Here is a 54,811-nt window from a genome sequence, read left to right as displayed (position 1 = left end):
CACGGGATTGTTGTGGCATATAAGATTTTCTCATAAGTGAATTCCTCTTGAATATCTAAAGTGTCATGGCATTCAAAATTGTTTTCTAGCCAAGATAAATGATTAGCAACTTGGTTCTTAGTACCTTTTCTATCTACAACCTTTAAATTGAATTATTGAAAAAGTAAGATCCACCTAATAAGTTTAGGCTTGACATCCTTTTTGTTCACTAAGTATTTGATAGTGGAATGATCAGTGTGAATAATAACTTTAGTGCGTATTAGGTATGGTCTAAATTTATCAAATGCAAATACTACGATAAGTAATTCCTTATCAATGGTTGTATAATTCTTTGTGCCTTAGTAAAGGTACGACTAGCATATTATATAACATGAAACATTTTACCTTGGTGTTGCCCCAAAACAGCTCCTACGGCATAGTCGCTTGCATCACACATAAACTCAAATGGTGATGTACAGTAAGGAGGAACTATAATAGGCGCTGAGATTAAACGTTGCTTCAGCTCAGTGAATGCGGCTAGGCATAACTTGTTGATAACTCTGTAAAAAGACTCAATTTCTAGTCTTTTCACTTAAGTTCTTGCTCGTCTAAACAAAGTATGCACACAACATTTTAGTTGCATTTCAGTTGCATGTATGTTGTATTAGTTTATGGTGGATAAGTTTTGCTTCGATAAGATTTATTTGGTTTAACTGATACTGTTGAGAAGAAAGGGTTGTGTGGATTGGGTTTGTGCAGGAAACTTACAGAGGAAGAACTTACAAAGGTTTATGCTTTGGATGGGCCAAATTTGAAGGGAATGCCCCAACGAGGAAGAGATTCGATCGTCGAGCCCTTAAACTGATTGTAAAATTATGGAACCATTTTCTCAAGGGAAAAACGATGCCAACATCTCACAACACAATTGTGCTCGTGAAGAGATTAATGCTCTTCCACTCGATAATACACGGAAGGAAGATCGATGTTAGAGAACTCATCTTCGAGAAAATCCACGAGTGTGCCAAAAAAACCGGGGAAATTTATTGTTCCCTAACTTGATAACAACCCTATGCAGGAAAATGAAAGTCCCTGAGAATCCCTTTGAGGATTTCATTAAATCCAAAGAGGGTATCACCAAGAAGAAAGTACTCGAGCTGATGAGTTTCGATGATAACGCCGCAGTGGTTACGTACACGCGAGAAACGTACGAGAAGATAGGGCGCCTAGAGGATCACATGGAGATCTTCTTCGAGTATGTCAAGCCTAAGGACGTACAACTCAATGCCTTTTTCAAGGAGTTGCTCCCGATCACAAACGCCAACCTGCCGCCCTTCCCAGTGTTATCCTCAAATATAATGCGGGCGACATCACATTCCACGCCTCAACATCAAATGTCCCCCCAGAGGTCCCTCTAGAAGTACCCAAAAATGTACCACCACTGCCAACCCATATCTCGCCTGTCCCAGAAGAAGGCCAGGGCTACACCAAAGAGTTCCTTAGCTCCTCATCTTTCTCAACCTCCGAGATCAATCAAGAGAGCCCACCCAACTTCTTCTCCGATGAATCTTTCACCCCAGCCCCGAAACAACCCTAGTGTGGTCCTATTCAGTCCCCTATCAGTCAAGCACCACTAGTCTCATAAGCAGCTCAAAGTCTAGCACCAGTTCCTGCACAACTGACTCCTACTACAGAGCAACTAACTCTAGCATGAGCCTCGACCAGCAAGAAGCGCATCAAGCGAACGATAGGTCGCGTACTCCAGCTGTCCCACTCGATGATAGCAGTAGTAGACTCGATTTCAGATAGTCTCTCTCCTCCCAAACGATGCCAAACGAGGGCATCCAGTCAAGTCACCCCACCACAGTAAGTTGCATTTTAATTTTTTTTACTTTACACATTTGCATATAACATCATGTAGTTTTAGTTCTCATGTATTGAGGATAATGCATCCCTAAAGTTTAGGGGAGGTATTGTGTTATATTTTGCCATACTTTGTTAAAAGCAATGGATGATAATAGATTGAAAATTTTAGTTGTCATGACATAAGCATATTAATATTATTGTTTGGAATGAATTAAGAATGCCCGATGATTAATGCATAATTTAATTGCCTAGGCCAGAATTATTGTTAAGACTGTCTAAGGAAAAGAACAAACCCTAGGCCTGATTCTTTGAAACTTACAAACATGATTGTAGGTTGTCCTTGCTTAAGGTAATCTATAAAATTTTTAGGAAAGAACTTTTTGATTGCCTAGACTTCAAAAATATTGTAAGGTTAAGGTGAAACTCCCTAGTGTTTAAAACTTGAAAAATAAAAGGGACACTTCTCTATGCAAAGGCATAAACAGAAAACTCCATAAGAAATTAAGAATAGTCGAGGCATATTAATGAATGAAAGTAGTCACAGGATGACTCTGCCCGACTAGCTTGGGGGTATAAGGTATGCTCCTTTTCACCTAGAGTGTAGGACGGTAGGTGTGATGAGCTGACCACCCTAAAAAAAGTTGATAAATAACTATGAGTATAAACTAAGCCTGACAAATAATTTAATGCCTTGAAAAACCAGAAGCGTTTACTTTAAGTTTTCTACTTACCTTTATGCATAGATTGGTTACAATCACGCACACACAATAGCAAGTAATCTTGACTATGGAAGGGACTTGACTGATATGACGGTCGAACATGTTGAGGCCAACTATTTTTGTTGAGGGTTAAAATCTCAAACCATATGATTTTCTTAACACTGCTTTGCCATGACCATTTTAATTTTCCTCTAGCAATTATACATTGCTTGAGGACAAGTAATAGATTAAGTTTGGGGGTGTGATAACTCTGTAAAAAGACTCAATTTATAGTCTTTTCACTTAAGTTATTGCTCGTCTAAACAAAGTATGCACAACATTTTAGTTGCATTTCAATTGCATGTAGGTTTTATTAGTTTCGCAAGATTTATTTGGTTTAACTAATGCTGCTGAGGAGAAAGGGTTGTGTGGATTGTGTTTGTGCAGGAAACTTATAGAGGAAGAATATTTCAGTCATGACAACGTAAATTGCAAATCCAATGGAATAGAGAAAAACGTAAGTAGCAGATTTATCCTACCAAGGCAAGGTTTATCTGAAAAGTTTGAAGCGGGTATGACGAAACCGCCTATGTCACACGTCAGCTGGATGACCTCCTTCATGTGCAAGCAAGCCTAAATATTCTGATAGCCGCCTTTCCTTTTTAAGTCTGGACAAAAAGCAACGATCATTTAAGGAATCTCCAATCATGCAAAACCCTAGGAGATTCTTCCCTATAAATTACCGGTCGTAGCCGCCAAAAAAGAGAGGCAAGGAAGAAGAGAGAAGATATTTACCTAAGGCGTGAGAGAGCAACTACAGTGCTTTTTCACCTTTCACCAACCAATATTCCTTGGTGTCCTCCATAGCCAGACTATAGCAGAACAGTGGTCCGGTCTCGAGAGAGGCTGATCACCAAGGTAGGCGTGGCGCTGATCAAAATTGTCACGACAGAGCCCCTGGTTTTGGGAGTCGTTCTTCCTTTGTTCTTAATCTCTTTATATGTTTGGGGTTGTATTAAATGTTGAATCTTGAACAAATTTTGATAGCACCATGTCTATCTTACTTGGTGTTAATCTTTGTGTTACTTAGATAATTATTTTATGTTTATGAATGATGAATTATATTTTTGCTCATGACTGTTTTGTTCATTGTTTAAATATTTTACCTTGACACTGTAAGAGCATCGAGAGATCGCCAGGGGTTTTGGTAAAATATGTCTTGGCAATATAAGAGCATCGAGAGATAACCTTTTGACTAGATAGTGATTCTTAGATTTGAGAGAATTAAGATAGATATACGTGAACAATGGAATGAATCTGGGGTGGTGATGTTCTAATCGACTAAAAGGGATAGACGCTAGAGTAGGATAGACAACGCCTATAGTTCACGCTGAGAGGTATTGCTACAACAATAGTCTGACAAACCAAGGGTTGTAGTTAACGCTGAGTAGTATTGCCATAACAACCGTCTAAAATACCTAGTAATTCAGTTGGGCATGTTAAGCAAGTCATAATAATTCATTCGAGACTTAGAGTAATTGTTGTCAGTACGAAAGATTAGTATAAGTGCTCTGTGATAAGTCTGAATATGTGAGGTTGTTTGAATTATATTCGAATCCACACTTTTCTTTACTTTATTTGTCTTAGTAGTCTGCATATTTATTTTGCCTTGACCAAACTTTTTTTCCATCATACATTATACTATTTTCTTGCTTATTTAATATTAGTTTTTTTTAGTTTGACAAGATAATAGGAATTACTGTGTGACAGCTAGTCTAGTTGTGGTGAAGATAAATTTCTAAACCACTCCCTGAGGAGACGATAACTCACTCACTACTATATTACTTGCATCGATTGTGTATACTTGCACAGAATTGCTTGCCTTAGCATATACATTTACAAGCGATTAAGTTTTTGGCACCGTTGTTGGGGATTGGCAACTGTCGAAATTTTTATTTTCCATAACAAGTTTTTCTTGTCACCTTATATTTATCTATTCTAATGTAGTTTACTATTTTATTTTGTAGGTTTTTATTATTGCATGACCCTGAGATCGGCTGGTAAACCCTTGGAACCATTCAACCCTGAAGTTGAACAATCATTCAGACAAAGGTTACGTGCCCAAAGATCCAGAGAACAATTAAACCAACTTCAAATGCAAGACAAATGAACATATAATATGCCCTAGCAAAGGCTTAAGCTCTAGGGTAAGTGCATGCTAATGATGGTATAGGAGGAATAAATTCATCAAAATCAAGTGGTTAATAGTAAGGTTAGAGGAAATAATCACAGGTAAAGTATTATCACTACCCAAATGAACATATTTAATATGCACTAGCAAAGGCTTAAGCTCTAGGGTAAGTGCATGATAATGATGGCTTAGGAGGAATAAATTCATCAAAATCAAGGGGTTCAAAGTTCATACCTGATATAGCTAGTAGTAAGCTAGTTTACTCTACCCCAGCTGACAAGTTTTCATGCTCCTCTAAGCTTTCATCATCAATTAAACATTCCTTGTCTGCTAGCTGAATGAAATTGTTCTGGTAAAGTTGTTCAATTTCTTCTTCAATCAATGAGTTCGATTAAGAAATGCCTTGGCATTCTTCAGGGTCATCAGCATATTTGAGAGTACAAAAAACATTGACAGTCACGCATTGGTCGGTAACTCTAATGTTAAGTTCTTCTTTTTCAAAATCAATCAAAATACGATCAGTGGCTAGGAAATGCCTCCCCAAAATGATTGACGCCTTGGCATCAACTTTATAGTCAAGGATAAGAAAATCAACTGGAAACACGAATTTATCCACCTTTACAATAACATCCTTGACTTTCCTTCAGGTTTAACAGAGGATCGGTCGACATGTTGTAAAATCACTGAGGTGGGTCTCGCATCTCCTATATCAAGCTTTAAGAATATAGATTTTGGCATTAAGTTCACATTTGAACAAAGATCTCATAATGCCTTTCCAACGAAATTGGCTTCTATAGAATAGGAAATAATGATGTTGCCTGGATCTTTTTACTTTGGTGGCAACTTACTCAATGCAGAGTAATATTCTTTTATCGTGGCATCTGTCTCAAACTTCTCAACTCTCCTTTTCTTGGTACAACTTTCCTTAAGAAATTTGGCATAAGTCAGCATTTGTTCAATAGCTTCCAAGAAATGTAATGTGAAGCTGATCAAGAATGTTCATGAACTTTTTGAAATGAACTTCATAATTGTGATTTTTCAGTTTTTACGGGAAGGTGGCGGGGGTCTAACTTCCTTAACTACGGGAGCCGGAATTGCTTTTTCTTTGGCATTGGAATTTAGCGCTTTAGCAAGCTCACTAGTATAACCCTCCTCTTTTTCCTTCTCGCAATGATATCATCATGTAATTTAGATTCAGCTTGTTCAACAGTGGGGGTAGAATCATCATGTTGTGTCCCCCAACCTTGACTTGTTGGTTGATCTTTGTTCCACTCCTAATAGTCAATACATTGCATTGTTCTTTTCCAAGATATTTAGTGACTTCAGTATCACTCAGTAATTGTCCTTGCTGACGCTCTCTTAATACCATAACAGTCTGACTAACTTGACCTTCCAAATCTCTTAGAGAAGAGCTATGGCTTTGAAGTAAGGCGCCTTGACTATGAAGCAAAGCTCATTTGTTCTTAATAGAAGTAGAATGGTCTTGCAACATTGTGTTCATGGTAGATATGAAATCTTGAATCGTGGCTTCCAAAGAACTAATGTTTGTTGAAGATAAGGTTCCTTTGTTAGTATTATGCCATGGTATAGCATTTTGGTAGCCTTGAGATTCAGTGTAATTTTGCTGACGAGTAGGTTGACTAGCATTATGGGCTCCTTGATTACCCTATGAGAAATTAGGGTGTTGATGCCATCTTGCATTATAAGTGTTAGAATAGGGATTGTTATTATTGCCTTGATTAAAATTACCTACAAAGTTGATGTACTCTGATTGGTCGGGCACTCGTTCTCGTGATGATTGCCTTGTCATAACAGACATGCCGAGCTAGCTGCTTTCACTTTCTTTACCTCAGTGGAGCGTTGTAAATTTTTTAGCATATTAGAGATAGCTGAGAGTTGAACAGACATCGAGTCGTTGGTATCTAACTCAAATGCCCCAGGTGCTTTTCTCCCAGTCCCAAGCCTTGAGGAAGGAAATTGATAGTCATTGTTGGTAGTTCTATCCAAGATAACAAACACCTCGGTAAGTGATTTATCAAGCAATTTCCCATTTGACGAGGCATCTAGTATCATCCTTGAGGGTGTATTGACTCCATTATAAAACATAACTACTTCAGTCTAATCTTGAAAACCATGATTAGAACTTTTTCGAAGCAAACTCTTGTAACGATCCTAACATTCATACATAGATTTGTCGTCGCCTTGGAGAAAGGATGCTATATCATTCCTTAGGTTAGTGTTCATGTTCGGTGGGTTATAGCACAAAAAAAATTTGGCAAAGATCGGCGCATGATTTTATTGAACCGAATGGAACACCACTCAACCAAGCCCTCGCTCGGTCACGCAAAGAGTATGGAAATAACTTTAGTTTTAGCACATCCTCATGCACTCCTTCTTGGAAGAAAGAATCACACACCTCCAAAACTTTATGAATATGTTGCATGGCATCTTCAGTTGGCATGCCCCCAAACTGCCCTATGGAATTTATCATATTAAACATGACTGGTTTGAGGTCAAAATGGGTTGCTTTAATTTCAGGTGCCATAATTCTAGGATTCAAATCATCCAGCATAGGATTCAGATGATCACGAATAGAACGAGTTCTATCAGTAGGCCCAACATTTTAAAATTCCTTTGTCTTGACCAATGTCTTGGTTCCCAATTTGATACACGTTTTCTCGAGCACGTCTCATTTGCCTAAAAAACCTCTTAATCTCATGTTCAATCGGTTCTAGTGGTTTGTCAGAATGTCTTCTAGGCATAAACCAAATAACACTGAAAATGAATAAAGTAAAATATCAAGTAAACTATACAAAAATAAATATGCAAAAATAAAATACTCTCGCAAAACTAATTAACTTAATGTTGCCAATCCTCAGCAACGACGTCAAAACTTGTTCGTGTTTTGTGAGTACAAAATATGGACACAAAATATGTTCAAGTATATACAATTGAACATGTAATATAAAGACGAGTAAGTATCGTATCCACAGGGATTGGAGGAAATTTACTAGTTTAATTAAAGCAAAGAACTACTTTATCTAAGTATAGTAAGTGTGATGATAGGTACCAATGAAAAATGCTGAGGCAATATGTGTTGGTGGGGATGGAATAATAGTGTGATGTGGCAATAAAGGGAGATGTAGTGGCAAAATAGATGGAAATGTCATGGTAAAATAAAGTGTGCGCAGTGAAATAAAGTAAAATTGTAAAGGCAAAACAAAATATAGATATTGATATTGAATAAGAGGACTTAATAATACTCGCACAACAAGCTACTATGGCAATAAATGATAGGAGTCACTTAGAAAACTTAAGTCTAACTTCTCAGGCTGATCTCACTTCTATGTTTTACTTGCCCGACAGATTTTACTAAAGGTTCCCTATGCTATCTCTAGTCAAGGGACTTGATAGGTTGAGAATACCATGGTAATACGTATTGACGTTAGCAGGTGCAGAGATCCCATCAGTGCAACGAAATATGTCACAACAATACCATTCACTATTCACACTAACATCTACCCTCTCGATCGAGCATTACTCCTTTTATTCGATTGAAATCCTAACCTTATGTTTAAGGGTGGATTAGGCTTGGTTACTATCTAAAACCCTTTACTTATGATGATCCTCCTTAGTTTCTATCGAACACTAAAGGTGATCTACTTAGTCTCTCTCAAACACTAAGTATTTTCCTAAGGAATGGTTACTCTGTTACTTCTACAACATTAAGACATTAAGCACCATAAATAAAACAAATAAAATCATAGAAAAATATCAATCATCCAATAAAGAATGAACTTAAACATCCATTGTGAACTCCCACCAAATAAAGCTAGTTCATGGTGGGCTTCGAATACCATGAAATAAATCATAAAATCCATTCGTTCCTTGCAACCTAAATCTAATGAGAAATAACAGCAAAAGGGAAGGAGGAAAAAGCCTTCAATGTGCACTGTCGGAGCTCTCCTCGACTACCACAAACCGTTTTAGCTCGCTAGCTGCTCTCGGACGCCTAACTTGCACTCCTTAGAGATCGTTAATGGAGGAATACCACTAAAAAATAGAAGAAAGAGAATGATGGAGAAGATGAAGAAAAATAGAGATTTCTAGCTGGTGTGTAACCTTCTTTTCTCTCCTATGTGCTATATTTAGATAATAAAAAATATCTAAGGGTATTCTTGGGTTTTTGCATTCAAAATAGCCATCATACCCCTAGAATCACTCCTTATGTGTGAGGTCTATCTCCACAGGTGGCAGTGGTCCCTAGCAGGCGGTTACAACCATCAGACACGTGCCTTGCCAGTTGTCTTTTTATAAAAATATTTTTTGTCCTTTTCTACACCAAAAATGCTAAGGCATTTCATTCTGCTTCAACAACGTGTGATGCCACAACATTCTTTCCCAACTCTCCCTTTTCTTGTTATTTCATGTACATCACTAAAAACCACACATTCCTCCTAATACAAGACCTTAACAAAAAAAATAACACGACCACCACAAATGTAATTATATGCAACTACATGCATATAAAATGATCTAAATGAACCCTTAGACAAACAATAACTTAAGTGGAAAAGGCCATAAAAGTAACCATTTTACACAGTTATCACACCCCCAAACTTAAGTTATTACTTGTCCTCAAGCAATGGATATAAATTAACACAAATAAAATGTCATGGCAATTTTCAGCAACAAGACAATCAAGACAAAAATAGAAATTGAACCCTAAAAAAAGTTGGCTTCAACATGCTAGACATATCAAGAAATCACATACTTTTTCCTAGGTCAAGATTTTTTTGGTTGTGTGTGTGCATGATTGTATCCAATCTATAGTTAACAAATCTTAGCAATTTCTAATTGAGTCCCCTAGTTTTGCCCCGAAACTTACTCATTCATTATGCACATTTATACTCCCTTAATACATTTTTAAAATCATAGACATTGTTACAAGAAGACTCAACCCATCACACTTACCATCCCACACTCTAGGTGAAAGGGAGAATACTTTCCATCCCCAAGCTAGTTAGGTAGAGTAATCTCATGACTGATTTCATTAACTCTTATGCGCATAGCTGCAATTTATTCAAGAAAGTTCCAGGCAATACCACGGCAAAGAGGAGTGTCACTCTACAGCTATGCCGAAGCATTTATTCATAATTTTAGACATAAGGGAGTTCTCATTGATTTATTATTTCAGCATAATTCCAAATTTTATTGCCAAGACTAACCATAGTTCTTTTTATAAAAAATTCCTAAATTTCTTAAGTATAGAGAACATACATGTCGTGTAAAAGTAATTCACAAAGCATCAAATCCTAGAGTCAGTTCTATCATTCTCAATAGTCACAATTTTAGCCTAAAAAGTTCATCATCATCAGGTATCCCCAAAATATTTTTTCTAACTATCCTATCATTTACAAATGCCATGGCATAATGTTATGCAAATACTATCATGCATATGTTCTACATCCTCCAAACTTGATAGAAACATTTTCCTCAATGCTTAAGAGAACTAATTATTAAATTAAACTAAATTCAATGTTATGAAATATATGCAAAATGAGTGCAAAGTGAGGTACCTCAATTCTTTGATGGTGGTGGCAGTATTGCAGTGGAGGTGTTGGCAGCTCCACGCCTTTTTCTCTTTCGGACTGGTGTGGGACAGGAATCGGAAGATGTTGAATAGTAGTGGGAAATATTAACACGTCCTATCGATGTCTTAGTGTAACAGTTGGTCCAACAGGAAAAAGGAGGTGCAGGTGCAGTAACTAGACTGGGGTTAGTTCTGGATGGTGCCACAGGAGAATCAGGAATAGGGGACTAGGTACAGGGTCTGGTATTATCTCAAAAATGGTAAGGTTCACATCATCGGCCTAAGGGGATACCTCGACTTCTTCAAATACTGGCAAAATTTCATCTGGGAAACCAGGAAGTTCAATTCGATATAGTAAAGCATCTCCTAAACAAGTATGTTGGGATTATGAAGAGGCTCAATTGACAATCGAAAAAGTGCAAAGGGGTTTAAAAGATAAAATTTAATTTAAGGAGTAAGGAGAACAAAAAGATAAGATAATTTGGCACAAGGATTTAAAGTGGTTCGACTTATCAACCAAGTCTACATCCACTACATTAGCTCCTCACCAAGGATTTTCTAACAAATTCACTAATTTGTTCTTTTTTTTCAAAGACAAAGAGATAACCTTTACAACTCTCTATCTTTTCAATGGCTAAGATAGAATCAAAACCTTTTACAAAGGAAAAAGAGTGTAAACAAATAAACCTCTAGAAAGGAGGGTGTTTACAATTAAAAGCTCACAAAAACACAAATATTTACAAGAGAATTGAATATAAGAATGAAAAACTCTTCTCTTGTGTTTGATTGCTTGGATAGGTGTTCTAACCCTTCTTCAAGTGTCTTGAACTTGTATTTATGTGTTGAAATGTTGTTGTGACCGTTTCTAGCCGTTGGAGGTTGTTTGGAGTCGTTGGGGATCAATTTTTGTGCAAAATAAAGTTGTCCAAATCAAGGGGTATCGGTACTCCTAAAGGGAGTATCGACACTACCTTTGTTATATTTAAATGAACTAGCCGTTACTAGTCGTTGGGGCCTGATGGTATCGATACTATAGAAATGGTATCGGTACTACTATACATAGTAGTATCGGTACCCCTTTGGGTATCGGTACCATTTTATATTATGAAATTTGAGCAAAGCTGGTAGTATCGTTACTACTTAGTGAGGATCGATATTTTCCTTACCTTTGTATCGATACCATATGAACAGTACCGATACTTTTTCATGAGGTATCGATACTGCAAGTAAGGTATCGGTACTACTTACACAAAAACTGATTTTGTGCTCAATTCCACTTTTAAGGACTTTGAATTATTTTTGAAAACTTTTGAATAAATTCATTTCAAGTCCAAAATCATTTTGCCTTAAATTGTTATATCAAAATATAGTTCAACAATCTCCCCGTTTTTGATATAACAAAACATTTGAAGCAAAAATCCACCTTACTAAAATGTTTAATGAAAAATGTACCAATTGTTGAAAAATATGTGAAAATGTTCAGCTCCCCCTTTTTCATTAAGAAATTGAATTTTTCAAACCAATACTTCTCCCCCTTTTTGTTAAATCAAAAAGAATTCAACTTTAAAGTTCAAACATAACATTGGAGAGTAAGTGGTAATTTTTACATTAAAAGAACATTTGAAAAATCAAAGCTCCCCCTCAAAATGTGCGTTCCAAACAAAATTTAGCTTTAAAATCTTGACACTTAAACAAAATTGAATTTCAACAAAGACTAACAAAAATGTTAGTAGCTCATGAAATTCAATATATCCAAGTCTAAAATATTTTATGCAATACCAATAGTTGAAATTAAGTACATATGCATAAAGCTTTTCAACAATATTATTCATTTGAAGAATTTGATATCAATTGTTAGAGAGATATCTTTAACATTTTAAAACACATGCATAAACATTTAATTTTAGGTCAAAATTTTAAAATTTGTAAAATCAAAGCATTTGAAAAGTTGATATCAATTGTTAGAAAGATATCATTTGCATTGAAAATCAATTTTGACTAAAATTTATTATGATGAACTAAAAAATTATAAAAATTATTAAAACTTTAAAATGTTCATCATAAAACGTTTTCAACACACATGAGATTAAAAACAATAAATAATCATTTAAAATCAAAAACTCATGCATGCATAAACTAAATGAGCAACCAAATAATCAAAATAAAAGCATTAAGCTTAGAGGTTACCCATTCATTTTCAAGTGTGGCTAGAGAATTTGAATATCTTCACTTTCATCACCATTGCTCCCACACACCTACAAGAGACATTTAAGTAGATTTTGGTATCCAAATTGCTTTGGATCCTTGAACGTTAGTTTCAATGCCTTTTGTTCCCTTAGGAACCCATACTTGTCTAATTTTAAAATGTTTTCCTTTCTTCAAAGGACAAGTATGTTCCAAATGACCATAAAAATGGAAATGTGAGCATTTTTCCATTTTCAAACATAATGAGTTGTTTTGAGAAATTAATTCTTTTTCTTTTGTTAAGCTCTCAAGCTTAAATTTCAAAACAAAATTTTCTTTTTCTATATCATTGATTTTGACTTTTGAAAACTCTAAGTCATTTTTCAAAATTTCATTTTGATTTTCAAAATCAACTTTGGCTTTTAAAATCAAATCATTTTCAACTTTAAATTTTGAAATTAATTTCTTATATTTGGAATTCATGGTCTCAAATTCCAAATACAGCTCATTAAAATCATCTTGTAACTCATTAAAAGAATGTGAATTTAAATCATTTGAGTTAGAAGATACCTCGGGATCATCTTCGATGGTCATGAGGCATAGGTTTGCTACTTCATCTTCATCATTGGAGTCATCTTCATCACTCCAAGCTGCCACAAATGCCTTTTTCTTTGATGATCTCTTCTTCTTTAGGAGAGGGCATTCATACTTGACATGCCCCTTTATTTGACAATTGAAGCACACCGAAGGACCCTTCTTCTTGGTTGATTCATGCTTCACTTCCGAGGAACACATAAATTTTTTAAACTTTTTGAAGAGCTTGGCCATCTCTTCTTCTTCATCATTGTCTTTATCCACCTCTTAACTAGAATCTTCATAGCTATCATTGGTGGATTTGAAGGCAACTCCCACCTCCTTCTTCTTTTCTTCATTCTTATTTTCCTTCTTTTCTTCATCATCTTCCTCTTCCTTCACCATCAATTCATGGGTAAGTAAAGAACCAATTAGTTCATAAAGAGTGAGAGACTTTAGGTCTCTAGCTTCGATAATCGTCGTCTTCTTCGATTGCCAAGACTTTGGAAGAGAGTAGATCATCTTCCTCACTAACTTCTTATTGGAGATAACTTCTCCAAATCCTTGAGATTGTTGACAATAACAGAAAATCTATACGTCATAGCTTTGATGTCTTCATCGGGTTTCATCTTGAAATTCTTATAGCTATGGTTGAGAAGACTTATCTTGGTTTCCCTCACTTCATTGTTCCCTCATGAGTGACCTAGAGCTTATCCCATATATCCTTGGCATTGGAACAAGAGGAGACTCTTCCATATTCATCTGGGCCTAATGCACAAAAGAGAATGTGTATAGCCTTAGCATGAGTTGGAACTTCTTCTTCTTCTCTCTATCATTCCAATCGTCCATCTCGCCGGTTGGAATAATTTAGCCTTTCATGATAGAGTTCCAAGCTCTTACATCATTGGATTGAATGAAGAGCATCATCTTATTCTTCCAATAGGCATAATTAGCTCAATTGAAGTAGGGTGACTTGTTGATCGGTTATGAATCTTCAATGTAGTATGCACTGGAGGTTTAAGCCATTTCTTCTCGGTTGCGTCGGGAATTAGTAGAGCTTCTTCTAGGAATGTCTCAAGATGGTTAAACCTTCTAAATGAGTTAGGCTCTAATACCAATTGTTGGATTATGAAGAGGCTCAATTGACAATCGAAAAAGTGTAAAGGGGTTTAAAAGATAAAATTGAATTTAGGGAGTAAGGAGAAAAAAAAGATAAGACAATTTGGCACAAGGATTTAAAGTGGTTCGAATTATCAACCAAGTCTACATCCACTACCTTAGCTCCTCACCAAGGATTTTCTAACAAATTCATTAATTTGTTATTTCTTTTTCAAGGAAAAAGAGATAACCTTTACAACTCCTTATATTTTCAATGGCTAAGATAGAACCAAAACCCTTTACAAAGGAAAAAAGAGTGTAAACAAATAAACCTCTAGAAATGAGGGTGTTTATAAATTAAGAGCTCACAAAAACAAAAATATTTACAAGAGAATTGAAAATAAGAATGAAAAACTCTTCTCTTGTGTTTGATTGTTTGGATATGTGTTTTAACCATTTTTCAAGTGTCTTGAACTTGTATTTATGTGTTGGAATGTTCTTGTGGCCGTTTCTAGCCGTTAGAGGTTGTTTGGAGCCATTGGGGATCAATTTTTGTGCAAAACAAAGTTGCACAAACCAAGGGGTATCGGTACTACTAAAGGGAGTATCGGTACTACCTTTGTTATATTTAAATCAACTAGCTGTTGGAGCCTGATGGTATCGATACTATGGCAATGGTATCGGTACTACTATACATAGTATTATCGATACCATTTTGTATTCTGGAATTTGAGCAAAGCTGGTAGTATCGGTACTACCTAGTGATTATCGATACTTTCCTTACCTTGGTATGGGTACCATATGAACAATAACGATACTTGTTCATGATGTATCGATACTAATTACAAAAAATGTATTTTGTGCTCAATTCCACTTTTAAGGACTTTGAATTATTTTTGAAAACTTCGAAAACTTTTGAATAAATTCAATTCAAGTCCAAAAACATTTTACCTTAAATTGTTATATCAAAATATAGTTCAATAAAGTATTCCACCACAACATCCTTGTGCTTTAGATAACCAAAGAAATTTCTTATATCACCGTGTAGAGCATGCAAATGAGTCTGTCAACTCGAAAAAAGCTCACAGTTCTTGAAATTTTGAAGTCGCTCCTTTGCCTTATCGTCAACAAACTGCTGAGGGATAGTAGTTTCAGCTTCCGTGGGTCTCGTTTGTACAATTGTTTTAATGGTTTGAAGGAAGAAAAAGCAAAAATGAGAGAGCTTTGCTTGTGTTAAGAGCTTCGATCATGGAGGAAAATAATAAAAGAATAAGATGAAAATGAAAAGTTAAAAGAAATAACGAGGGAGGGAGAGAGAGAGAGGATGGTTTAAAATGATGTGAGTGGAAGGGGTAAAATGGGTAGGTGGGAAAAAGTAAACTGTAAAATTAAATGTGATGTGAAATGACAAGTCAAAAAATATGGAAATAAAATTAAAAATGAACAAATATAAAAGAATATTTCCACTTTAATTGTTTTGTCTTTTCTTTCCCCTTTAAAATCGCTCCTTCGTATATCCCTAATTATTTGTGGGTCCCTACAGTACTAAACAAATTGTTATTATCCATGAATAATAGAAATAAGAATAAAAATAAAGATAAAAAAATTAAGTTCGTTATTTATGCACAATTAGCATAATTCAATGTTGTGGCATTGAAATTTGGTTTACTGAGCAGGCACACTCAAGCGACGTGCAGATATTGTCACAAAACATTGGAGCTCCGTTGTAAATTTTTAGGTGCTGACCATTCACCTTAAAGATTGTTCCATCGTCGACATTTTTAACATCAAATGCTCAATGGGGATAGACATGATGCACCTCAAATGGTCCTGACCATTGAGATTTGAGCTTTTTGTGAAAGAGCTTAAGTCTGGAATTGTAAAGTAACACTTTTTGGCCAACTTGAAAATACTGTGGCACCATTTTTTGGTCATGCCACTTAGGAAACTTAAGTCTAACTTCTCAGGATGATCTCACTTCTATGTTTTACTTGCCCGACAGAGTATACTAAAGGTGCCCTATGCTATCTCTAGTCAAGGGACTCGATAGGATGAGAATGCCATGGCAATACCTATTGACGTTAGCATGTGCAGGAATCCCATCACTGCAACAGAATATGTCACGACAATTTCATTCAGTATTCACACTAACATCTACCCTCTCGATCGAGCACTACTCCTTTTAGTCGATTGAAATCCTAACCTTATGTTTAAGGGTGAATTAGGCTTAGTTATTATCTAAAACCTTTTTCTTATGTTCATCCTCCTTAGTTTCTCTCAAACACTTAGTATTTTCCTAAGGAATGTCTACTCTCATAGCTCCTACAACCTTAAGACAGTAAGCACCATAAACAAAACAAATAAAATCATAGAAAAAGAACAATCATCCATTAAAGAGAGAACTTAAACATCTATAGTGAACTCTAACCAAATAAAGCTAGTTCATGGTGGGGTTCGAATAATCCATGAAATAAATCATAAAATCTACTCGTTCCTCGCAATCCAAATCAAATGAGAAATAACAGAAAAGGGGAAGGGGGAAAAAGCCTTCGACGTGCACTAACAGAGCTCTCCTCGACCACCACAAACCGCTTTAGCTCGTTAGCTCCTCTCGGACGCCTAGCTCCCCACTCCTTAGAGCTTGTTAATGGAGGAACACCACTAAAAATAGAAGGAAGAGAACGGTGGAGAATATGAAAAAAAATGGAGATTTCCAGTTGGTGTGTAACCTTATTTTCTCTCTCTTATGTGGTGCTTTAAATAATAAAAAAATATCTAAGGGTATTCATGGGTTTTTACATTCAAAATACCCATCATACTCCTAGAGTCACTCCTTATGTGTGAGGTCTATCTCCACAGGTGATAGTGGTCCCCAGTAGGCAGTTGTAACCATCATACACGTGCCTTGCCAGTTGTTCTTTTATAAAATTATCTTTTTGTCCTTTTCTGCGCCATAAATGCCAAGGCATTTCATTCTGCTTCAGCAACGTGTGATGCCATGACATTCTTTCCCAGCTCGCCCTTTGCTTATTAGTTCCTGCACATCACTAAAAACCACACCTTCCTCCTAATACAAGACCTTAACAAAATAAAATAACACAACCACCACAAATGCAATTATATGCAGCTACATGGATCTAAAATGACCTAAATGAACCCTTAGACAAACAATAACTTAAGTGAAAAAGGCCTTAAAAGTAGTCATTTTACGGAGTTATCAATAATCATACATGTATATATTGTTTATTATCATGTCTTTTAGTGTGCTTATGTTTATAAGATTCATAATGTTTCCATTCGTAGGTTAATAGGTTGAGCCGTTTGTGGAGCACCATCACAGCAGGACTTCAAATATCTATTTCAAAGTATTGTGCTATAACTTTTAGTGGTCATGCGTATTCATAGGACCCTTATTATTGCATTGAGTTTGTAAACTTTGAGATTATGTTATTTTAGTTTAAACTATGTCACAGAGCTTAGGTTTGTAAAACTATTTTATAACGGTTAAGGATGTCTTTAAATGTAATTATAATGTTTTAAATGAAAATGAAAAGATTTGATATTTTAGTGGTTGCCTCGGCAATCCAATGTGACATTTTAGCTCAGTCGGATTTAAGGTATTACCACCTATTTTTTAATCACATGTCAATTTAGTCATTCAATTTTCAATGATAATAACATTATTTCATGAAATATTGAGTTCACTCCAATGACATGTCTATTTAACTATTATTGCTTACTGGTGATAGGAATAAATGAGTTATAATGACTATAGATGATTTATCCCTTCCGATTTGAACGGAAAACAATAGACAATGATTATATGACGAGATCCTTTGTTTCCATAAAAAAAAAGAGAATGAAAAATATTCTTAAATTATCTCTCAAAGATTTTATAGTGACATTCGATGCATATATAAAGTATATAACTTTTTATAGTGACACTCGATGCATATGTCAAATATAAGGCTATTATGAATATTCGAAGGTTAACAAACATAATTGATGCGATGAATTGTTAGTCGATTTTGATTTGATGGGTCTTATGGAAATCATGTCAAGTATTGACACTTCCTGAGAGTCTGGAGGTATCTTTACGTTCGAAGATACTCTCCAAGAGTTAATGCATGTAACGGATATCAATTTTACAGAGATCCATAAGAGACACAACACTTATGTTTCATAATTTTAATTAGTTTCATGAATCAATTTACAAAGTATTCTCCAAGATTCAGAATAGGGGTAAAATGAGAATTCTGCCCATAACAAATTTGTGCTAAAATTACACCGTACATTAAGCAATGGATACCAACCTTGTAAATATGTATCCTCCTTTCATTAGTATACAATTCCGCACGATGTTCAAAACTACTGCTCTCATTTACGAAACCATCATGCTCTTCATCACGGTTCAGGAGTGCAAGCCATTGAAAATCGAATGGATCTTCAATTGTTTCAAGGTAATGGCAACCATTAATGAGAAATCTCCAAATCATAGGTGCCATGTTGCTAACACAAGCAAGAAAATCGCTAGATATGTTTTCAACATTCGCTCTTTCCGCTTGGCTAAAGAATTCGGCAGCCGAGATGTCCAGCAATGAGCACTTGGAGCATTTATACTTCACAACTGTCGAGAGATCTGAGACCAGAAACCCCAATGAGTTCCAGACACGGTTTCTAGCGAGGGATAATAAAGAATCCCCTGCTTGCTTCCAGAAATTTGCAGCAGACGCAAGCAAAGAAGATTCCAAACAAAACAAATGGTGACTCGCACCTGCCAACAACAGAGAGTAAGCTGCACTGATCCTACTCATGTCAAAAGCTTTGAATAGAGATTCATCTGTTCTTGAATGTAGGGCTAAGACGTCAGAAGAACGTATTCTATATACAGAAGAGAGCGTCGTATAAGCACTGAGAGCAACATGGTGAAAGGGATGAAACTTGACGTTGAGATGTGATTTCCCATCCCCGTGTTCTATTTGCTCAATCTGAAGACCTAGGCTCAGCACACTCTCAAGCTTCATACAGCAGGACTCAGGATCACCAACTGATAGAAACTCGTTAATAGTTTTATCGACATAATCAGACAACTTTTTATTTGCTTCATCCCTATAAAGATCGAAATCAAAGTGCAAACTTGAAGAGCTCGGATTGGAAATCAATTCCTGCAAGTGCTGATGATTCTTTATAATGCTTGTTCATAGAATTCATAAGTTGAACAAATAATGATGCTACTAGAATTTCAAGGAAAAAAAATATGGAAAGTAAACCCGATTTAAAACACAGCTAAAATCAGTTGACAGTGCAGGAGCATAAAGGAAAGGGAGATAAATACCAAATAATCTTTTGCAACTAGTATGGAATTTATTAATTAGAAAATCTAAACCATCAATCAATACTATTAAGGGAAAGGTTAGTCAATATATCTTTCAAACAGATTCAACATGCAAGCTAACGGGAGTATCGATTATCAAGTCCTATGAAGGGATGATTTTGTACACCTTCCTAACCAAAAATGTGGACCCAGCCCTAGTGTGTAGAAAGCTAAAGGGAGTATCAAATCCATTAAGGGGCAATCATGTATGACAATTGAAAATATATTTGAGATTGCAACAAAAATAAGTACTTGAATCTTGATCCATTGCAAGCCTCTGAGCTGAAATAAATGACATCGATGTGTTCAAGTAGAAAAAAAAAGGGGGGGGGGGACCGGGGGAGGGGAAAACACACACTGGTTAAATCAGGAGAATTATGCAGTTTATCATTACCTCTAAAGCATGATCGACATAAGAGGGATACATGGCGCATCGCCTACAAGAACAGGTAAACTGATATTTAAACCATAAATCTGATTGCCTCATTGCCTACAGAAAAGAAATGAAACAATGAAATCAAAACAAGAATACAGACCAACATATGTGACAACACATTAATTCAGAGCAATTCAGTATGCCTACGTTTCCATTTTTACGTTGGTTTTCACAGCATGTGAGATTATGAAAATGTTTTTTTCTAGAACAGATATAAAACTTCCAATAATGTAACAGGCATTGTGTTTACCTTAATTCATTCACTCATTGCATTCTTTGAATGGCCTAAGATTTTAGATCTTCTCTTTGATATAATACTAAGTTCAAATTTGTTATGCAAAGCTCTCGAAATGAAGTTCACAAATTTTCCAATAAACAAACAAAATGATAAATCCCATAATTTGGAACCGACGATTAAAGATAATGGTTTAGGAATACTTAATAAACCAATACTCCATGCTATCCAAATCTACAACAAATTTTGACACAAGCTTGCACGCTAACTCAGTGAAGAGCACATCCAAGACAATCATCAATAGCCTTCAAATAAACACCTAGAAATTGCAATTGCTAAACCTATGCATTCTTCCAACATGATAGTGACACAGTTCAATCACATTACGACTAAAGTCTAGCCATAATGCAGACGCTCATTTTGCAACTCAAAAATGAAGACTTGATAATTAAATCAAAATGTAGATTGCAATATTAGAAAATAAGTAAACACCTTCGGTTGAAGCAAATCAGTGTATGAAACACAAACTTCCTCCCCTTTCTTGATTCTCTTAATGCTCCTCACTATTATTTTCGGACCATATCCGTATCCCTTAGCTCCTGCAATAAATCAAGGAATGACCGTAAGCGGTAGTATTGGTGCCGTATACAAGAAATGATTGTTCCAGTCAGACGATATATTGCTGTATCGGTGACATATACAAGAAATGATTGTTCCAGTCAGGCTGTTATACTGCGGTATTGATTGGAGCATAGTGAGGGCCCGAAGGGGACATGCCCCCGCCCCAGGTTAAATTTGTATATTTGATAAAATTTTAGTTTAATAGTATTTTGGTTCATGTAAAAATAAATATTTAAATTAAAAATATAAAAAATTATTAAATATTTAATCAAGTATGACCTAACTAAAGAAAGATAACACATTGTTCTCAAAATTTTGGTCTAATAACAATTTAGGTCATTGTAAGTCTTAATATTACATAAATTAAGTGTGAATTTTGAGTTTTTTTATTATTTAAATATAGGTAAATACAAGATAATATAGGTATAAAAACTCTCAAAGGCTCGTACACCACATGAGCATTGTAAGGTTGCTTAGTTAGGGCTGAATTTTGAGTTTAAATAATCTTTATATTTTTTAAAATATTCTAATATTTCAGTTCTGGTTCAATCGCTGTCTGCAGTACCGATAAATGCAATCGATATTGAAAAATAGTAAAGAGGACAAACCTTCCATGTAATCAGAACAGCTACAAACACCAGATTCGTCCTCTGAAATGCTAGGAACAATCCGCAGCGTGGAACTTGAATCCTCCCCAAACGAGGTATCATTGGGAGGGGAAACAGAGAACCGATAACCTGCGTTAGGCGAACAGCTGTGATTGATCCATGAGAAGTTAGGATCGTATACGGCGATTCCTAGAGAACGGCCGGCCTCGTCCTGAACTTCCACGGCGTTGGTTAAGACTAAGCATAAGACGGCCTCTTCCAGTAAAACGCTGTCGCTTTGGTCTAGAACACAGTCTCCGTTTCGTGATTTCCTCGCGGCGGCCATAGCAATTGCTCCCTGGCGGATTTGGGTGGCGAATTCGGGAGATGAGGAAAGCTTATGGTGGTTAGTGAGAAGGCCGTTGTTGAAGCGGCGGAGGTGGGGGCAGAGGGAGGGGAGGGAAAGAAGGAGGCGGAGAGCGGTGCGGAGTTCGGAGGAGAGGGGAGAGGAGGGAGGGAGGAGCGATTCGGAGGAGGAAGAAGCGATGGCGGAGTGGGAGGAGGAGCAGGCGGCGGAGCAGTAAAGAGGGGCGTGAGAGGGATGAGAGGGGGAAGAGAGAGGGGAGAAGCAAGAGGAACAATGGGAAGAGCGGAAAGAATCGTGGAGGGAGAAGGAGAGGGGAAGGAGTGGTGGGGTTATGTCTTCTCCTATTTCTATGTTTTCCTCTCCTCTCATTTCCATCTTTCTCTAAACTACCTCTCGCAATATGTTTGTTTTGACACACACTTGTAGTCGAAGTGAAAATAAGAATGTTTCTAAGAAGAGAGGAGAATAGATGCAACAAATGTGTAGATAGATTTATGCAGGGGCGTTCAAAAACGGGGTCTTGCATGTTTGGGTATCTCAAATATCGGGTACCCGATATAGTATATTTGTTGACTCATGTCTTATATTAAGTTTAGGTAGTCGTTAATATTTGGGTATTTATATTATCGGGTCATGAGTATCCGGTTATATATATATAATTTTAAAAAATCAAATATAAATAATATAAAGTTTAAAAGTTGATAATATATAATTCATACTTAAAATAATTGATTTGAAGTTAGTTTTAAAGATAAATATAATATATATATATATATATCAAAGTTTATTTACAAAAGAAAAATTAAAAGTATTGATATCGATCGTGATTTTTTTCCTTCGAATTTCATATTGATAAATTAATAAAAAAATTAAAAAGAACAATGCATAATACAAACCTAGAAAGAACAATGCACTCGGATCCTGAAAGATGAAGTTACGAGACTTCCAAATGCTTCAAACAAGTGCAGCGAAGAAGGTGTTCCAAGGAGTGTTAGTTGCGTTAGCGGTGAAGGTGAAATTAATATTTTCCCAGATCTAATCAGCGAGATCCATATTAAAAAAAATCGGATGAGAAGGGCTTGGCACTAGGAGGTCCCAAATGGTTCGGATCCGAGTGCAATCGCGAAGAGCGTGGAGAATCGATTCACTCTCATTATTGCAAAGCGGGCAAGAGGAGGAATCAGTTAGAGATCTTTGATACCTCTGAAGATTAGTCATTAGCTTATCCGAATAGGCAAACCATAAGAAGAGCCTGATTCGTCGAGGAACTGGAAATTTCCATATTGCTTTCCATCTCGAGCTGGTAGGATCCCAATTGGTTTCCATCAGAATTTTGTAAGCCTCTTTGACAGTGAAGCGTTCGCTCCATCGCCAGCAGCAAAGATCTTCAGCATCAGCGGTGTTTGGGCAGCAAGTTCATGCAATCTGATCAACAATATTGGGTGGGAACGTGGAGGAAAGCAAAGGAAAATTCTAATTACCAGCAGCTGTAATGAAGTCCTCTACATAGGAATAGAGATTAACAATGGAAGGCTCAAGTACATGCTCTCTCAAAGGGCCAACCCTATGCACCCAAATATCATCCTAAACATTAATTGAATTACCATTACCAAGAGACCAGGCCATATGAGGTCTAAATTCATCCCAAAAATTGGCCAGGGATCGCCATAGAGAGGAACAGGAGGAGCGGCCGATTGTAATCGGGAGGGGATCCACAAGTTTATATTTTTCCCTCAGAAGTTTGATCCAAATCGCATCATTCTTGGTTACTACAGTAATACCGATTTTCATGAGAAATGCTTTGTTATATTCATAAGCGTGACGGAGGCCTAAACCACCCCGATCCAAAGGGCTACAAACCTTATTCCAATTGATAAGACAAGTCTTGTACGATGAAGGAGAGGAACCCCATATGAAGTTTCTAATAAGCTGCTCGATGTCTTTACAAACCTTCTTGGGGAGTAAGGAGGTCTGCATAAAATATGGTCGGATTGCTTCAAGAACTGATTTCGCAAGAGAGATTCGCCCGGCTAGCGATAAGGTTTTAGCAGCCCAACCCGATAGGCGTGATCGTATCTTTTCGAGAATGAAATCAAAGTCAGACCACCTCACTCGTTGATGGATTACCATTACTCCGAGATATTTCCCAAGGGAATCGAGATCTTGAAGCCCAAAAAGGAGCTAATTTGGTCTCGTAAGATCATGGTGGTGTTAGGCAAGAAGAATATTTGTGTACTAACACGATGACCGGAGTACGAGACGAATTCAGTCAAAATAGTATTGATGGTAGAAGCATTGTCCATACTTGCACGGGCATAGAGTATGAGGTCGTCCGCAAAGAATAAGTTGGAAAGAGGTGTACCTTACCTAGAGAAGTGGAAAGGAAACCATTTTCCGTAATGAACAACATTTGTGATACTATATCCTAGCCTCTCCATTGTGAGCACAAAAAGATACGGAGAGAGGGAATCCCTTTGGCGGATACCTCATTGTGGAGTAAACGGGTTCGAATAGCTACCATGTCATTGGACTTGGAAGGATGAAACAATTCATAATAATACGAATAAGTCTCCTTGGAAAATTAGCCGAAGTCAACGTATCATGAATGAATTCCCAACGGAGTCGATCGAACGCCTTTTCTAAATCGACTTTGATAGCCATCCATCCGAGTTTAGATTTTGTGGACTCATAGAATGAATTACCTCCTGATTGACTATGATGTTATTGGTCATATTCCTTCTAGATATGAAACTTGTTTGGTTGGGAGCAATGACGAGTCGCATAAGATGCTGAATTCGTCTGACTATAGTCTTTTTGAGCAACTTGTACACCACCGAGCAAAGACTGATAGGACGAAACTCAGAGAAAGATTCTGGAGAATTAACTTTCAGAATAAGAACAATAACCGTCCTGTTAAAAGCAGCTTCAAGATCTTTACCTTCAAAGACTCCACGGACTGTGTGGCATAGAGATGGTCCGACAATGTCCCAATGTTTCTGGAAGAATTCAGTGCGGAGGCCATTTATGCTGGGGGCATTGAGGGGCCATGGTCACCAAACCATGAGTATTTTGGCATTAGACGGTGGCGAGTCAAGACCTCAAAGCTACAATGTTATCATGAATTAATTATCTTATCCTATTATCGGAATTTTAAAGTCTTCTATATAATTAAACTATATTATATATATATATATATATATATGTCATTTTAGTTTAGAAAACATTCTAAAAATCATTAAAAATGACTCTTTATAATTATAATTATAATTATTATGTTTTATGATAAATTGTACGAAATTTAAAATAATTCACGATCGCTGCACATACAGTGACCGCGATGACATCTGTTATGTTCGCAACTACGATAAACATAACACAACCGAAAATACGGCCTTGAACACTATTTAAATCCCTGGGGTGAGCGATGACCTATACCAGAGTCATGATCATGAGGATTGGATCTTGAACAACATTGGGGTTATCGTTCACAGAGATAAACATGACAGAGTGCTGCGCTCTGTCAAGACGTTGAGATTGATGTGGGACTGGTCGGCAGTTGCTGTCAGAAACTTGAGATCGGAAGGTAGGATTATTGGATACAACCCCAATGGCTGCGGACGGGAATGGTCGGTTTGCTCTTCGGGTGTTTGGTGGGTGGCGCTGTTGGTTCCTTCCCACGAGAGAGGGGTCGAGAAGAGGCGGGATCTGAGCCATTGTTTGTAGCATGAATATCTGGAGTAGTATCATCGTTACCTACTTAAAATATGGGGTTGAAGCGCGAAGCAACAATGGTGTTTCTTGTAGGCTGGTTCTCGAGTTCTACTTTGCTGTTAACAGGTTTCCTTTTTCTTCTTTCTACTACCATACAAGGGCCGTAAGTAGCAGATTCAGTCATCTGCTTTTCCTCGAGGGGCTACAGGTTCTTAACTATATCAGTAGCTGCACTTGATTTCAGATCAGGACAATTGTCTTTCATGTGACCGTACTTACCACAAGCGTGGCAAATGGTAGGCAAAGATTCATACTTCACAATTTGAATATTGCCATTGATAATCAGTTTTGAGATTAGAGGCTTCTGGAGATCAATCGATATAGCCATATGCGCGAAACGAACGCGTTTCCCACTGTCAGTTTGGTAATCTATGCGGATCACAGGTCCGATATATTCACCGATTTCATTGATGATGATGCGCTTGTAGAGGGTGACAGGTAGCTCCAGCAACTGGATCGAAGAAACCACCTTCCGTAGAAAAGTTTGAGAGGTAGAGAAATCAAGCAACCAAGGTTCGATTGTGAGATAACTCCCAAAGATAGTCCATTGCCCTTCCGAAATAACCTTCAAGAAATCTGGTTGTGTCCTGAAAGTAACCAGAAAATAATCATTTTCGATATCCATTAAATGGAAAGGTTGAGCAAGCTTCCATAAATCATAGAGTTTCCCTCGCAAAGTGTTGTAACTAATCCATCTCCCCAGCAATTTCACCACGACTGTTAAATCAAGACTTTTAACAGCCAAAGATTGAATTCTCTCCGAAAAGTCGATTGAGATTGTCCCATCGATCACAGAATGAAATACATCGCCTTCTAAAATTTCTATTTCATCATCCTTTATGATTTCAGACTCAGGGGCTGGAAAGCTGCCAGTCGGACTAAGAGGGCCTTTGGCTGGCTTTGGTCCTCCGGCATCATGCGGGTCTTCGTCGCGCCGTCTTGGCTTTTAGGGTTACGGGGATCCTCAAAGTTTTCCGAAAAAGTTGAGAGCATGGTTGACCCACTCTAAGGATTGTTGACTATTTGAATCATTGTTTTAATATTGAGTTATCATAATTGTTTCTCTTTTCTCTCTCTTGATTGTTAGTCATTTCCCCTCCATGACATCACTCTCTTCCTCCACTGAGGATTAGCTGGTTGTAGTGATATGTGTCCTGCTCCAATAATGGTAAGGGAGTTCATAATTTAATAATTTTGATTCATTATCTAATAGAATTCAAAATGAAATATTGAATTAATAAATTATTATTTAAATTATTTGAAGATTAATTTCATTTTGAGATGATAAAGTTATTATTATTTTAGGTAATTAGAATTAGATTATACAAAAAATATTTAGGGGAGAAAAATTAATTTTATCATAATTATTAATTAATGAATAAATTAATTATAAATTTAATTTAATTGAAATTTATTTAATTATTAGATATTTAATTAGGTATATGAATTTTAAATTTTGATATTTAATTAATAAAAATAATTAAAATTTCAAATTAAATAAATAATTTATTTATATACTTGGATTTTATCTTACTAGTTTGTTATTTAATTCATGCTAAAAAATAGATAATAATACAAATAAAATATTTATACACTTTAACTCAATTATCGGGTTAATGTTAGGTTCAGATCGGGTTTGGGTAAATTAAATTCGAGTTACTTGCAATTCAGGTTGCTTTCGGTTTGGGTTGCTTTTGATTCAGGTTAGTTTCGATTTGATTCATTTTTTAGGTTTCGAGACAATTTGGGTCATTATATTCGGGTCTATTTCGAGTGTCAGTTCAGGTCAAATTTGCCAAGTCTAAGGGAGTGATTTGTTGTTGAGGTTGTGTTGGGATTATTGAAGCTTTATGGACCAACTGAAATAAAACAAAAGGGAGGTGAATTAGCCTTTTAAAATTCTTGGTGTGAAAGAAAAAAAGATAGACAATTTGCATAACAAAATATATAGTAGTTCGACTTCTCAATCAAGTCTACATCCACTACTTTAGCATCTACACTAATGATTTTCTAATAAATTCATTAATTTGTTCTCACCTTTGAAGGAAAAGGTGTAACCTTTACAACTCTCTAGTTTTTCCAAAAGCTAAACTAAAACTTGTCCCCTTTTATAAAGATTTACTTTGAGTAAACAAGAAGACCTCTCAAGGTAGGTGTTTACAAAGTTGATCTCACGAAGAAACGAATAAAAAGATATACAACAAGCTCAATACACTATATATAAGAGAAAATGAAGGAAATAAGAATTGAAACACTTTTCTCTTATCTTTACTCATAGATGGGTGTGTAGTAACCTTTTTCAAGTGTTCTGGGAGTGTTTTTATATGTTGGAATGAGTTTCTAGTCGTTTGAAGCTGTTGTGATTGGATTATAGTCGTTAGGGTTCAATTTTAACAGTGCAAAGTTTAGAAGAGAGGGAAAAGAATAGGATGATCGATTTAACGGAGGAGGGAACAATGGTAGAGTGGGCAAAGGAGTAGACGATAAAGCAATAAAGAGGGTTATATGAGGGAAAAGAGGACATAAACAAGAGGAACAATCACTACAACAAATTTTCTTATTAGTGGCATCTATGTTATGTTGGGACCGTCGGCGCACCCCACGGCGCAGCGGAAACAAAACTCGACGGTCTCACTAGTGATCCAAGTACATAAAATCAAAATCGGGAGCAAAGGATGTGAATACTTACAATGAGTTCCTTGAAAAACAGCAGCGAGAAGTGGTGATCACGAACGATTCGAATCGTAAGCCTCCACGAAAACACGTCTTGGCCTATACTTAATTCATTCGATTGAGAGAAAAATTTTCTTTTCCCAAAATCAGTTTTGAGAAAAACGACTGCTAGACCTTACCTCCTTTAAATGTATCAATTACCCTAACATCTTAGGGTTTTTAAAGTTGTTTCAAATTAATAAATAAAATATTATTTAATTAATTCAAATTAAATATACATTAAAGACATATAATCTGAATTACAATCTTTAATGTTTATTTAAAACTTATTTAATTATATCGAATTATATATCAATTAAAGAGTTGTAATATAAATTACATTCTTTTAATGCTTACTTACTATATTCGGGATAATTAACATATGTATATCAAATATACATATCTTAACTCTAGATATATTTTAGTAACGTACAACAAATTGTACATCTTTTCCCATTTCAATCCTTGGGTGTGACCTGTAGGTTCTTATAACTTTAGTAGTAATTATTAGAACAATTCTAATATTACATACAATGAGTGACATCTAGCAATATATCATTGTCACCTAAGTTACAAGAAATTATGATTCTACATATCATCTTCGTGATTAACTCTTTTATTTATTACATCCTTTTGTCCTTTTATATCTAGAATAGGCACAAGTCTTAGAATAGTCACACGTGTATAGCCCATCTATTGTTTCTTGATATATAGAGTAGACTATAATTAATGAATAATTTATGATATCACATATCAACTTATTCGAACATGGCCATGCATTTCTAGTCTTACTCAATCAAGTGGCTTGTGATATATTTCCTATTATGTAGGCAGGACAAATCCTATCTTAACCATATACACCCCACTACATATATCGAGATATATTCAATAACAGTCTTTATAGTGCAACCAGTTACGGAGCATGTTTAATTGTATCAAGACATACAACAATATATGATGCAATGGCATTGATCTCAAGTATGAGGATCATACATATAGTCATCACCATTAGCAATGTTATGACTGTTATATAATAATCCAAGACATAGGCTCATGATGGGCCAATCCAATAAATTATTCTCTAACAATATAATCATGTAACAATTCTGACTTCTCTATTTCAATGACATCTCCTTGTCATCAATCAATAACATGATAGTCTTAAGCGTATTATTATTGTCCATGCCGATAATAATACTTGACTATGGATCTTTTAATAATGTTGTTATATGTACTTTTGTTGAACTATGTTTTGATATAACAATTTAAGGCAAAATGTTTTTTTAGACTTGAATTGAATTTACAAAATGTTTTTGGACTTAATTGAATTTATTCAAAGTTTTAAAAGGTTTCAAAAATAATTCAAAGTACATTAAAATTCGAATTTGAGCAAAAATGCTATAGAGTACCGATACCCCCTGCAGGGGTATCCATACCCCCCCTGAAGGCTCAAATTCCAGATTGCTCGGAGGGTATCTATACCCCCCAGGGGTATTCATACCCCCTGGCTGCAACGGCCAGTTTAATTTGAATTTTATGAAGTAGTACCGATACCCTATGAAGAGGTACCAATACCCCCTATCTTAGGCATCCTCTTTTAGCAGAAAAATCATCCCCAAACGTCTCTAAAACATCCCCAATGACTATATACGACTTCAAACTCATTTCAAGAATACAAGCTAAGGACACTTGAAGAAGCAAGAGAACAACTATCCAAGCAATCAAACACAAGAGAAGAGTTTTTCATTCTTATTTCATCTTTCTCTTGTAAATATTTTGTTCTTGTGAGCTTAATTCTTATAAACACCTACCTTAGAGAGGTTTTCTTATTTACATTTCTTATCATTTTGTAAAGGGGAAAGGTTCTAGTTTAGCCCAGAAAAACTAGGGAGTTGTAAGGTTATCCCTTTGTCCTCAAAAGAAAGAACAAATTAGTGAATTTATTGGAAAATCCTTGGTGAGGAGCTAAGGTAGTGGACGTAGACTTTGGTTGAGAAAGTCGAACCACTATAAATCGCTGTGCAATTCTCTATCTTTCAATCTCCTTACTCCCTAAACACAAAACCGTTCTGACCCCTCTTTGCAAAACGTTCCGATTGTCGATTCAAGCATCCGAAAATCCCAACAACTTTATTATCTTTTAGTTTATGTTAAACACAGACATATAACTGAAAATAATATTGGCAATGCCTTTATTCAATAAAATTGGTAAATAAATGTATTATTACAACCATCATATGATTGGTCTTTGTGCAAACTCTAACAATCTCCCACTTGCACTAAGACCAATCACTCACATATCTAATACCGAGTGACTCAGTGTGAAAATCATGCCTCTTCTGTGTAAGAGGCTTCGTCAAGGGATCAATAATGTTGTCATCCGTATGTACTCTGTATATTTCCACATCTCCTCGATCTATGATCTCTCGAATGAGATGAAAGCACCTAAGAATATGTTTGGATCGTTGATGAGATCTAGGTTCCTTTGCTTGTGCAATGGCTCTATTGTTGTCACAATGGAGTTCTAAAATATCTGATATGTTGGGAACAACCACTAATTCCAATATAAACTTCTTGATCCAAACAACCTCTTTTGCTACTTCATTGGCTGCAATACATTTAGCCTCTGTTGTAGAATCAACTACTCTTTCTTGCTTCAAACTTTTCCAGCTCATAGCACCTCCATTAAGACAAAACCAAAAACTCGATTATGATCGTGAGTCATCCTTGTCAGTTTGGAAGCTGACATCAGTATAACCTTTTATACTAAGCTCTTCCTCTCCTTCATACACAAGAAATTTATTCTTAGTTCTTCTTAAGTACTTAAGGATATTTTTAACCGCAACCCAGTGATTTTCACCAGGGTTTGCTTGATATCGACTCGTCATGCTTAAAGTATACGATACATCTGGTCGAGTACATATCATGGCATACATGATAGAACCAATAGTTGAAGCATATGGAATCTTATTCGTTCTTTCTCTTTCTTGTTTGAAGGACACATTTCCTTCGAAAGAGAAATGCCATGTCTCATAGGCAAAAATTATTTCTTGGATTCTTCCATACCAAACCTTTTCAACACTTTATCTATATATGTACTTTGACTCAGACCTAGAAGTCGTCATGATCTATCTCTATATATCTTAATTCCTAAGATATACGCTGCCTCACCCAAATCTTTCATAGAAAAACAACTAGCTAACCAAGTCTTAACAGAATGTAAAGTAGGTATATCATTTCCTATGATGAGTATGTCGTCTACATACAAGATTAGGAAAGAAACAATTCTCTCACTAGCCTTTTTATAAACAGAAGGCTCATCTTCATTTCTGATAAAACCAAGCTCTTTGATTGCATCATTGAAACGAATATTCAGCTTCGAGAAGCTTGCTTTAGTATATAAATAGACCTCTGTAGCTTACAAAACTTTCCAGCATTTCTGGAATGACAAAACCTTCTGGTTGTGTCATATACACATCCTCTTCAAGTTTTCCATTAAGGAAAGCGCTTTTGATGTCCATTTGCCAGATTTCATAATCATGGAATGCAACTATTAGAAGTATGATCCGAATGGACTTAAATATAGCTACAGGGGAGAATGTTTCGTCATAGTCTACAACATGAATTTTTCGATAACCTTTAACGACTAATCTCCCTCTGTATGTTTGTACATTACCATCCATGTCGGTTTTCTTCTTGAAAACCCATTTACACCCTATAGGTTTGACCCCTTCAGGCGGTTCAACCAAAGTCCATACTTGGTTTACTGACATGGAATCCATCTCAAATCTAATGGCTTCAAACCATTTCTCAGAGTCTGGGCTAGAAACTGCCTCTTGATAAGTCCTGGGCTTATCTTGATCCATAAGAAGAATATCTCCATGTGTAGTAATGAGAAATTCAAATCTCAAAGGTGCACGACATTCTCTTATGGATCTACGTAGTGGTTGTGTTTCTAAATCTGTTGAATGCTCCTCAACAACTTATGAAACATACTCAACTTCAAGTTCATTGATATGTTGTTCATGAATTTCTCCAAGTTCAATATTTCTACCATTCCCTTTCTTTGAGATAAATTCTCTTTTGAGAAAAACTCCTATTTCGAGCAACAAACACTTTGTTCTCGTTAGGGTTGAAGAAATAATATCCCTTAGTTTCTTTAGGATATCTAAAAATATACACTTATGAGATTTAGGTTTGAGATTTATAGACATTTGATGTTTTACATAAGCTTCATAACCCAAATCTTCATAAAAGACATACTAGGACGCTTCTCAGTCCATATCTCGTATGGTATCTTTTGAACAGATTTAGATGGAACATGATTTATGTGAAAGCGACTGTTTCAAGTGCATGTCCCAAAAAAGAAATCAGAAGATCACTATGACTAATCATTGATTCGAACCATGTCTAACAATGTTCAATTCCTTCTTTCAGAAACTCCATTTCACCATGGTGTACCAGGTTGTGTAAGCTATGAGACAATCCCACATTCTTTCAGGAGTTCATCAAATTGTATGCTTAAGTATTCTCCACCTCAGTCTGATCGAAGTGCCTTAATACTCTTGCCTAGTTGCTTAAGATAAATATACCCATACTGACTGAAGTCATCAGTGAAAGTAATGAAGTAATGAAATCCACCTCTGGCTTATGTATTCATCGGTCCATATACATCACTATGTATTAACCCCAAAAAATCACTTGCTCGCTCACCTTTACTATTAAAATAAGCTTTAGTAATTTTTCCCAACAAACAAGATTCGCATACATCATATTGTTTGAAAACAAATGAATCTAAGAATCCATCTTTATGGAGTTTTGATATACGTTTCTCACTTATATAGCCTAAACGACAATGCCAAAGATAAGTTTGATTCGAGTCATTTGTTTTTTATCTCTTAGTATTTATGTTATAAATGGTTTTTTCTTGATGCAAAATATAGAGACTATTAACCAATTGAGTCGAACCATAAAAAACATTATCGAGATAAATAGAACAACAATTATTCTTAATAATAATCTCAAAACCAATCTTGTCCAAACAAGAAATAGAAATAATTTTCTTAGTCAAACTAGGCACAAAATAACAATCCTGTAAATTTAAATCAAGTCCACTAGGCAAAGATAAAACATATGTCCCTATAGCTAATGTAGAAACTCTTGCTCCATTTGCCACTCGTAGGTCTATGTCTCCTTTAGGCAGATTCCTTCTCTTTTGCAGCCCCTGTACGGAAGTACAAATATGAGAACAACAACCGGTATATAATACCCAAGAAGTATATGTTGACAAATTAACATCAATAACATAAATACATGAAACAAATGTTCCGTTTTCTTTTTCCTTCTTGACCTCTTCAAGGTAAACAGGGCAGTTTCTCTTCCAATGTCCGGTCTTATCGCAATGGAAACATTTTCCTTCCTTGCTAACTCTCCCTTTGGGTTTCAATGCATTTTTCCCTTTCGGTTTGGTCTTACCATTGCCCTTAGACTTTTCCATTACCTTTTTCTTTCCCTTTCCTTAGTCCTTTTGGACCATCAGAATGGGCTTAGGTCTAACCTTTTTCATGTTACTTTCAACAATTCGTAACATGCCAAGTAACTATGGCAAAGTCTTGTTAATTTCATTCATGTTGAAAATAAGGACAAATTGGCTAAAGCTATCTGACAACGATTGCACGATAACATCGGTAGCCAATTCATCTTTGAGAGGAAATCCCAACTTTTCCAATATTTGGATGTAGCCCATCATCTTGATTACATGAGCTCCTACAGGAGTTCCCTCTTGCATTGAAATAGAGCTTTAGAGGTCTCATATCTCTCTTGACGTGCTTGCCCTTCATATATTTCTTTGAGATTTTGAATCATCTCATATGCAACCATGTCCTCATGTTCCTTCTAAAGCTCAGGAGTCATGGTGGCAAGCATTAGACATCCAACATATAACATATCATCCATATGTTTCTTGAATTTGTCTTTGTAAACTCTTGAAGCATTAGTTGCCGATTCATTAGGAACATGTTCTTTAATGATATATTACTTCCTTTCCTGTTTGAGAACAATTCTCAAATTATGAAACCAGTCAAGGAAGTTTATGCCATCAAGTTTATCTTTCTCAAGGAGTGATCACAGTGATAAAGTGTTGTTTGCCATTAAATCTACAACAATGGAAATATTAAAGTAAGTAAATTTACCAAATTAAAATTTATAAATAGGTCTTTATTTACAAATTACTCCCACTATTTTATTAAAAATTAAAAACTCTCTCTATTTTAATTTCAAAAAAATTCAACGAAAATATTTCTAGTGGGCGAGGATCCATAATAAATCAATTTCCTAAATCATCTTTGGCTTTTCTTTTAGGATAGTGATTATTTAGGTAAGTAACACTTTACTAGTTACATCTCATGTAACTTCTCCTTTTGGTGAACAACTCTTGTTCAAGTCATCTCATGACTTATCCAAATATTTAACCTCTAGGTTTCTAATCCTATTAAAATAACCTAGCTAAGTTATTACCAATATCTCAACCGGTGAATATCACTTGCTTATTCTTTATGTTTAACCAAGATAGATTTATGTGCCAATGCTTTGGTAAAGCCCACACAATATCGATCGAAGCCTTAACGAGGGTAAATATTGGATGGTTAAGTTAACTTAGATTATAAAGAGGGATTTGCGTAATTATCTCATCATTGTCCGTTTTAATATTAGGCCCTTTATTGATCTCATAAATATGCATTCTTATTTTCTCATTTGATGTATTGCATACATAACAGATATAGTAATAAATAAGATGCAAAGGATATAGCCCAAAACAATAACTAAGGTGGCCCATCCTAAGCCAATGGGAGAACCAAAAAACCCTAAAGCCTAAGACTTCTCTATAGGTATCTTCTTGTCATTCTTGTACTCCTTGTGAATCTTCATAGGATTACAATTTTAAAAGAAACTCGTTTTACATACGAGGGAGTAAGATGAGAAGAGAAATATAAAAGAGATATAGAAATCCACGACTCACAGACCGTATTTAAAATTAAACCATTGTAAATTGAACAAGGGCTATAACCATGCATGTCAAACATCGTGCAAAACAAACATATCATATATATATATACACGTTGTTATGCCTTAGGTAAAAATTATTAATATGGGCCTTTAATTTGTACTGTTGATGAGGGGTCAAGGGGCGTAGCCCCTAGGCCGATGAGATTTCTTTTTAAAAAACAGTACTTCCGTTTCTATAGAAAAACCTCACGAATTGATAAAACTTATCAACAGAATCGTGCATTTAGGATTTTCAATCCAGAAGGTTTTCTACATCGGAACAACCATTGTTCCACTGCTAAACGCGATCTGCTATCACACTCCCACGGATCATCATGTCAACGATTGACATATGGATTTCTTAAAATCCTTGCAGCAACAAATCAATTGAAAAACATATTAACAGATTACCATATTAATCGTTGTGGTAATTGATTCGAATAATGATATCATGCATATTTGCCGAAAATGATAAAACTAGAACATGCATCTCATACATATTGCATCAACCAAGAATTTAACCCGAATTCGGATCATACAAGTGGCTCTGATACCACTGTTGGGACCGTCGGCACACCCCAAGGTGTAGCGGAAACAAAACTCGACGGTCTCACTAGCGATCCAAGTACGTAAAATCGAAATCGAAGGAAAGGATGTGAATACTTACAATGGGTTTCTTGAAAAACAAAAAAGATAGCAACAGGAAGTGGTAATCAGGAGCGGTTCAAATTGTAAGCCTCCACGAAAGCACATTTCAGCCTCTACTTAGTTCACCCGATTGAGAGCAAAATATTATTTTCCCAAAATCAGTTTTGGGAAAAACGGTTGAAGTAAAACGACTGCTAGACCTTACCTCCTTTAAATATATCAATTACCCTAACATCTTAGGGGTTTTAAAGTTATTTTGAATTAATAAATAAAATATTATTTAATTAATTAAAATTAAATATACATTAAAAACTTATAATCTGAATTACAGTCTTTAATGTTTATTTAAAAACTTATTAAATTATTCTGAATTATATATCAATTAAAAGAGTTGTAATATAAATTACATTCTTTTAATGCTTACTTACTATATTTGGGATAATTAAACTCATATGTATATCAAATATACATATCTTAACTCTAGATATATTTTAGTAACGTACAACAAATTGTACATCTTTTCTCATTTCAATCCTAGGGTATGACCCTGTAGGTTCTTATAACGTTAGTAGTAATTATTAGAACAATTCTAATATTACATACAATGAGTGACATCTAGCAATATATCATTGTCACCTAAGTTACAAGAAATTATGATTCGACATATCATCTTCGTGATTAACTCTTTTATGTATTACATCCTTTTTTTCCTTTTATATCTAGAATAGGCACAAGTCTTAGAATAGTCACACTTGTATAGCCCATCTATTGTTTCTTGTTATATAGAGTAGACTATAATTAACGAATAATTTGTGATATCACATATCAACTTATTCAAGCATGACCATGCATTTCTAGTCTCACTCAATCAAATAGCATGTGATATATTTCCTATTATGTAGGCAGGACAAATCTTATCTTAACCATATACACCCCACTACATATATCAAGATATATTCAATAACAATCTTTATAGTGCAACCAGTTATGGAGCATGTTTAACTGTATCAAAACATACAACAATATATGTTGGAATGACATTGATCTCAAGTCTGAGGATCATACATATAGTGATCACCATGAGAAATGTTATGGTCGTTACATAATAATCCAAGACATATGCTCATGATGGGTCAATCCAATAAATGTATCAATTCTGACATCTCTATGTCAATGACAACTCCTTGTCATCAATCAATAACATGTTAGTCTTAAGCATATTATTATTGTCCATGCTCATAATAATATTTGACTATGGATCTTTTAATAATGTTGTTATATGAACTTTATAATCTTTCAGTTTATGTTAAACACAAACATATAACTGAAAATAATATTGGCAATGTAAATAAATGTATTATTACAATCATCATATGATTGGTCTTTGGGCAAACTCTAACAGGTTATTGTCACTAAAACATCAATTTACGTCACTAGATGTATTTTATGACGTAAAAGCCGATGTCACGAAGATTGTCACCCTAGGTGTGCCGCTAAATGTTAAAAGTGACAATGTATTTATTATCGTCATGTATTGTTAAACATCTAGTGACACTAATGGATAACATCACCATTTAATTTGTAATCAGTTACAATTATTCATGTCACTAAATTATGTACATTTATGTCATTAATAAATCATATCGACACCAATAACAAAATAATTTCATTGTATACGTGACGAAAAGAAAATTATCATATTTTTAGTGATGTAGTATGTAACACCCATTTCCCGTATACGTCCTCATACATGAGTCACAAATGTCAAATGAATTTAAAAAAAAATCGTACTTGAAAACAAGTAAAATTTTGTTTTTTTAAATAAAAATAATATTAAGTTCAAACATAATATTATACTACAACCAAATATCAAGTATCTTATCAGAGCATCACAACATATCTAAGTACATGTCAACTAATAATATCAAAATAAACATCTAGAGATGTCATATTGTTACTGATGAGACAACCCTTGATTTACGATGTCAGCTGCACTTCTTACTCCGTTTGTACGCTATTACCTGCGCATGAAACCATCACACGCTAAGTATTCACTTAATGAGGCATAATAATATAAATGAGGTGTAACCAAAACATAAGTATATCTTAAATTATCAAAATACAAATTTAATCGTATAAATCATAATAATACATAAAATTGACTTGGTAAACCAAGTTTCTTTCACATAACATGCAAAACAATATTTAGTATGCCCACAATACCCATCAATAAGTATTTTCCAAAATATCCATTTATTGCCCAATGTATGCCAAATGAGAATGCAAGGTACGTAAGGTGCACATAAGTGCTAAACGAAAGCATATGTTATGTAGTGACATCAACACTATACTAATATAATGAAATGGTAATTCATAAACTCATTATGAATACTATGAATGCACACATAGTGCCAAAAGTACACAAAGTATTGATATGAAAATGCAACATATGCATTAAACAAAAAATAATCAATAACCATCATACTCCAAGTATGTCAAAATGCACTTATGACTCTCAATGCACATATAATTCGCCTTTAAATCAAATTCGTATATTAAACATTTATTCTGAAACATCGATAGCTGTTAAAATAATATAAAGTCATCCATCTATTTTAGGGCAGTTCATACACTAAATTTTTTTATAAAATCATTTTCATAAACCTTATGAAAATATTTCAAAAAATGGTAAATCATGCTTTTATAAAAACAATCGAGGTTGACTCATCGCAATTCATCCTCATATCATATTAGTACATAATAAATGCACTCACCTGTTATACCTCACTATTATGCCTTACTATCGAAATCCAATTATTGTTGAAATGTTTCCTTGCTTTTCGCTTCACTCGTATCACGAGTTCGATCACGATCTACTCAAAAGTACTATTATTTTTAATTCTTTTAAAATTCATCTTAATTTTCCTTTTTATTCATAATGGGCCCTTGTCATAAATTCTTAAATTCAAGCCTATATAAGCCCAATAAATTTCGAGCATTAAATTTCCAGCTCAATACCTCAACAATGCCATAATTACCACTTAAGCCACTAACTTTCTCAATATTCACATTTTATACTTAAACTTTGCAAACTTACAAAATAGCTTAATTTCACATTCTAAATTCAATTTTAGCCCTTAAACAGTAATTTACATCAATTATTGAGTAATTACTCAATCAGCTAATAACTTTTCAAAATTAATGAATAGGTCCCTCAACTTTTGAAAAATTACAAAATGACCCAAATTTTTTCTAAAGCTTATAGAATCTTCCAAATATTATTTATAATCCATGGAATTTTCCACAATTTTCCCAACTTATTTCCTCATGGCCGAATATTTTAGGTGTATATTTCTCATGATTTTCATTTGATTCAAGTATGAAATCAACCTCTATTCAACATTTCAAGATATCTAGAATCAAAACCCTAACTTAATTTCATCAAAATACATCTTTCCTCTAAAGTTAGGGTTTGGTTGAATTCAACATAGGCTTATATAGACATGTACAAGTGATTTTAATCAACAATCATGCTTGTATAAGATTCTGCAACCTCAAAAACATAAAAATCCTTCATTAATTTCATATACCCTAATGTGAACATAAACCCTAGAATTTGGGATCTTTGAACACAAACAAGATTAACATGCAATATTTGTACCAAATGATAGTGTTTTTCACTTATAATAACTTTTTATTTCACGGCACGATCCAAAAACCAAAGGAAATTGCTCGAAAATGAAAAATAAAATTTTCTTACCTTGGGTTGGGGACTCATGGAATGGTGGCTAAAAAATACCAATCTTCATGAAATTTTCCTTTAATTTCATGTGAATTTAATCTTTATTTAAGCTTAAATGAATAAAATATTCATTTAATGAAAATGTCCATTTTGCCATTAATGAAACTTAATAATTACCATCCAACCAAGCCACATCAACCTTATCATTTTTCAAAAGTTAAAGATGAACAAATTATTTTACCCTTTTCCAATTTTACCAAGCAACTTTCTAAAAATCGCAATCTTACCACTTTAATCCAATGGTCCAAATTAAACATGGAAATAAATCTTCAAATCCAATGATCCATAATATTTTCCATCATTTTAACATATCGAAATAATATTTTCTAAGCCTAATTTATCATCCTTCAATTTTTCCCGAAATTTCTATTCGATCCAATTTATCGATTTCTTACAGGACTTTATCGTTTTATAGCTTTTAATACAAAATCCATACGAAAAATCTGATTCCCATAAAAACGTCATTCTTGGGGATAAACTATTCGTTTACGGGCTCGAATTACATAACTTTTTAAAATTATACTTTAGTCCCTACACTTTTCCAAAGTTTATACTATGGCTACTAAACTTTCAAAACTTATATTTTGGTCACTAACCAAAATTTGGGGCATTACAACTCTCCCCCCTTAAAAACAATTATCCTCAAATTTTAGTACATACCTAATGTGAAGAGGTGAGGATATTGTCTTTTCATGTCCTCTTATCTTTCTCAGGTCGCTTACTCGACTTTATGATTTCGCCAAAGAATTTTAACCAAATGATTCGTCTTGTTCTGCAGTTCTTTGATTTCTCAAGACAAAATATCAATCGGTTCCTTTTCATAGGTCAAATTTGATCAAATCTCTATTTCCTCCGGGGTGATAATATGCGACGGATTTGATCGACACTGAGCATCGACACATGAAAAACATTATGGATCTTGTCCATTTCGGGAGGTAAAGCTAACTGATAAGCTATTGGTCTGACTCTTTTTAAAATCTCATAAGCTCCAATAAATCTCAGACTCAGCTTTCCGTTGCATCCAAACCGTAATACTTTCTTCCAAGGCGATACCTTAAGAAATACATTAACTCCCACTTGATATTCAATCTCTTTTTTCTTTAGGTTGCATAAGACTTTTGTCGATTGGAAGTTATCCTAAGATTATCTTGGATAACTTTCACTTTATCTTCAATTTGTTTCATTAAGTCAAGGCCAACTAGATCTCGATCTTTTAGCACAAACCAATTTAATGGTGCTCGGCACTTCCTCACATATAAGTCTTCATACGGAGCCATCCTGATAATCTATTGATAATTATATTATAAGAAAATTCTTCTAAAGGCAAATACTTTTCTAATGATCCTTTGAATTTTATCACACACACCCTTAGCATATCCTCCAATATCTAAATAGTCCTTTCTGACTGACCATTATCTGCGGATGAAAAGTCGTGCTGAAATTCAATTGAGTACCCAAGTCCTTGTGCAAAGAATTCAAGAATCTTTAAGTAAACCTTGGATCTCTGTCAGATACTATCGATACAGGCACTCCATGTAGCTTAACTATATCTTTTATGTACAACTCAACATATCTATCCCGAGTAATCTGTTCGAACTGGAATAAAGTGAGCTGTCTTGGTCAACCTATAAAAAATCACCCATATTGAGTCTTTCTTACTGGGTGTCAAAGGTAGCCTTCTAACAAAATCCATAGTGACTCGTTCCCACTTCCATTTAGGAATGGATATCGGTTGTAGCAATCCAGAAGACACTTGATCCTCAGCTTTCACTTGTTGACATATCATACATTTTGAACAAACTTTGTGATAGCTCTTTTTATGCCAGGCCACCAATATCGACTCTTTATATCCTGATACATCTTATTTCCACCTGGATGCATAGTCAATGGACTATAATGTGCCTCAGAGAGAATATATTTCTTCAGTTGTTCATTATCTGGAATGCAAATTCTTCCACGATAATATAAACATCCATCAGTCCTGAGTTCAAAGTCTTTAGTTTTGGTTTTTTCTACTTGTGCAATTCTTGCCAATCACTTTTCATCTTTTACTTGTAGTTCTTTTGTCCGATCCAAAATCATCGACTTTAACTTTAGTTCAACAATCAAGGTGTAATCTTTCTTTAATGATAAATGTTCATCCAAAACGCGTAAAGCTACAAAAGTCTTTCAGCTAAGTGCATCAACTACCACATTAGCCTTCCCTGGATGATAATCGATGATCAAATCATAATCTTTTAAAAGCTTTATCCATCTTTTTTGTCTCAGGTTCAACTCTTTTTAAGTGAACAAATATTTTAGACTTTTGTGATCCATATAAATATAGCACCACACACTATACATATAATGACAACAATCTGTAAAGCAAACACGACCACTGCCAACTCTAAATCATGTGTCGGGTAATTTCTTTCATGAGTCTTTAACTGTCTTGAGGCATATGCCACAACTTTCCCTTCTTGTATAATCATGAGATGTATCAGTAAAAACCACATAGTCTTTACCCGAATCAGTTATATAAGCACTGGTGCCTCTATTAAAATCTTCTTTAGTGCTTCAAAACTCTCTTGGCATTTCTCTGTCCAAACAAAAGGCACATCTTTTATTAACAATTTAGTTAGTGGTAAAGCTAACATCAAAAAGTTCTTAACGAACCTTTGATAATAACCAGTAAGTCCCAAGAAACTCTAATTTTTATAAACATTCTTTAGGGGTTTCTAATCCAATATAGCTTGAATCTTCTTGGGATATACTCTTATGCCTTTTACGGAGACAACATGGCCAAGGAAAGTAACCTCTACCAACCAGAATTCACACTTAGACAGTTTGGCATACAACTTTCTCTCTCGAAGAATCTGAAGAACAATACAAAGATGAGCATCATGCTCCTTCCTCGACTTTGAATATACTAAAATATCATCAATAAATACCACCACAAATTAATCCAGGTAAGGTTGGAATAATCGGTTCATCAAATCCATAAATGTTGCAGGAGCATTAGTCAAACCGAATGGCATCACTACATATTCGTAGTGTTTGTATCCTCCTCTTTAATATTTAATTGGTGGTATCATGATCGAAGGTATATCTTAGAGAACACTGTTGGACCTTTCAGTTGATCAAACATATCATCAATCGTCGGAAGATGATACTTGTTCTTTATTTTTACCTTATTTAACTGTCGATAATCTATGTATAATCTCATAGTTCATCCTTTTTTCACAAAAAGTACAAGTGCTCTCCAAGGTAAAACACTGGGTTTGATGAATCCTTGATCGAGCAGCTCCTATAATTGGACCTTTAATTCTCTTAGCTCAGTTGGGGCCATTCGACATGGAGCCAAAGAAACATGTTCAATACTCGGGTAAACATTAATCTTGAATTCAACCTCATGGTCTAGAGGCAAACCCATAAATTATTCCGGAAAAACATATGGAAACTCTCAAACTGTTGGAATATCATCCAATTTTGCTTTCGATATTTGAGTGTCTAATACATTAGTCAGAAAAGTTGTACACCCTTTCGACATCATTTTCTTTACAGTCATTGCTGATATCACATTGGATGATGATTTTTCTTTTTCACCAATTATTATAATTTTTTAACCCTCCACATCGTTAAAAAATAATCGTTTCTTGCGAAAATCAATCCATCCATGATGTGGAGATAACCAATCCAATAATCTCAAACTCATCGAAAGGCAATTCCACCAGGTTCATCGGGAATACAACCTCTTGAATCTTTATAGGCCATTTTCTACATATTTGAGTCACTCTAGCACTATAACCCAAAGGATTTATTGTTATCATATCACTAGAGATCGATTCTAATGGAATATTCTTTTATTTAATCAATTTTGTACTAATGTAAGAGTGAAGAACCAGGGCAACTAAAACAAACAAAGGTTCATAAAAAATGTACATGTATAATATCCAGGTCATCCCGATCCTCATTAGTCTTAAAGTTATATATTTTGGCTACTCCCCACGTCTCTGGTCGTTCGATTGACTCGAATTTTCCTCTGGATATACGTCTTCCTCTGCCTCTCTGAAGGGTTATTACTGATCTCTTAGTTTGCACTTATTTGTCTCCGGATCTCTTAGGACAATTTCAAACATAGTGACCAGTCTCACCATAGTGGAAACAAGCGCCACTGAGCACTCTACATACTCTACGGTTAAATTTGCCTAAAGTATGACATAGAGTATTCATTCTCTGGATGCTCTACCTAAACTAGCAGCAAATGATTGTGATTGTTTATTCTTCTGTGATACTACAACAAAAGCAACTCAATTATTGTATCGGGAACCTGAACCCTTGCCTTTCTTGGCATGATAAGAAGTTGAAGATGTTCCAACTCTTTTCCTTGTCTGCGTAACATGCTCTGCTGCTAAATTCTCCTCTTGAGCTCTTTCGATTGCCTTAGCTCGGTTTATCACTTCTTGCATGGTAGGCAAGTTTAAAGCCAACATCATCTCTTTCATCTTAGGCCTCAATCCCTCAATGAACCAATCACGTCAAGCCTTGTCATTGGGAACTACTTCAGTAGCAAAATGACTTAGCTTGTTATACTTAACCTCATACTCGTGTATTGCTCGATCACCTTGTTTCAGAATAAGAAAATTCAGTAGCATTGTCCATATAAACTGCTCACCGATGTACTTGTTCTTAAATTCATCCTGAACGAATTGCTAAGTCACTTGCTCAGGCGGAGCATACATCATGGTGTTCGTCCACTACACTCTGGCTGATCCTTGAAGTAAAGATACAACTCCATCCAAATTTTCAGAATCTAACCAGTGAAGATTTTCAAGCATCACTTTGATGTCGTTTAGCCATAAGTCAACATCAATGGGACCTTTATCTTCGTTTCCCCTGAACTCGAGTGCTCCTAAACTTTTTAGCTCTTTCGGAATCAACATCTGAGGTGCTGGAGAAGCAGGGGGAGATAGAGGAGGTTGATATCAAGCTAAGATCGTATCGAGAGCCTGCATAAAAGTTCTATGATCTTGCACTGGCACGTCCTAATGTACAGGTGCACTAGCGTGTCCAAACTGGGCCAGAGGATCACTATTAAATTCATTACTTTTGCTACCCGACCCTTCTCAAACTTCTTATTTGATCGCTCTCTGTGAATTCACAGATTCTGACATCTAATATGACACACATAATAATAACAACTCAGGTTAGTAAGGAGTAACATAAATCATATCCTAACGACAACATGTCAATAACTTTGGCATCCTAGTGGCATGTATACCCTTTTAATGTAAAATACACCCAGTTTTGATAGAGAATCGGCTAAACCTGTAGCTCTGATACTAATAAATATAACACATAATTTCTTTATACGTCCCCGTACACGAGTCACAGATGTCACATGAATTTTAAAACATTTTTGTACTAGAAAACCAGTAAAATTTTGTTTCTTTAAATAAATGGTTTATTAATATATTTTATAAAACGTTCTTCAACTACATATATATAAAATAACATGTAAAATCCATCAAACAGTAATTTAAGTTCAAACATAATATAATACTACAACCAAATATCAAGTATCTTATCAGAGCATCACAACATATCTAAGTACAAGCCAACTAGTAATATCGAAATAAACATTTAGAGATGTCATACTGCTACTGATGAGGCAACCCTTGATTTACGATGTCAGTTGCACTCCTTACTTCGTTTGTACGCTATTAGCTATGCATGAAACCACCACACACTAAGTATTCACTTAACGAGGCATAATAATATAAATGAGGTGTAACCAAAATATAAGTATATCATAAAATATCAAAATACAAATTTAATCGTATAAATCATAATAATACATAAAAATGACTTGGTAAACCAAGTTTCTTTCACATAACCTACGAAACAATATTTAGTATGCCCAGGAAACCCATCAATCAGTATTTTCCAAAATATCCATTTATTTCCCAATGTATTATAGATGAGAATGCAACGTACATGAGTTGAATATAAGTGCTAAATGAAAGCATAGGTTCTGTAGTGACAACAACACTATACTAATATAATGAAATGGTAAGTCACAAACTCATTATTAAAACTATAAAGGCACATATAGTGCCTAAAGTACACAAAGTACTGACACAAAAATGCAACATATACATTAAACAAAATCGACCGATAACCATCTGTAGTTACTCATTTTCGTCCGATTTTTTTATATATATATAAGATATAGTATATAGTTTTTATAAAATTTTGAAAACAAATATATAATATATAGTTTTTTATAAAACATTCCGAAAACATATATATATAATATAGTTTTTAAAAATATTTTGAATATATATAATATATAGTTTTTGAAAACATTTTAAAAATGTATATATAATATATAGTTTTTGAAAATATTTTGAAAATATATATAACATATAGTTTCTGAAAATGTTTCTGAAAAAATATATATAATATATAATTTTTGAAAACAATTTAAAATATATATATATATATAATATAGTTTTTGAAAATATTTTGAATATATATATATAATATAGTTTTTGAAATCATTTTGAAAATATATATAATATATAATTTTTGAAAATATTTTTAAAACATCTTCATGTATTATATTTTAGTATTTATTATATTATTATTTATTTTTTTTATTTTGGTCCCTATAGGTTCAAGTCCAATAGTCCTAGAGGCCCAACAGGGAACCCAACCGGGCAGGCAAACCGACCCGGCCAGGAGCCCAGCACATCGACTCGACCTGAGTTAGCCTGACCCATTGAATTAGGGTTTTTAATTCAATCAAAAGCGTCGTACGATCCTCAGTTGGTGGATCTGCAGCCAATACAATGGCCAAAACTAGAGACCGATCTTAAGTTTTTCAATAGCCCTCAATCGCCGTGGAGTTCGGCCAATTTGAAGAAACCATCCCCTAGTGGGAAAAACTTTTTCCAACAACAACAATAATCAACCCAGCAACGTAATTTCATAGCATTCAAAAACAACAAAATTCATGTATTTATATCCTAATGAAACTCTAAATCGAACGAAAAAAGGGACTCTTAATGCTATAAATCCTTACGAAAATGAAAACAAAAAAAGATAGAAGATTGAAGCAAAAAGAGACTTGTAACCTTCGAAAAGAAACAAAATAAAAGAGGTAACTTTTTGTCATTCTCGATTGTTCGCTTGTATATATGTGTTTGGGTTATTTTTTTCTTTCTTTTTTGAATAAAAAACCAAGAAAAAAAAGGAACGGCCGATGATCGGGGGAGGGTTTTTCGAGAAGCTTTTCTCAGATCTAGCCCTCCCCGAGGCTCTTTTGTGAAAATAAATCAGATTTTTGAAAAGAAGAGATGATAGGCTTTCGAACGGTGTAAAAATATTTTGGGTTCACCGCCGATGAACGGTGACCGGCGAGGCGGTGTCAGTCGGAATATGGGTTAGGGTTTGAATGTTCTTCATGTTCATGAAGAACACGAAGAACAATTCAGAGCATTTTGAGTTTTTGTTTTTGATATGTTTTGAGTGGAAGAAGAAAAAATAAAACATGTTTATCAAACTTGGGCTTTATTGCCGACCCGAAACCCGACCTTTTTCATTCCAAGATCTGCGTGTTTTTGATCAGGTAAGGGCTAATTGTAGCCTCGGTCCCTCTATTATTTTTAAAAATCCTTTTCATGGTTTAAATTTAATTTTGATTTCTTTTTTCTTTTAAATTCGCCACCGTTTTATTCATTCTTTTAATTTGGTATTCTCTTTATCCAATTCATGTTTATTTAATTATATTTTTAAAGCCATTGTATTTTATGAGTTCTTGATCCAACCTTTGTTATTTATTTATTTATTTTTATTATTTTGTATTTCTCTCATTTTTGTTTTAATTATTTAATTTTTGTCTTTGTGTGTACATGATCGCAATTGATTTTTTTAGTTTAATTACCCTTTTTCTTTGCATTGTTTATATTACTTTATGTTTTCAATATGTGCGATTTATCTTTTTTATATTTATTTCTATTTTACATTCCATTAATTTCTATTTCTCGGCATGTATATATTTTTTATTTCGTTGTAAATATTATAATTTAATTTTTGATTCTCTTTCTTTGATAAATTCAACACTTTTTTTTAACATATTTTTGATCTTTTAGGAGTACTTTTAAATCAATTAAAGGTAAGTAATTTGGATCGAAATTTTACTCTTTTAATTTAACTTACAATATTCTTAATTAAGACAACTGAAATTAAATTAGTACCGAAAGGGCAATACAAGGGTGCTAATCATTCCTTGACTGTAACCGACTCTCGAACCCGACATATTTTTGGTAAGACGCAGATCAAATAAGAAAATAAACCAATGTACCGATCAACCTAGTTTTTATTTTAGAAATAAATGATCGGTGGCGACTCTAACCCATTTATTTAAGTCGAAGCCTAATTTCAGGCCCATCCGAAAGACGATTGCAACAGCTTGGCGATTCCGCTGGGGACATGTAAGTGAGTCAGGCTAAGACTAATTTTCGATTGTCTTCTTAAGTGAAAATATTAAGTTTAAATTTAATGTAATTTTTCGGTCCTTATTACTTACCTTTGATTATTTTTCAAATAAATAGTTGTACTGACGTTTTTTTAATGATTTCAGATTAATTCCATCTCAGACTCTATACCCAAGATCCAAACCTTTTCTTAAGTGGAGGTGAAAGTGACGCCTTCGTGGGAATTTATTCTCCGTATAAGCCTAGCAAGTAACCTTCGGGATTCATATACCTTATGTCTTCGTGTGAATTTATTCTCCGAATAGACATAAGGGAATGTATCATCTCGAGTTTAACTTGGTCCACATAGGCTTGTAATGAGCTTAGGACTGAGGGTTTGGCAAGCCCAAGTAGACACCAGCAAGGAGAACTCAGATACCTTCTTTTTAGAACCTAAACCGAGAGGCTACAGGGAATTAGAGCCCACCCCGAAACTCCATTTCAAAACTTAGGATGTTTTTACTTTTATCATGCAATATATCATTTTTTTATTTGTATCATTATTATTTCTATCTTACTAACTAATTTTTCTTTCATGTATGTTTTTTTTATCATTTGCATCATAAAAAGAGGTAATTTATCCACAAAAAAATTGTTTGTTACACATAAATAATCTGCATTAATGGACAAAAGGGTTGTAATGCAAGAGGTGAAAAATGTCGAGGTACGACTATGGTCCGAAAAGACTCAGAAAGAAAACTGAGACAGTCTGCAAGAAAACTATGTGACAGATCTGGTTGGTTATGCTTCTGTCAGCCTAAAGCATAACGATGTTTAAGAACTACAGAGCATTTGGGATAACTGGAAAATGACCAAAAAATGAAGTTCTGCCAGTGGTATGGTGATATTTCACTTCTACTCTATGTCAAAACAAATGAGCCCCTATTCAGAGCCTTAGTACAATTATGGAATCCGGGGTAAAAATGCTTAACATTTAACCAATAAGACATGGTACCCATAATAGAAGAATATACTACTTTGTTGCATTGTGAATGAATCAGAATGGATCGGGTTTACATCAAGCACAAAAAGAGTCAACCTTTCAAGAACAAATTAGCAAAACTGGAGGGGTAGATAAGAAATGGGTAACTGACCGGATTCAACAAAAAGGTAGTGGGGAAGGAATTGTTTGGACACATACCAAGCAACTAATGAAGAATCATCCCAATGAATGGAAAGCAATGAACCTTTTTGCACTGGGCATTTATGGTTTGGTTATTTCCTAAAGACTTTGGGATACATTGAGGCAGAAGTGGTAGAACTGTTTAAACAACTCTTGAAACGAGTAAATCCAGCACCGAAAAATTTAGCTGAAACTTTTCGTTCCCTTAACCATTGCAGAAAGACTAGCGGAGGAATATTTATAGGGTGCGCACAGCTTCTCCAACTTTAGATCCATGATCACTTTTGGAAGACTAAGGGGATTTCATATTGTCGATTCAACACCACTTATTCTCCTTTGGGGGAATTCCTCACCCTGAAATGAAAATAAAGTGTCTCATAAGAGAAATGGATAAAGGTATTCACATACCTTCAGGATAGGGATATTGTCTGGAGTGCCCCCTGGGTAACCCATAGTGACATTCTTTTCTGATGTGGAGACTCAAAAACTATGACATTAGTCAAATTATGGGGAGAAGTCGGATACTCTCCACTTTTAGCACTTCGACAGTATGGGGCACGCCAGTTTATCCCAATAACACACAGAATATCTGGATCAAAATTTTCATATCATGGAGACAATTACAAGAAAGAGGTTAAAGAAGTAATTGAGTCATAAAAGAAAATATTTCGTATGGATGTCGTGTCCGCTAAGGACATGCTTACACCTGACTATTTGGAATGACGAAGGTTAAGGAAAAATGACACCATCCCAGTGCCAGACCATGAAGACACTCGAACCATGGAAGAACATCTTAAGCATGTTCCCTCCTAGTTAGAGATAGCAAGGAAAGAATTTGAAGCTGAAAAACAGGAGCTAAAATAAAGTCTAAGGGAATTCGAGGCTGAAAGATTCCAATAGAAGTTGGATGTTGATACCCAGAAGGATAGATCAGACAAGTTAGAGAAGGAACAGAAGAAAATTTGTTTTGAGCTTGAGATTTAAGAAAATGATATCAAGAACAAGTCCCGAGCAATTACAATCTGAAGAGGTCTTCTAAATACTGGAAAAATGAAGCTAGTAGCTTGAAAAGAAAGTTTGAAGGGTAGGAGGAAAGAGAAACCTTGAAAGAACAGCTAAAGACCACTCAGAGACGTTTGTTAGATAGTCAACACCTGAATAAGTGTTTGAGGGTCCAGGTAACTGATTTAGAGAAGTCTCTTCAGAAACAGCAAGAGCAGGATGGCATAACCATAGCTGAGTTGAAGGCCATTACGGACGGGATCAAGAAACAAGCAAGTGAGCTTCATATAGTTCCCTTTGATGGGCGATTTCAGTGGTTCTTTTGTTGGGAATAGGCCCAGAAAAGGGTGAAAGCTAGAGATACAGTTATCCGAGATTCCTCGAATAAGTACAAAAAGCATATCGTCACTTGCACGGTTTAGAAAGAGAAGCGAGAGTGGTCCAACAAGATATTCAACCAGTGACAGATGAAAAAAGAAGACTTGTCAACCTGTTAGAGGTTCTTCGGAGGTTAGAAAATTTAGTCAAAATGTACTTTTAAGATATTTTTGTCTCTTAAAAATATAAAACACTTTTGTCTCAATAAAGATTATTTATAATAACAGACACATTTCTGGATCAATGCCTCTAATTCTCATGCATCATGCATTATTTTCATACCTTGCATTTCATTTTTTTTATTTTCCATGTTTTTAAATTCATATTAACTAATAGAAAAATATATACCTCCACAAGCCTTGGACACACATCATCCTTACAACACTCGCACAAAGAAAAGAAAAATGGAAGCAAATATTACTCAACTCGAAGAGAACAATTAAGGTTGCAAATGGAGTTAGAAGAAAAGATAAGCCACAGTAACCAAAATACTCTGGAAACGATCACTAAAAACCAAGAGTCTTTGGTTGATCAAATTATTGCCAAGCTATATGGTTTGAGTCAGGCAAACATGCCTGAGGTAGGGTCTTCTGAAGGTGTAGCTATGCCACCTACCCCACAGGTGGTTATTTTATTTGGAATCTTACCAGGAATACAAGGGGACTCGTCCATTGCAAAAGTGAAAGCCTCGTTTGCTGTAAAGATACAAACTTATGTATCCAACCCTGAGAATAATCCAGATGATTACCTTATACCAGATTTTGATGAAGAAGACAAGGCAAAGAAAGTGGAAGAAAAGATCAAATTACTGGAGGACCAAATGAAGGTGGTTAAGGGGGACCATGATTATTATGGAATCAATGCTCTAGATCTGAGCTTAGTCCCAGATTTGGTGCTTCCACCAAAATTCAAAGTCCCCAAGTTTGAGAAATTTAATGGGAATAGTTGCCCTTCAGCCCACATTACCATGTTCTATCGAAAAATGATGGGATATGTAGGAAATGATCAGCTCCTGATTCATTGCTTCCAGGAGATTCTGTCTGGTTCAGTGATCCGGTGGTATAATTAGCTAAATCGATCTCATATAAATACTTGGAAAGATTTATCCAAGTCATTCTTGGAACAATTCAAGCATATAAACGACATGAGATCATATCTAGTCAAGCTACAAAGCATGGAAAAGAAGAATAATGAGAGTTTCAGACAAGATGCGTAGAGATGAAAGGATTTAGCTAAGCAAGTTCATCCACCCTAGGATGAGAAGGAAACCTGGAAACTTTTTGTGCAAACCCTGAAGGCTTCATACTTTGGGCATCTGGTTGCAATCGCATTAGAAAATGTTTCTTACTTATGGCCGGGGAAATGATTGAAATGGCCATAAGACAAGGCATGATCGAGGGAAGGGAATCAAGCAAAAAACCTCCTATAAAGAAGAAAAAGGGAGAGTTTAATAGCATCAACACCTACAACGCCAATAAAGGTGTTACAATCTCTAACTCAAAAATAACTGCAGCTGTACTATCAGGTACCTCTAGTTAAAGTCCGAGGGAACCTAGGAAAGAAAAAGAAAATGAGCATTTCAATCCTATTCCCATGACGTACAAGAAACTGTATCAACAACTCTTTGACACTCATGTAGTGTCACAATACCCAGTGGAACCTATGAAGCCCCATGCTCCAGATGGTATGATGACAACACTCACTACAAATATCATGGTGGTGTACCGGGGCATACTATTAAGAATTACCTTACATTCAAGAGAATCGTGCAAAGAATGCGTAACAAGAATTGGATATGCTTTAACTCAAAAACACCAAATGTTGCACAAAATCCTTTGCCTAACCATCAAGAGACTAGGATTAATAAAGTTATTATAGATAAAGACAGGAAAATTAAGACTGGTCTTTCTGAAATAAAGTCTCATTTAGCTTGAATATGGAGACAAATGGCGAAAGCAGGTTTATTGCACCACATTTTGATACATCAAGGAGCAGAAAGGGTAACCACTGTTATTACCAGAATGAAGAAGGGCATGAAGTGCAAGATTGCTTGAAGTTTAAGGATCTGATCCAGCCCATGATGGATACGAAGGAGCTGAAATTCTATGACGAAATCCAAGACTCTACAAAAGAAGATGTTTGTACAAGTGAAGAATCATTCGAAAGCGGATATAGCAGGGATCGTCCTTTGGTAATTACCCCTAAAGTGACAGCAGAGAAAACACAAGAAAATGTGGTGATCACAATACCCCAACCTTTTTCCTACAAGGATAGCTGGCAAGTGCCTTGGAAGTATGAATTCTAAATAAGCACCCTGAAGGAAGATGACAACAAAGTGGGCCATGCTATGGGGAAACGCTACTTCCAAGAGGCTAAATCCCCTCATAGACCGCTTGAACCCTTCAAAGGGAATGTGCTGACAATAAACGAGCCAATAAAGAAGGAATAAGCTATAGAGTTTTTGAAATTTTTAAAAGCACACCGATATAGCATCGTAGACCAATTACATAGCCTGCCGACACGTGTTTTAAAGTTGGCACTGATGCTAAGTTCAGAGGCACACAGGGGGCACTCTTGAAAGTCCTAAATCAGACATATGTACCACAAGACATACTAGTCAGCAAGATGGATTGACTGGTAAACAACATTCAAGCTGATAATCTCCTCTCATTTTCTGATGATGAGATTATATCTGCAGGAAGAGGTCGAGCTAAGGCATTACACATCACCATTCATTGTAAGGAGCACACCTTACCGAGTGTATTAATTGAAAACTGTTCAACCCTTAATGTGATATATTTGGTTACATTGAAATGGCTGGCAATGGATACTTCCCATATGAGAACATGCTAGAGCATGGTCTGATCATTTTACGGGACCAAGAGGGAGGTAATCGGCAAAATTGAGGTGCCTTTAACCATCGAACCTACTACTTACAATGTTGAATTCTTGGTAATGGATATCATACCTTCCTACAACTACCTTTTAGGAAGGCCTTGGATCCATCAAGCTGGAGCAGTACCATCTACGGTGCACCAGAAAGTCAAGTTTTTCATTGATGGGGATCTTGTAATTGTTAATGATGAAGAAGATATTATGGCGAGTATGACTACTAACGCCCCATACATAGAAGTAAATGATAAAGTGGTAGAATGCTCGTTCCACTCCTTAAAATTTGTGAATGCCATATTTGTAGCTGAATGAGGAAGGATTTCCAAACCACGGCTCTCCGAATGCACTAAAATGGAGATCAAACAGACTTTCGGAAGAAGTGCCAAGGTAGGAAGAGGATTTAGGAATCTGCTGCAAGGAAGTATCAACCCTATTCTTCCTATAACAAAACTAGACCAGTTCGGACTGGGTTTTCAGCCCAGTCAACAACAGAAGAGGAAAGAAATCCAGAAAAGTTGAGACAGAAGGTTGGCCAGATTGAACGAGAAAGATTCTAAATGGGAACCCATGGTTTTTTCACTTCTTTATGAACCATTTAAATTCAGAGGTTATGAGTTTGGGATGACCTCACCAGATTTAGAGGTCGCTTTGAAAGATTGGAGTATTAATCGCTTTAACCGCATAGAATGCCGGAAATATGGATGGGTCAGGAATCTACCCTTAACCACCTGGGTCGGTGTTCAACAACTGGACAGATGAAGAATTACCTGTGGTTTTCAAATTTCTTTCAGAGTAATACTCAAATTATCCCTATTTACCTACACCCATGGCAATAGGTGATCTTTTGTAAGGGTGAATAAATGTTTTTTTAAGTTCAATAAAAGATGCAGTTTCTTTCACACAACCATTTTTCTTATTTCTTTTGAACTCAATTTCCTTTCATTCAGTACTTTTCTTTTGAATTCAATTTTTTCCATTCTGTACTTCATTTTATCCTCTTTGGAATTTAATTTTTGGTCATTCCATGTGGGATATTTTCCTCTCACACATACACATTTCGTTTCTCTTTTAGGTCCCAAGATAATGATAATGCAGGCACTGATGACACTGACCTTGAGTGG

The 54,811-nt window shown here is 35.2% G+C and overlaps 2 protein-coding genes across 2 annotated transcripts; both read right to left on the bottom strand.

Annotated features, from left to right (window-relative positions):
- Positions 1–17,862: 17,862 nt before the first annotated feature.
- Positions 17,863–22,257, bottom strand: LOC120201456 (protein SET DOMAIN GROUP 41). The gene is made up of 5 exons (XM_039202067.1): positions 21,454–22,257; positions 20,717–20,823; positions 19,948–20,043; positions 18,353–19,344; positions 17,863–17,897 (listed from the first exon to the last, which is right to left on the bottom strand). The coding sequence occupies exons 1-4, from the start codon at positions 22,172–22,174 to the stop codon at positions 18,385–18,387; spliced, it is 1,884 nt and encodes a 627-aa protein (XP_039057998.1). The 5' UTR covers positions 22,175–22,257; the 3' UTR covers positions 17,863–17,897; positions 18,353–18,384.
- Positions 22,258–25,712: 3,455 nt separating this feature from the next.
- Positions 25,713–49,871, bottom strand: LOC120201457. The gene is made up of 2 exons (XM_039202068.1): positions 49,827–49,871; positions 25,713–26,513 (listed from the first exon to the last, which is right to left on the bottom strand). The coding sequence occupies exons 1-2, from the start codon at positions 49,869–49,871 to the stop codon at positions 25,713–25,715; spliced, it is 846 nt and encodes a 281-aa protein (XP_039057999.1).
- Between the last annotated feature and the right edge of the window lie 4,940 nt (positions 49,872–54,811).

This window comes from Hibiscus syriacus, unplaced genomic scaffold (assembly GCF_006381635.1).
Source record: "Hibiscus syriacus cultivar Baekdansim isolate YM2019G1 unplaced genomic scaffold, ASM638163v2 tig00007238_pilon, whole genome shotgun sequence".
In the NCBI taxonomy this organism is placed as follows: domain Eukaryota; kingdom Viridiplantae; phylum Streptophyta; class Magnoliopsida; order Malvales; family Malvaceae; genus Hibiscus; species Hibiscus syriacus.
This window is presented reverse-complemented; position numbering and strand designations above follow the sequence as displayed.

What these genes read in the sequence shown, in the direction of transcription:
- LOC120201456 (XM_039202067.1), bottom strand. Translation starts at nt 22,174, where the DNA reads ATGGAAATGAGAGGAGAGGAAAACATAGAAATAGGAGAAGACATAACC. An exon ending in CTGTTCTGATTACATGGAAG is followed by an intron (nt 20,824 to 21,453) that starts GTTTGTCCTCTT and finishes GATTTATTGCAG; the next exon opens with GAGCTAAGGGATACGGATAT. An exon ending in ATGTCGATCATGCTTTAGAG is followed by an intron (nt 19,345 to 19,947) that starts GTAATGATAAAC and finishes CAGCACTTGCAG; the next exon opens with GAATTGATTTCCAATCCGAG.
- LOC120201457 (XM_039202068.1), bottom strand. Translation starts at nt 49,871, where the DNA reads ATGGGTTACCCAGGGGGCACTCCAGACAATATCCCTATCCTGAAG. An exon ending in ACAATATCCCTATCCTGAAG is followed by an intron (nt 26,514 to 49,826) that starts GTATGTGAATAC and finishes TAACCCTAAAAG; the next exon opens with CCAAGACGGCGCGACGAAGA.